Here is a 72,089-nt window from a genome sequence, read left to right as displayed (position 1 = left end):
TCAAGCCTTGAACACGAAAAGTGTAATTCTCGATCTCCTCTATGCGTTGATATAATTCTTTTCTTGATCTAAGGTATATTTACATAAATCCTAATCTTAAAAATATAATTTTTAATAAAGTTTCATAGTTATGTTGTCAATTGCTCAAGTCTATACGCGTACGTGTTAATTGTTATCGTTATTTTGATTGTTTGATGCGCTAGGGTTTAAAAACGAATTTGTTTATGCACGATCAGAAAAATTAAGTTTTTCAAATGTTAATTATTATGTTATATTCAGATTCCTTGCGAAAAACTATTGAGTTTAGGCTTTGGATTCGCTTGATTTCGTTTCCGTATGATTAAGTTATGTCAATTTGAATTATCGTTGTGTTTTTGTTGCTTGATCAGAAATCTGGTATTGATAGACAACGAATTGGAATGTGAAACTTATACCACTGGAAATATAATTTAAAAACACACAATTTAGACTAGGATATCATGTCGGTTGCTTATGTATAACCCGAGATATGCTTGAATTAGTGTAAAAGTAGTTTTATACAGCACTTGCATGAAAATAATCTTGTATGATAAAATGTGATAACTTCTGTGATTAAAGATTTGCATATTTGAAATGTAGTTAAAAGTTAATTCACTTTTCATGTAGATATAATAGGCTAATTGTATCTAGATCTTCGGATAATCGCGTGCGAATGTGACTAACTAAATGGGAATCTAATCTGTAACTTGCGCACTGATTTGTACTCTGTGGATTGTGTTTATTGAGTGAGCATGTATGCTTCTGGAAAATGAAACTTAACATGATATGTGACTTATTGTTAGTTTATGTCAATCTCTGAAACCTTATTCATTGGGCACAATAGAGCCATACTTTATGTAAATTCTGATTTGAGCTGAAAACTGAATATTAAACTTGCATGAATAAACTTTGCAAATTGGCTAAACAAAAGTTGCTAGATTTTTGATATGTGTTACTTTGGCTTGTCCTTGAACTATTTCCACTGGTCTTGTATCAATTTCATGTTCCTAACTCCGGTTATAGCCGAAATGAGATCAGTGCGCGGTCAGAAACTGACTTGGCAAACCCCAAATGTACCCCTTCTGATTCCTGACTTTTAATTATCGTATGAGACCCTGGCCAGACTTTTTGGAATAGATTTTAAGTATATTTATGATCTGGAGCTTTCCATGTTTACTTGAATTTTGTGCTATGAGATATTGTGCTAAGTATGCTACGTGTTCATGAACTTTGTGCACAACGATAAACTGAAATTGTGAAATTGATTATTCATGACCTGAAACGTATTGTTTGACTTAGGTTTGACATGTTGACCAATATTTGACATGAACCTACTGATGTTGACTTTAGTTGACCACATTGACCAAGTTTGACTTTCGGTTTGACTTCGGTTGACTTTGTTTGACTTGCATGATATAGTTGACTTTTACTTGGAAACGCGTCGAGTCGAGCAATAAGACAACGTATACTATGAAACCACACTTATTTAAGATACATATATTGACCAACCTAAATACGTATACTTAGGTTGCCTTACTCAGCTGTAAACCGTACAAGTTTTTGTCTGTCATTCAAGCTTATTCTAAGGTGAGTCTACAGTCCCGCTTTTTATATGTTTTCAGGGATGAGAATGCACGCTGTTATATTTACTTTATCAAATGCTTTTGTATTGGCACGAGTACTATATATGCATATTGAGTTTATTCAAAAATTCTCTAGCTTGAATACTTTTAATACCATCGGTAAGCACAATTTAGATGGACGGATCCGTTAGGTTGACAACCTCACCCGCTATAATAACTGTGGTGCATTTACTTTGAACATTAAATACATTTGAACAAGTGTATAACATTTTAGGAGGTAAAGACGGGTATAGTGGCTTCTATACTCGGGTCATTGCTAGTATTCAGGTGCTCATATACTATGCAAACGTTTTACGACTTTGTGTTGTACTTGTAAAATCTCGTGGTCAAGGGAATTAAACTATTTTTCTGATAACCGTTTTTCAGATACTATGATACGTTACTTGAAACCGTGGTTTACAAAAATTTAAAAACTAGACATGGTAATGTCTACAAGTATATGAAACGAAACTATTTTGGTGTCACACATTTGGAACTTGATATCACTGATTTCGAATAGTTAACATTTGACATTACTGTATGCAAACTTTTGATATAAAACTTTGGTGGTCTTCCACTATTAAACGTTTTCAAAAATATATTATTTCTTAAACATACTGTATTGTTTGACTAAAACCTGTAGATTCACTCAACATTATTGTTGATCCGTTTTGCGTGTTTTATTCTCAGGTATTAATTGCTTCCGCTGTAGAATATTACTTTTACGTAGAAGTCAAGCCAAGCACTGGGACCAGAGTTAACATTCCGTTAAAGGGATTTTGATGGGGTGTTATAGTTGGTATCAGAGCTTTGGCTATAGGGAACTAGGATACATTAGTGTGTCTAACCGTATGATGTATTAGTGAAGTCTAGTCTATAGCCGTGTGTCTTGGACAACTTTTATGCATCATATTTGCACTGTTTGTGACACCATGCTACATATAGGGCTACACATCACATCACAAACATATACACCTTATACCAATTCGATACGGACTTAGACTAAATACTGTATCACGAATCGCCTACGTACACACGACGCGAGAATTAAATGAATTAAGTTGACTACGCTATCTTGCACTTATGGAGTTATGTCGAATGGAAATGTGAGATAGCGTAATGAAATGACCGGGATTACATTACGGTAACTCATATAGAAGTTCTGACATCGTAAGATAAGGAATTGGGGCCGAGTCAAGTAGGTTACTTGGATAAACAACGTTTAGAAAACAAATCGTGTAATCTCAAATGTGAGTAGAAACTTAGACTGTGCAAATTAATTGTGATATAACTTGTAATCATGACACAACTCGCCACTGCTTGACATTGTCCATCACCATCGATCACTACTTGTCACTACAAAGACACTACTTGAACACACTCGTCATCTCATACCACCAATCAGCACTGTTTATCACTGCTAACTACTACCCAACGCCGCCTCCCACTGCTAGTCACGACTAATCACTACTTCTCACTGCTTGACATTACAAAATACTACTTACTGCTACCTCTTGCTACTTACTACTACTCAATATTACTCATTACTACTTACCACCACTAGGTACCACTCGTCACTACTAACACCTCCATGCTTTACTGCTCACTACTGTGCATCACAACTCTTTTCTGATACGTCTTTAGAGGAGGAATTCCTGGTAACAGCCCGCACAATACATAGTAGGTATTGTCTACTCGATTTCCAATTTACCTATCATTCAGCCACCCGCTGTTCATGATTTTATTTCCCAGCACGAACCTACCGACTGATAACCATCATGCCTTATTGATGCATTAGCATACATGGGTATATACTTATGAGGCAAGCATTCTATCTAATAACTTATACGTCACTACTATCATCACCGCCTTATCACAACTCATCGCTACTCACCGCTAACACCACCACTCATTGCTACTAGCAAGTACTACTTGTTACCATATCCCTTCTCATTCTGTTATAACGTGCTTATCTTAAGCAGCAGTCATTTTCCTTATGCCTAAAAACATTATCGACCGGCTTGAACACATCGACGCGAACTACACTTCATCTGTTTTCCGCGAGACACTTACGTTGGGAGGTTTGTACAAACCCCTTTCGATTAAATATCAGATCTTGTTGAGTTGCCATTACACCTTGTTCATTTTTGTTTTCCATGAATATCATCACGAAATTGTTCTCACTCATAAATCATAATGCCTTTATATACCGTCAACACCCATGTCGGACGAAGCTTTGACGCTAGAGAATTTAGTCGCAACGTTTATAACCCTGTACCTTCCTTAGACAATGTGTACTATATAGAACTATTAAACTGAGAAGTTTTAACCTCGTGGTTGAAACAAACTGGTTATCTGACGATACAACCAAGGCAGCTACAACCAGAAGTTTATTCGAATTCCTTCCACCGACGGTAAGGGTGTACGGAGAAGGGATCAGTACACCGTCATGTTACGCTAATTACTCGAAGGTCCAGAAGTACCTGAGGTGAGAATGTCTCGCAATTCTGGCACATGTGAGTAAAGACGAATCGACATTTAAGTGACCCGAATATGTCCCGACTATTGGAGATTGTCCCGGGGTTACACATCCACCCCACCGTGAAGTCAAAATTTTGAATTGATTTAGTGCCAGCAGCTGCACCCGTTACGCGTACAACATACGGATTCGCTGTTGGAAAAAGTATAAATAGTTATCTGATGAGTCAAAAGTATTTTGCAGATCTTAGAGTCTGGAGATTTAGAGTCTGAAGTTACAGACTCTGAAAAATACTGAAGATAACGTTTGAAGATTTCTTGGAGACAAAGCTAAAGATTATCCTGGAGATATGTTTATAAATTAAGAAGATTTGTTTTGAAGATTCAGTTTTATCTCCAGGGTTGACTTTCAGAATTTTTAGCAAATTAGTTTGGTTTGTAAGTTTATCTTTTCCATATTTATAGCTAAGTAGTTTTGGAAACCAAATCTCCAGATTTGGTCTTTATCTGTATAAATAGGGACGTATGATTCAGTTGAAAGATGTACTTTTCACGATCAATTATCAATTGCTTATTCTATTATCGTGTTCTCTCATCTTTTGCATTATTAATTCTTATTTATCTTTGAAAGTGAGAGTCTGGTGTTCATAGTTCAATTATTGTGAACTAATAACTGGTATCAGAGCGGGAAAGGTGTAAATCCTATCTCGGTGATCTTTAAAACGATCCATATTTTTCTTATCAGTACTATTACTACCCCAGTTATGGCTATAATTGAAAAGGTTGGTGGTTCTAGCAAGTTTCAGGAAGATCTGAAAGCTGTTGAGAAGATGGATAAGGACTCTACTTGCAATAAAGCTTCTGCCTATAAGGTACAAAACTTTGTGAACTATCTTGATAATGAAAAAGTGATAATGTTTCAGTACTTGTTGCTTGACTTTAAGTGGTGTTTAGAAGATATTGATAGGTTAAGAACACAAGTTTTTGATCTTAAAAATGTCATCAAAGACAAAGATGCTGAAATTAAAGGCTTAAGAAAATGTGAGGCTGAACTTGACACATATAAAATGGCATACACAGAAGAAACTAAAAGATTAAATATTAAATTAGGAAGATCAATTAAGAGGTCAAAACATTATGAATCAATTTGTAAATCCTGGTGTGTATCTTCTAAAAAGAATTCTGTTGCTATTACCAAACAAATTCCAAATGATATCAAAGCTATACTAGGTGAAGACTACATATTAAATAATAATGTGGAAGTTGATCCAAGTATGTTCAAACCTGACATTTTACCAAATACTTTTGTAAAATTTGATGGTGACAAAAAGATTTTAACCAATGCTTTTGTAAGATCATTAGATCCTGTCGAGCCTCCTGAGACTATAATACTTGAAAGTAAAAATCCATCAGAGTTTGAACTCTTGAAACCTTCAGACTCTAATAGTTCAGACTCTCAAAATAAAAGTGTGTGTTCTGACCTGGAGTCTGACACTCATGAGTCAAGTTACAAAGACAACTCTGAATCATCCTCTGATGCTAGCTTTTGTCCAGATCCAAAAGGGTCAACTAAAAGAAAGTCAAAGTCAAAACAAGCTAAGACTATTCAAAAACTCAAAAAGGAAATTTCAAAACTCAATGAAAAAATCAAGAGTCAAGAAAAACCTTCAGTTAAAAGAACATCTTATTTTCTTAAGAAAATTAAGAAGGTATGGAAACCCAAAGCTTGTGAAAATAAAAGTGTCTTTAAATCTGTCATGTAAAAATTGATCTGGATTGGAAACAAAGCTTTTGTCTGAAGAGTGAAGGGTACTCAATTGAACCCACTGAAAAGTGGGTTCCCCTTAAAAACTAATCATTCTCTTTTGTTTGTATCTTGTGTAGCAGGGTAATATGTGGTATCTGGATAGTGGCTGCTCAAGACACATGACTGGATGCAAAGAGCATCTAGTAGGGTTTGTTGAAGAAAAGGGTCCTACTGTAAGATATGGGGATAATTCTGTTGTAAAGACTATTGGTTATGGTACTGTTAAAGCTGGAAGTGTTACATTTAAGAAAGTTGCTTTAGTTGAAGGGCTGAAGCAAATCTGCTAAGTGTGAGCCAAATTGCTGATGAAGACTATGAAATCAGAATTAGGAAGAAAGCTGGTATTATTTATGATCCTAAAGGAAGACCAACACTTGTGGCATGGAGATTTCAAAATGTGTATATGCTGGATCTAGAATCTGTTGATGCTGGAATTGAGACATGTCTGTACTCTCAGACTGTCCCTGAACTCAATTGGCTTTGGCACAAAAAACTTTCTCATCTTAACTTTAAAAATATTAATGAGCTTTCCAAAAAGAAGCTTGTAAGAGGTCTTCCATAACAACCTTTTAAGAAAGATAAACCTTGTTCTGCTTGTATTATGGGTAAACAGACCAAAGCAAAGTTTCCCTCAAAAACCCTAGCTACTATAAGTGATCCACTTCACATGCTTCACATGGATCTATTTGGTCCAATGAACACTAGTAGTTTGGGTAGGAAAAGATATACTATGGTGATTGTTGATGAGTATTCTAGATTTACATGGGTTATTTTCTTAGCTGCAAAAAGTGATGCTCCCGAAGAAATCATCAATTTGATCAAGAAAGAGCAGGTGCAAAAGGGTGTTCTTGTCAAACAGTTGAGAAGTGATCAAGGTACTGAGTTCAAAAATGTCACATTAATTGATTTTTGTGAAGAGTCTGGAATTGGTCAAAATTTCTCTGCTGTTAGAACTCCACAACAAAATGGAGTTGCTGAAAGAAGAAATAGGACACTTATTGAAGCAGCCAGAACCATGGTATATCAATCAAATGTTGCCCTAAAGTTCTAGGCTGAAGCTGTCAATACAGCATGTTACACTCAAAAATAGATCCTTGATTGTGAAGAAACATGGCAAAACTCCTTATGAGTTATATCATAAAAAGGTGCCTACTATTCATTACTTCCATGTATTTGGGTGTAAGTGCTATATATTAAATCAAAGAGATCAGCTTGATAAGATGAGGCCAAAGTCTGATGAAGGTATTTTTATGAGATATTCTTCTGTATCTAAAGCTTACAGAGCATTTAATCAGAGAAGAATGAAGATTGAAGAATCCATTAATGTTTCCTTTGATGAAAGTTCTTTAGAAATAGATCAGTCAGCCAATACTGAGCTATCTGCACTTGGTGAGTTGTCAAATTTAATTTCAGGAAATAGTGTTCAGACTCAGGATTCAGAGTCTGAGTCAGATGAACCAAACTTGTCTGTATTGAGAAATGAAATTGCAGATAATACTCTCACAGAAGAACCTCCACAGGAAGATGAATCTTTTGTCAATCAAGAAAGTGAACAGTCATCAAATACTATTTTGGATCTCATTGTTCCTACTCGAAAAGAAGAACCTCCATAGGAAGATGAATCTGTTGTCAATCAAGAAAGTGATCAGTCATCAAATACCACTTTAGATTTCACTGTTCCTACTAGGAAATCATCTAGAAATATAGTTCCTCCAAAGCATCTTGAGGACTATATTGTAGATCTTACAGGTTTGCCTAAGCCTAGTTCTTCTTCTCAGACACCTGTGTCTGATTTTGCTATAGTAAATTACTGCTTCTTTTCAAATTTTCTATCACTAATTGAGCCCAAGGAAGTAGATGAAGCATTAGCTGACAATGATTGGGCTGAAGCAATGACTGAAGAATTGACAGAATTTGAAAGGAATGATGTATAGAAATTGGTTCCAAAGCCTGCTGATAAAGTTGCAATTGGCATAAAATGGGTTTACTGAAATAAGGTTGATAAAGATGGTATTGTAATCAGAAATAAAGCAAGGTTGGTTGTTCAAAGGTATAGACAAGAAGAAGGAATAGACTATGATGAGACTTTTTCTCCTGTTGCTAGAATTGAGGCTATTAGATTGTTTCTGGCATATGCTGCACACAAAGATTTCAAGGTGTTTCAAATGGATGTAAAGAGTGCTTTCCTGAATGGTAAATTGCAAGAAGAGGTTTATGTGAAACAACCTCCTGGTTATAAAAGTAAGAAATTTCCTAAGCATGTCTACAAACTGAAGAAAGCATTGTATGGTCTGAAGCAAGCTCCCAGAGCCTGGTATGATACCTTGTCAACATTTCTTCTAGAAAAGAATTTTTCCATATGAGCTATTGACAAGACTTTGTTTATCAAAAAGGACAAAGGTGATGTGCTACTTATTCAAATTTATGTTGATGATATTATTTTTGGGTCTACAAATTCACACTTGAGAAAATGGTTTTCTGACATTATGTCTAAAGAATATAGAATGAGTAATTTATGTACTTTAAACTATTTTCTTGGGTTGTAAATCAAACAAAGTTTTGAGGGCATTTTTATTAACCAAAGTAACTACATTTCTGACATATTAACTAAATATGGTTTTAAAAATTGTTCCTCTTTAAGAACTCCAATGAGTGTTTCTGAAAAACTTGATAAAGATGAGTCTGGAAAACCCACTTGTCAATCAACCTATATAGGTATGATTGGATCTTTGCTATACTTAACTGCAAGTAGACCTGATATAATATTTGCTACATGTCTTTGTGCACGTTACTAGTCTGATCTTAGGGAGTTTCATTATAAAGTTGTGAAAAGAATTTTTAGGTATTTAAAGGTACCCCTAACCTGGGTCTTTGGTACTCTAAAGACTCAGGGTTTGATCTAATTGGTTACACAGATGCAGACTATGCAGGTTGCAAATTAGACAGAAAAAGCACTTCTGGTGGATGTCAATTGCTAGGTGGAAAGTTGGTCAGCTGGTCTAGTAAGAAGCAGAATTCTGTGGCTACTTCTACAGCAGAAGCAGAGTATGTTGCTGCAGGAAGTTGTTGTGCTCAATTACTTTGGACGCAACATCAACTTCTGGATTTTGGGTTAACATTGACCAACACTCCAATCATGTGTGATAATGAGAGTGCAATTGCTATCACTGAGAATTCAGTGTTTCACTCAAGAACCAAGCATATTGAAATCAGACATCACTTTATAACGGATTGTGTTGAAAAGGGCAAAGTCTTCCTACAGCATATTGGTACTAAGGATCAATTGGCAGATATTTTCACTAAGGCACTCACTGAGGAAAGGCACTTCTATCTTCTTGGACAACTTGGAATGTTAAATCCATCTATTGAAATGTTGTCCAGTAATGATATTCCTTGAGTCTGAATTATTTTCTTAGAGTCTGGGTGACATAATATTATTCAGAGTCTGGGAAAGTTTACTCAGGTGTATTTTTGTGTAAAATCGTTTCCTTTTTAGTCAAATAAAGTTTTTTTTTTTAATTTCGTTTTTAGGTTAATTTTTTTTCTTTATTCTATTTCCTAAAATAAAAGGGTCAAATTTGTTATTAATGAAGGGGGTTAATGGTAACTTTTTTTTTTTTGAAATTTTTTGACAGGAGTATTAATTTGATAATGATTGTGTCAATTTTTTGATAACTTTCTGCTATGATGCATTAGGTCAATCTTGGCCGTGCAGACCAACCTGCAGATTCCAAACAATCAGAGTCTGAAGGGGCATCTTCCTCAGATTCTGAGCAACCAGAGTCTGAAGAGGATCACAACAGTTCCTCTGAATCTAAGCAATCAGAGAATGAGGATGGTCAAAATCACTTTGCAGATTCTGAGCAATCAGAGTCAAAGTTGTTACCCCAGAATTGAATTGAATTGAATTGTACAAATTGCCATTCTCGAGTATCTTTTTCGCCCTACACCGACACCGGGTTTAGTTGGCTCGGTAATTTTACTCGACGTGTGGTTGTTTCAAAACAGGGAACAACTTTGAATACACAAGCTTGTAACCCGCGGATGAACCGCACACTAGAGCCTTATTGGGGCTAAAACCAGTAACGAGAGCCTTTTTGGTATCATTGGAATTAACGGTATACTCCACCCCATGATGTTACACATACAGAGCAGGCTGAGGACATGAATGAGGAAATCCCACCTCATTCTAACCCATCTTCACCCACTGTTACTAAGCAAATTTTCCACTCAGCCCACCTTATGAACCCACCAGTTCATACAGAGAATATTACCATATCTGAAACCCTAGATGATACAGCACTTGCGAATTCCCCTCAAAAATTTACTAGGCAAGGTGCTTCTAGTACTGCGTCATCACCTCTGCTAGAGGTTAATGAAGGCAGTGCTTTGACCCAACCTAAACCTGATAGGATAGTGAACTTGGATACCCATATTACAGTCACTGAAGAAACCCACTCAGCTGACTTACATGAAGAAGTTTCAATCCTGAACTCAAGTAACCAAATCTAAAAACCAAATGAAATGACCAAGCCTACTTTTACCCCAGACTTAAGTCTGTCACTACCAACCCAAAATGTTCCATCCTTACACATTCTTGCACAGGCTGTCAATATCACACTCATGTCACAGAGTGAGATACAGGTCTCCAAATCTTCTATGTCTAAAGATCAGCTTTCTTTACAACAGGAAGGCTGTGAGGACATACCAACCCTACCCTCATCCACTGGCACAATTTTTCAGACTGAGGCACCAGTCACCATGGTTGGCCTACATTAGGCTTTGACTAAGTTGACTAAGGAGTTTGATGACAAGCTCACTGTTGTGCAGTCTAAGATTAATAATCTTAACTTTAATAATAATTTTGTTTCTAAAGATGAGTTGCTGGAGGTAAGGAGGTTGGTTGGGGACATGCAGGGGTTGACAGGTACAGGTGGTTCAGGGTCTGTTACAGAAATTAATCACAGGTTGGCTGAGCTAGAAAAAAAAATGGTTGGTGTTGATGAACTGAGACAATGCTTTACTGGGTTTGCTTCTGATATTTGTTCCCTCAAAAATCAACAGACTGAAATTTGGAAGGTCATATCTTCTCTACCTTTAGATGATGTCAAAAAGGGGGAAAAAAGAAAGAGGTAAGATGATGCAGGTATTGCAGATGCAGGTATTGCAAGTGTTGAGGGGGAGCAATCTAAGAGGACTCATATTGAGGGGGAGTAACAAATTGAGGGGAAGAATGTTGTTGATAAGGATACTGGTGACAGTCAGGGTAATTCTAGTGGTGCTGTTACACAAAGAGCTGATGGTGATCTCAGAGCCCAGATGAACAAGAGGTTCAGATTCAGAAGGTATGATGGTGATGTTGTGAAAGTTGAAGTTGAAAATTCTGAGTTTGAAGGTGTGATTTTGCTGTTAACAATGGCACATTTGCCAGACAGAAGGTTAAGAGTAAAAATAAATCAAATTGTTCGTTTAGGTTTTTGTGAATAGAGAGGCATTGCTGTTTGTATCAAGGAGTATGCAGGGGATCAAGTTATTGTGAATGCAGTATTAAAGAGAGTGTGCATGTTGGTTCACTTGGTATTTGAAGAGGGATTCATCAGTGTTAAAGATTATGAAGTGTTTTGTGAAACTTTTAATTTGAAGATGAAAGAAAGAAGAGTTAAGGGACATGTTGAAAGATATGTTGTTCCTGAACATTTGGAGTTTGTTGATAATAAGTATGTTGAATACTTGGATGGCTTGATGTTTAAGACCATAGGAAATCAAAGGATGTTGATTAGGTGTGATCAATTTGAAGGGGCTAGTATTGAAATGTTAATTAATCTTTTATCCATGTGTGAAATAGAGAAAATATTTCCTTTCAGGGTACAATTTTTGAAACACTTGTATAGTAAGCTGACCATGTTGAAGAAAATTCATTTTATGAAGAACAAGTGTAATCTGATTGAAAGGGAGTATGCTAAGTTGGTTAAGTAGGTGTACAGATTGTTTTGACATCATCAGATAGGGGGAGATTGTTGGAAAAAGTATAAATAATAATCTGATGAGTCAAAAGTATTTTGCAGATTTTAGAGTCTGGAGATTTAGAGTCTGAAGTTACAGACTCTGGAAAATACTGAAGATAGCGTTTGAAGATTTCTTGGAGACAAAGCTAAAGATTATTCGGGAGATATGTTTATAAATTAAGAAGATTTGTTTTGAAGATTCAGTTTTATCTCCAGGGTTGACTTTCAGAATTTTTAGCAAATTAGTTTGGTTTTTAAGTTTATCGTTTCCATATTTATAGCTAAGTAGTTTTGGAAACCAAATCTCCAGATTTGGTCTTTATCTGTATAAATAGGGACGTATGGTTCAGTTGAAAGATGTACTTTTCACGATCAATTATCAATTGCTTATTCTATTATCGTGTTCTCTCATCTTTTGCATTATTAATTCTTATTTATCTTTGAAAGTGAGAGTCTGGTGTTCATAGTTCAATTACTGTGAACTAATATTCGCACCTTTAGAACTACAAGAGCTCCCCATGGCGAAGAACTTTAGGGTTGTAATGCCCTAATTTGTGACAGGTACTAGAAGGTAGGTCACATAACCATGAATTTCCGAGTTAGGACTCCGGTCTTGTTTGTTAAGAAGAAGGATGGGTCGATGAGATTGTGTATCGACTACAGAGAACTGAACAAGATGACAATCAATAATCGGTATCCGCTACCGAGGATTGATGATTTATTTGATCAAATGCAGGGATCCAGTTTTTATTCGAAGATTGATTTGAGATCCGGGTATCACCAATTGAGAGTCAAAGAAGCTGATGTCCCGAAGACAGCGTTTAGAACACATTATGGACATTATGAGTTTACGGTGATGTAGTTTGGTTTGACGAACACACCAGCAGTGTTCATGGACCTCATGAACCGTGTGTGTAAGCCATACCTAGATAAATTCATCATTGTGTTTATTGATGATATATTGGTGTACTCCAAGAACAAAGAAGAGCACGAACAGCATTTACGTTCGATCCTGACTAAACTCAGAGATGAGTAGTTGTATGCGAAGTTCTCTAAGTGTGACTTTTGGTTACCAGAAGTACAATTTCTTGGCCATGTTGTAGGGGCCAATGGAATTCAAGTTGATCTGGCAAAGATTGAGTCGGTTAAGAATTGGGAAACTCCGAAGACGCCAACGCAGGTTAGGCAATTTTTGGGTCTAGCTGGTTACTACAGGAGATTCATTGAAGGATTCTCTAAGATCGCCCGACCATTGACCGTGTTGACTCAGAAGGGCAAGAAGTATGAGCGGTTAGAACCGCAAGAGACTGCATTCCAGTTGTTGAAAGAGAAGATAACAACTGCAACAGTATTGTCTCTACCCGAGAGAAGTGAAGAATTTGTTGTTTATTGCGATGCCTCACGTCAAGGAATGGGTTGCGTGCTCATGCAACGAAACAAGGTTATTGCTTATGGATCACGTCAGTTAAAGATTCACAAGCAGAATTACACTACGCACGACCTTGAACTAGGAGCGGTTGTCTTTGCACTGAAAATGTGGAGACACTACTTGCATGGAACCAAGTTTACTATCTTCACTGACCATAAGAGTTTACAGCACATATTCAACCAGAAACAGCTCAACATGAGACAACGACGTTGGATGGAACTACTTAACGATTATAAATCCGGGCAAGGCAAATGTTGTGGCGGATGCCTTAAGAAAAAAAGAGCGGGAGAAACCTCTTAGGGTTAAAGCTCTTAACATAGTTGTCCGTACGAATCTCACATCACAAATCCGCGTAGCACAACAAGAAGCTGTGAAGCAAGAAAATGTCGATGTGGAATTTCTTAGGGGAATGGATAAGAAGTTTGACATCAAGGAGGATGGAACACGGTACTTTGCTAATCGAATCTGGGTTCCAAAGTTTGGTGGATTGAGAGAACTAGTGTTGGAAGAAGCACACAAGTCAAGGTACTCAATTCATTTGGGATCAGATAAAATGTACCAGGATTTGAAGGCGTTTTATTGGTGGCCAAATTTGAAAGCTGACATTGCTACCTATGTCGGGAAGTGCTTGACTTGCGCTAAAGTCAAGGCTGAACATCAGAAATCATCAGGATTATTGACTCAACCAGAGATTCCTCGGTGGAAGTGGGAAGGTATTTCCATGGACTTCATCACGAAACTGCCAAGAATGGCGGGAGGTCACGATACTATTTGGGTTATCGTGGATTGTCTCACTAAGTCTGCACATTTCTTACCGATAAGGGAAACTGATAAAATGGAGAAGTTGGCTCAGATCTACATTAAGGAAGTCGTCTCTAGGCATGGAGTGCCTATATCTACTATATCCGATCGCGACAGCAGATTTACTTCCAGGTTTTGGCAATCATTGCAGAAAGCAATGGGGACTCGTTTAGATATGAGTACAGCATATCACCCCCAAACAGATGGCCAGAGCGAACGAACTATTCAGACTTTTGAGGACATGTTGTGAAAGGACCCGTTCATATACATTATAAACGATTCACAATAGTTGATTACATCGCGAGGTATTTGACCTCTATATGATACATTTTACAAACATTGCATTCATTTTTAAAAGACAAACTTTCTTTACAACGAAAGTTGATGGCATGCACACCATTTCATAATACATCCAACTATAATTGGCTTAATAATAATCTTGATGAACTCAATGACTCGAATGCAACGTCTTTCAAAATATGCCATGAATGACTCCAAGTAATATCCTTAAAATGAGCTAATGCACAGCGGAAGATTTCTTTAATACCTGAGAATAAACATGCTTTAAAGTGTCAACCAAAAGGTTGGTGAGTTCATAGGTTTATCATAACAATCATTTCAATATATTAATAGACCACAAGATTTCCGTTTATAAATATATGTACACTCGCAAGTGTATAAAAGTATTCTATAAGTTGTAGGCACCCGGTAACAAGCCTTAACGTTCATGTTTTACCCTCTGAAGTATACCAGATCAGGTGTGTTTAAAATAACCTCGAAGTACTAAAGCATCCCATAGTCAGGATGGGGTTTGTCAGGCCCAATAGATCTATCTTTAGGATTCGCGCCTACCGTACATAGACAAGTAGTTTAATGTTACCAAGCTAAGGGTATATTTTTGGTTTAAACCCACGTAGAATTAGTTTTAGTACTTGTGCCTATTTCGTAAAACATTTATAAAAACAGCGCATGTATTCTCAGTCCCAAAAATATATATAAAAGGGAGCAAATGAAACTCACAATACTGTATTTCGTAGTAAAAATACATATAACGTCATTTAACAAGTGCAAGGTTGGCCTCGGATTCACGAACGTATCAATATTGAGATTCAATATTGCAGGAAAGTACGTAGACGCAACGGAGAAGATAAACACTAGATTGACCTCACGAGCATACTCATGAACCATACTCATCACCTCCATAGCTATAACCCATAATTTCCTTAGCTTCGACTCATTCAAAAAAACTATTTTGAAATCACTCGGACAGCACTCCGTCGTAATATTTTATGTATACTAATAATATCTTGAAATAATACAGAGCAAATATATATATATATATATATATATATATATATATATATATATATATATATATATATATATATATATATATATATATATATATATATATATATATATATATATATCGATTGAGAGAGTTTAGAGAAATATATTTTCAAGTTTCTATGAAATAATGAAACCTATTAAATTTTATTTATAATAGATTTTTGAATTATTAAAGTGAATTATTAAAGTATGAATTATTAAAGTGAATTATTAAAGTATGAATTATTAAAGTGAATTATTAAAGTATGAATTATTAAAGTGAATTAGTAAAGTATGAATTATTAAAGTGAATTATTAAAGTATGAATTATTAAAGTGAATTATTAAAGTTAAAGTAAAGTAAAAGTAAAGTAAAGGTAAAGTTAAAGTATAGTAAAAGTATAAAAACTATGTATGTATAATACGCGTATAAATATATATAATATTAATTTAAATCGTTATATATATTTAATGAAATAAAATATAAATATCGTTATATTTATTATACTGGTTAAGTAATGAGTTGTCAAAAGTGATTCTAGATATTTATAAAAGTTATATAAAGTTCTTTTTAAACTGAAAACGTCTTTTTACGTTTGAAAATAGATTAATAGAATATTATGTAAACCAATTCTCCACTAACTTTTGTCTAACTTTCGTAAATGACACTTTTTGTTTTTATTTATAAATAGCTTTACAAATTATTCTGAATATCGTTAAGAGGAATAGATTTTCTCAAATCATAGTGGACCTCTCAACAGAGACTTGTAATCATAATTCAATGTTTCTGATAATTCAATCATTTAATATATTTCTTTTTAATTTCGTCGAAAATCATATTGAAACAAATACATTCGTGTAAAGTATTATACGTTTAATACTTTATTAATATTCTCAAGTTATAATATATATATACATATACATATCTATTTATATATAACGGTTCGTGACTCGTCAGAATTTGGTCGAGGTTATAATGAATGTATGAACACAGTTTAAAATTCTTGAGATTTAACTTAACAAACTTTGCTTATCGTGTCGAAATAATATAAAGATTAAAGTTTAAATTTGGTCGGAAATTTCTGGGTCGTCACAGTACCTACCCGTTAAAGAAATTTCGTCCCCGAAATTTGATAGAGGTCGTCATGACTAACAATGAGAATTTTATTATAAGGATTATAGAGTTTTATCATGTTCAAGAAGAATGGTTAAAATAATTCGATTACTCGAAGCGTGTGAGTGAAGTTATCGTAAATAAATGAAATAAGATAATAGTGATTCGTCGTATCTTTTGACGTCATCACGATTGATCTCCGAAAAGAAAATATTTGTAATCTATATTGGATTTGATTATTCGGCAATTAAGGAAATTATGATCCTCTTCGAATTAATGCGATAATCCATTTTGATTTCTCTGTCGGATATTTCACTATAAATCCACCTCATTTGTTTTCTTACAACTCCCACCTTCTCAACTCATATTTTAAAGTATTTGTCAATATGCTTCATCCAGTGCTGATTCTTGATATACTCCTCACTTTCATATCTGTCGCTCTTCTTTTTCATCTGCCTCCAGAAGAATCTATTTACTTCTATTATACTCTTGGTTTTATAGTGTTTTTAGTTCTCCCCTGTCTTTATATTGCTATATGCATTGATATATACGGTTTGTGATTTCTGGGTTGTTGTTGGGTTTTATATCTTCCCTTATATTTCAAAGTTCTTGCTTCTTCTATAATCATTGTCATCCACAGTTAATGCTCTCTTCTATTTGCTATGATTTATACTCCCATTTCTAGTTCAGAGCTTTGTCCTTTCGTTTCTTCTTCTTGCGATTAAGTACCGCTTGTAATGGTCCAGAATTCGCAGATATAAATTTCGGATGAACATTGTTAATGTTCTAGGAAGGAAATTGTAATGGCACGATCTTGACTTGTCAACTTACCAGAATACCTCGGAAAAGGCCGAATCATCAAGAAATATTTTCTTGATATTTAGAGATCAAAGAGAATACAAGAGTCGTGTAACATAGCACATGATGATGTTATGATCTGTGAATCATCATGTTCCATTTAGAAACTCAGCATCAATTACTGTAATATAATCACGTTGATCAAGTGTCATTATATTATACTAACTTATGCTTCAGCTCCCAACACTTCTTCAAGAATATTCCTATTTTAAACTCGAATGTTTCAGAATTTAGAAACTAAAATAGTTTCTTTTATGATATAATACAGATAGCGCGAAGAGGTAAATGATTTCAGATAAGAATAATTATAAAAATATCTTCAGAAGTATGGATGATACTTATAATGAAAGATACGATGATATCTTAGAATGTCTAATATCAGAGGATGATGAAGGATATGGTCAACAGGGGTTTAGAGTCAGGAGCAAGGTATTCGTTAATGACTTCAGTAAGTACTGAATCATTTAGATTCTTTGAAGGCAGGTTCAGCCTTTGTGATTTGTCCACAACCTCCTTCATACTTTGCTCAATCCGTTTTCCAGTTCCAAAGCTTCTCTTTTTCTGAGCTTTGCCAATATACTATCCTTTATCATCCAACTTTTTACTGTTAAGGTCGTTTACAGTTTTTGCTGCTACATCAGCATTTTTCAAAATTTCGAGAACTGGTTCGCAGTTTAGGGTGTTTTTCAGAAATTTCTCATTCAAAGAATGTAAGTCTTGGAGGTAGACGTTGTGTGTATATGTAATTGTTGATGTAGACATGCTGCGAGGTTTCAAAATACTGATTGCTGATTCTCAATAATTGGTATGGCAATTCTTGTTATACGGTACGAATGAGTATATGATAGGGTTTCGATAATTATAATAATTTTTTTTTTTTGAAAGTCAAAGATCAGTGAAGTTGTTGGTAAGTTTATTGCTAATGTGGTGAATATAAATGATTCTCCGGTAACGTTGGCGAAAGGGCAACGTATCTATCGAGGTTATAATAAGACTGTTTTGATTGAGAAGTCGAAGTTGACTTGCTGGAGCTGTGACAAAACTGTCTATTTTGAAACGGAATTGAAAAGTTATTTTAGCTAGTAAATGCCAAAGGGTCTAACACGAATACGTGTTGAACTATGACTTGGGTTTTGAGAGTTTTTCAGGTGTATAACTGTGGGTAACATGTGGTTGGATCATCATCTCGATTGTTCCTTAGTTGAAGTGTCTCCAGGAATTTCGAAGGCTTTGAGCACATATTGTAATCGTTAATACATATGATGTTCTAACACAGTTTTGAAGTCAAAGTATAGCTTTGAAAGATATAAGAATCTAAGAGTGATGATACTGGTTATATTTCGAATTGAATTATGCGAATTCAAAATCAGAATATGTAATTGAATTTGAATGAGTATGATTGTTTTGATTTATATAAAAGAATGGATATTGTTGTGAAAGTAGGGAGTATAGTTGATGATTGCTGAATCAGTTTCGAAAAATGTAATATATTAATTGTGAATTTATATATCTCTCGGGTATTACCTACCCGTTAAGAAAAATTTCACAATTAATATTTTGTACAAAAGAAGTTTATTACAGTCTTTATGAAAATATATGTGTATATTTTCTTTAGATGTAATATAGATTTAATGAGTTAATATTAAATTAAACTCATTTGTTTTATGGTTGGAACTAGAATTGAGTAATCCCTAAAACTTTATAAATTGCATAAGTATTTCTTCAATAATATTGAAATTATGAATCATTACTTTGTTATTTGTTGGTTTTCGTGAAATTCTTGTGAACTTCGCAAGGTACGAATGATGTTATTTGAAAAGTTTCGAGTACATCGATGATGAAAGTGTAAAATCAAACATATATTCGAATAATACACTTGATTTATTATGAATTGGATTTTTATTGAATTGAGACAGAGATTGTAATTAACGATGGTTAAGTTGCGGACGAAGGACGTACATCATTGCATATTTGTAATATGAATTAACTGAGTAGTTAAGATTCACACATAATAGCTTAGTACGGGAAGATTTATTATGGTTTAAAAATTTATACATATAAAATATACATATAAATCTTTCGATTGGAAATGAGTTAATACTTCATAACTCGTTGATACAATATATTTGTTGTTGATTCGTAATGATGTCCACAACGATTCTTGAACTGACAGAGTTTGTGATGTTACAGGTGCTGTTGATTCTGACGATACTGACGGCACTGACTGTGTTGATGATGCTACGGTCCTGTTGATGCTGTTGGTAAAACAATTCTAGCTTGTAAATCGTTCACCATTTTCGATCAAAGTTTCTACTCTACCATCTCCGTTCACTCATCCGATTTACGGTCAGAATTAAATAATCTCTAAGATTTTGGAGATTACATAACTGCCGCAGAGATATCTCTTCAATGAAGTTTATGAATTAATACTTCATCGTTTGTTGTTGTTGATATTCCTGGATATTTACAGGGCGTATGACATTGATGTTTGAGATACAGATTGTGATGTTGCGGTGTGGGATGTGGATGTTGTTGTTGGTGGTGGTGATGGTACTGTTGGTGTTGCTGATGGTGGTACTGTTTATGCTGCTGGTGCTGCTGCTGGTGTTTGTAACCTTTGCACCATATTCTCCAAAGCCACTACCCGAGCGCGAAGCTCGTTGACTTCTTCTATTACACCGGGGTGATTGTCAGTTCGGACGAGTGGATAAATAAAATCTAGAATTTGGTGTAGTATGTAATCGTGACGAGATACTCTAGAAATAAGAGAGAAAATAGTGTTTCGGATAGGTTCGCCGGTAAGTGCTTCAGGTTCTTCGCCAAGAGGGAAATGTGGTGGATGGAAGGGATCACCTTCTTCTTGTCTCCAATGATTAAGGAGGCTACGAACCCATCCCCAATTCATCCAGAATAGATGATGACTAATTGGTTGATCCATTCCGGTCACACTGCTTTCGGAACTTGAGTGGGATTCCATTTCGGAATCCGAGGGACTTGAACTAATGACGAATTCCATTTCGTACGATTAAATAAAGAATTTTTCGATATGAAATGATTTTCCGGCTATCGGGTGGTATTCTAATTATATAGAGCAAAAGGTTTCGTAGATTACGGAGGAATTTACGGAATATGTCAGGCAAAGTTTACAGTAACAGATACGCTAAGATATGAATTAGCAGATACGCTAAGATATGAATTTTGTCTATACACTATTCATGCAATCAATGCAATAAGATGTGTCTAGACTAAGAATGATAAGCAGGTAATTTTCGACAAAAATGATGAGCAAAACTTTTGACATGCAGACACGGTCGAAGTCCAGACTCACTAATGCATCCTAACGACTATCAGTTAGACACACTAATGCAGACCTGGTTCGCTAAGACCACCGCTCTGATACCAACTGAAAGGACCCGTTCATATACATTATAAACGATTCACAATAGTTGATTACATCGCGAGGTATTTGACCTCTATATGATACATTTTACAAACATTGCATTCATTTTTAAAAGACAAACTTTCTTTACAACGAAAGTTGATGGCATGCACACCATTTCATAATACATCCAACTATAATTGGCTTAATAATAATCTTGATGAACTCAATGACTCGAATGCAACGTCTTTCAAAATATGCCATGAATGACTCCAAGTAATATCCTTAAAATGAGCTAATGCACAGCGGAAGATTTCTTTAATACCTGAGAATAAACATGCTTTAAAGTGTCAACCAAAAGGTTGGTGAGTTCATAGGTTTATCATAACAATCATTTCAATATATTAATAGACCACAAGATTTCCGTTTATAAATATATGTACACTCGCAAGTGTATAAAAGTATTCTATAAGTTGTAGGCACCCGGTAACAAGCCTTAACGTTCATGTTTTACCCTCTGAAGTACACCAGATCAGGTGTATTTAAAATAACCTCGAAGTACTAAAGCATCCCATAGTCAGGATGGGGTTTGTCAGGCCCAATAGATCTATCTTTAGGATTCGCGCCTACCGTACATAGACAAGTAGTTTAATGTTACCAAGCTAAGGGTATATTTTTGGTTTAAACCCACGTAGAATTAGTTTTAGTACTTGTGCCTATTTCGTAAAACATTTATAAAAACAGCGCATGTATTCTCAGTCCCAAAAATATATATAAAAGGGAGCAAATGAAACTCACAATACTGTATTTCGTAGTAAAAATACATATAACGTCATTTAACAAGTGCAAGGTTGGCCTCGGATTCACGAACGTACCAATATTGAGATTCAATATTGCAGGAAAGTACGTAGACGCAACGGAGATGATAAACACTAGATTGACCTCACGAGCATACTCATGAACCATACTCATCACCTCCATAGCTATAACCCATAATTTCCTTAGCTTCGACTCATTCAAAAAAACTATTTTGAAATCACTCGGACAGCACTCCGTCGTAATATTTTATGTATACTAATAATATCTTGAAATAATACAGAGCAATATATATATATATATATATATATATATATATATATATATATATATATATATATATATATATATATATATATATATATATCGATTGAGAGAGTTTAGAGAAATATATTTTCAAGTTTCTATGAAATAATGAAACCTATTAAATTCTATTTATAATAGATTTTTGAATTATTAAAGTGAATTATTAAAGTATGAATTATTAAAGTGAATTATTAAAGTATGAATTATTAAAGTGAATTATTAAAGTATGAATTATTAAAGTGAATTATTAAAGTATAAATTATTAAAGTGAATTATTAAAGTTAAAGTAAAGTAAAAGTAAAGTAAAGGTAAAGTTAAAGTATAGTAAAAGTATAAAAACTATGTATGTATAATACGCGTATAAATATATATAATATTAATTTAAATCGTTATATATATTTAATGAAATAAAATATAAATATCGTTATATTTATTATACTGGTTAAGTAATGAGTTGTCAAAAGTGATTCTAGATATTTATAAAAGTTATATAAAGTTCTTTTTAAACTGAAAACGTCTTTGTACGTTTGAAAATAGATTAATAGAATATTATGGAAACCAATTCTCCACTAACTTTTGTCTAACTTTCGTAAATGACACTTTTTATTTTTATTTATAAATAGCTTTACAAATTATTCTGAATATCGTTAAGAGGAATAGATTTTCTCAAATCATAGTGGACCTCTCAACAGAGACTTGTAATCATAATTCAATGTTTCTGATAATTCAATCATTTAATATATTTCTTTTTAATTTCGTCGAAAATCATATTGAAACAAATACATTCGTGTAAAGTATTATACGTTTAATACTTTATTAATATTCTCAAGTTATAATATATATATACATATACATATCTATTTATATATAACGGTTCGTGACTCGTCGGAATTTGGTCGAGGTTATATTGAATGTATGAACACAGTTTAAAATTCTTGAGATTTAACTTAACAAACTTTGCTTATCGTGTCGAAATAATATAAAGATTAAAGTTTAAATTTGGTCGGAAATTTCTGGGTCGTCACATGTTGCGAGAATGTGTCATTGATTTCGGAAACGGATGGGATAAGTACTTACCACTAGCATTAAGGCTGCACCTTTCGAAGCGTTGTACGAAAGGAAGTGTAGGTCTCCCGTTTGTTGGAGCGAGTTGGGGGATAGTCAGTTGACAGGCCCCGAAATAATTCAGGAGACAACTGAGAAAGTTTTACAGATTCAGGAACGATTGAGAATGGCTCGAAGTCGTCAAAAGAGTTACGTCGATGTTAGACGGAAGGATATAGAGTTCCAAGTTGGTGACCGAGTCATGCTCAAGGTATCACGTTGGAAGGGTGTCGTACGATTTGGGAAACGAGGTAAATTGAGTCCTAGATATGTTGGACCGTTAGAGTGAAAGAGTTGGACCGGTAGCTTACAGATTGGAACTGCCACAAGCACTCAGCGGTATTCATGACGTTTTTTATGTGTCCAATCTAAAGAAGTGCTTAGCCGATGATAATTTGATTATTCCTCTAGAGGAGCTACGTATCGATGACAAACTTCATTTCATTGAGGAACCTGTCGAAATCTTGGGCCGTGAGGTCAAACAGTTGAAACAAAGCAGAATTCCTATTGTTAAAGTTCGGTGGAACGCGAGAAGAGAACCAGAGTTCACGTGGGAGCGTGAAGACTAGATGAGGCTGAAGTATCCACAACTGTTTTCCGAGGAAACTACTTCAGCAGACGTTCACTAAAATTTCGGGACGAAATTTTCAATAACAGGTGGGTAATGTAACAACCCTGCTTTTTCCGTTACTTTCGTTAACCTTCCGTTAGTATATTTAACGGCGATTATTTAACTTTTATGTGTTTATGTGTAATAAATGCGTACCTGATCTTTGGAGGGATACAATAATTAATATAGGTTGATATTAATTCAAATAAATATTTCGGATAATGAAATACGATAAAAACGATACGATTTTGATAACTATTTTGTGAGCAACGAAATGCTCAAGTTTATATTAATAATTATTTTATTAATTATTAACTTTTTAAAATATTTAATTTATTGGGTTTTTAATAAATTAAACGATTGGTTGCGTTTAACGATCGGGTTAGCGTTCCGGGCCTTCGGTACGACTAAACGACACTTAAAACGGACCACGATTACACGAAACTGCAAAACACGAGCCCGGGAGTACCCCATGGGCCATATTCGGCCGACCCCCCTCCCCTCTCCCCTTATTTTGTTAATTTTTGGCTTAATGGAGGGACTTAAATGCAATTAGTGGAAATTAACCTAGGTATAAATTAACTAGTAACCTAAAAACACTGTATTATCCCTAATCACAAAAGGGCAGTTGACTTTTGGCTCCCTCCTCCCTCTCCCAGGCCTTCGATCACCATCACCCATACCACCATTAATTTTTCATCTTCTGCTCAAGCCTTGAACACGAAAAGTGTAATTCTCGATCTCCTCTACGCGTTGATATAATTCTTTTCTTGATCTAAGGTATATTTACATAAACCCTAATCTTAAAAATCTGATTTTTAATAAAGTTTCATAGTTATGTTGTCAATTGCTCAAGTCTATACGCGTACGTGTTAATTGTTATCATTATTTTGATTGTTTGATGCGCTAGGGTTTAAAAACGAATTTGTTTATGCACGATCAGAAAAATTAATTTTTTCAAATGTTAATTATTATGTTATATTCAGATTCCTTGCGAAAAACTATTGAGTTTAGGCTTTGGATTCGCTTGATTTCGTTTCCGTATGATTAAGTTATGTCAATTTGAATTATCGTTGTGTTTTTGTTGCTTGATCAGAAATCTGGTATTCATAGACAACGAATTGGAATGTGAAACTTATACCACTGGAAAAATAATTTAAAAACACACAATTTAGACTAGGACATCATGTCGTTTGCTTATGTATAACCCGAGATATGCTTGAATTAGTGTAAAAGTAGTTTTATACAGCACTTGCATGAAAATAACCTTGTATGATAAAATGTGATAACTTCTGTGATTAAAGATTTGCATATTTGAAATGTAGACAAAAAGTATTTCACTTTTCATGTAGATATCATAGGCTAATTGTATCTAGATCTTCGGATAATCGCGTTCGAATGTGACTAACTAAATGGGAATCGAATCTGTAACTTGCTCACTGATTTGTACTCTGTGGATTGTGTTTATTGAGTGAGCATGTATGATTCTGGAAAATGAAACTTAACATGATATGTGACTTATTTTTAGTTTATGTCAATCTCTGAAACCTTATGAATTGGGCACAATAGAGCCATACTTCATGTAAATTCTGATTTGAGCTGAAAACTGAATATTCAAATTGCATGAATAAACTGTACAAATTGGCTAAACAAAAGTTGCTAGATTTTTTATATTTGTTACTTTGGCTTGTCCTTGAACTATGGCCACTGGTCTTGTATCAATTTCATGTTCCTAACTCCGGTTATAGGCGAAATTAGATCAGTGCGTGGTCAGAAACTGACTTGGCAAACCCCAAATGTACCCCTTCTGATTCCTGACTTTTAATTATCGTATGAGACCCTGGCCAGACTTTTTGGAATTGATTTTAAGTATATTTATGATCTGGAGCTTTCCATGTTTACTTGAATTTTGTGCTATGAGATATTGTGCTAACTATGCTACGTGTTCATGAACTTTGTGCACAACGATAAACTGAAATTGTGAAATTGATTATTCATGACCTGAAACGTATTGTTTGACTTAGGTGTGATGACCCGGAAATTTCTGACCAAATTTAAACTTAATCTTTGTATGATTAACATTTTCGACACGATAAGCAAAGTCTGTAAAACTGAATCTCAAAATTTTTGAACTACTTTTATATATTTAAATACCCTTCGGTTGTTTTCGACGATTCGCGAACAATTATATGTAAATAGATACATATATACTATAACTTGAAAAAGTAACAATGTATTAATTGTTTGATATCGTACATTAAACTTATTGGTTTAAATATCTATTTGAATATATATGATAAGTTGAAATATTTATTATTAAAATTAATTATAAATAACTTCCAATGTGTATTTAAAAACTGATTTATGTATAAAGATATATACTTATATATAATTTCAAGTTATTTAGTAAACGATAGTAACATTCGTTTATTGATTCGATTGATATTTAGATAAGTTAACTAAAGCGTTTAAGATGAACCAGTAAAACACTAATTTGCTACAGTATTTTCAAATTGCTACAGTACCCAAAATGCTACAGTATTTTCGAAAATCACTATTTGCTACAGTGAAATTGACTTTGCTACAGTGAATTGCTACAGTAAAAATTGGCGTAACAAAGCAACTTTGCTACAGTAAAACACTATTTCAAAATGAAAATATATATATAAGTAAATGACCAAAACACTCAAATGTATAAGTTATACCTCGAGTGGTATAGTTTATGGATGATTTAAGACTATATTTTGACAAAGGTACGATTCACGAAACGTAAAGTGCTAGTTTTCTAAGTGTACGAAAATGCGTTTGAGAAACCGGAACCGGAACATAAGTCGAGTAATGACGTATGACTTTTTGGGACAAAAATTACAAATCAACTATGCACATGAATTTAATATAATATATAATTAATTATATAAATTATATATATTATATTAATATTTAAATATGTCGACAAGCAAGAAAACAAAAGGATTGTGTGCTGGACAGCCGGCCCATGCGATCGCATGGGATATAGCCTTCCCAGCCATGCGATCGCATGGACACCAGGGACAGGCCACAACTATAAATACCCGATCATTTCTGTTTCTGGTCTCATTTTAATTACTCTGTAGATATTTATTTATTTTATTTAATATTATTATTATTATTATTATTATTATTATTATTATTATTATTATTATTATTATTATTATTATTATTATTATTATTATTATTAAGATTAATATTATTATTAATCTAATTATTATTAGTAATATTATTAGTATTATACATAAAATACTATGACGAGGTTATGAGCGTGTCACTTTTAAAATAAATTTACAAGCAAGCTAGAGCTAAGGAAATTATGGGTTATTGCCAAGAAGGTTATGGGTAATGTTCGGGGGGTATATTTATGAATCAAACCTAGTGTTTATCATCTCCGTTACGTCTACGTACTTTTCTACAATATTGAATCTCAATACTGATACGTTGAGATCTACGGTTATTTGGTAATCCGAGTTTCGATCACATTTTGGTGAACGACTTTATATGCTGCTAAGGTGAGTTTCATAAGATCCCTTTTACTCTCTACATTTTTGGGCTGAGAATACATGCAAATGCTTTGTTAACCGATATACAATATTTATATGCGTGAGTTTCATTTGCTCCCTTTTTAATTGCTTTTGCAATATATATTTTTGGGCTGAGAATACATGCACTTTATTTTAAACGCAATGGATACAAGTAAATACTAAATTCTACACTGAGTTTGAACCGAAAATCCCTTAGCTTTGGTAACTAGTAACTGCCGGTTATAAGAACTGGTGGGCGCGAGTAGTAGTATATGGATCCATAGGGCTTGATATCCCCGTCCGAGCTAGAGCACTAGCCTTTTAACGGACGTATGCTATTTGAGAAGCGTACACGTTGGTTTGCGTGTATTATTAAGATGATTATACAAAGGGTATAAATTATATATACGTTAAGTTTAGTTACCAGGGTGCTCAATCTTGTAGAATATTTTGATAAACGTTTCTGGATGAAACAACTGAAATCTTGTGATCCACCTTTATATACAGATTATACGAAACATTAAAACTATGAACTCACCAACCTTTGTGTTGACACTTGTTAGCATATTTATTCTCAGGTTCCCTAGAAGTCTTCCGCAGTTTGATTATATGTTACACAAGCTATGTGCATGGAGTCTTACATGGCATATTTTTTCAAGGAAACGTTGCATTCACCAAATCATCACCATGTATCTTATTTTGACTGCATTGTCAACGGAAGTACTATTGTAAACTATTATTTATGGTGATTGTCTATATGTAAAAATCATCAGATGTCGAAAACCTTTGATTTAAATATTCATTTATGGTGTGCCTTTTCAAAAGAATGCAATGTTTACAAAACGTATCATATAGAGGTCAAATACCTCGCAATGAAATCAATGAATGACGTGTTCATCCATATGGATTTGGAGTGATCGTCACATTAGGTTTGACATGTTGACCAATATTTGACATGAATCTACTGATGTTGACTTTAGTTGACCACATTGACCAAGTTTGACTTTCGGTTAACTTTGTTTGACTTGCATGATATAGTTGACTTTTACTTGGAAACGCGTCGAGTTGAGCAATAAGACAACGTATACTATGAAACCACACTTATTTAAGATACATATATATATACCAACTTAAATACGTATACTTAGGTTGCCTTACTCGGCTGTAAACCGTACAAGTTTTTGTCTGTCATCCAAGCTTATTTTAAGGTGAGTCTACAGTCCCGCTTTTTACATGTTTTCAGGGATGATAATGCACGCTGTTATATTTACTTTATCAAATGCTTTTGTATTGGCACGAGTACTATATATGCATATTGAGTTTGTTCAAAAATCCTCTAGCTTGAATACTTTTAATACCATCGGTAAGCTCAATTTAGATGGACGGATTCGTTAGGTTGACAACCTCACGCGCTATAATAACTGCGGCGCATTTATTTTGAACATTAAATACATTTGAACAAGTGTATAACATTTTAGGAGGTAAAGGCGGGTATAGTGGCTTCTATACTCGGGTCATTGCTAGTATTCAGGTGCTCATATATTATGCAAACGTTTTACGACTTTGTGTTGTACTTGTAAAATCTCGTGGTCAAGGGAATTAAACTATTTTTCTGATAACCATTTTTCAGATACTATGATACGTTACTTGAATGAAACAACCCAACCCGTACTCCGTACGATAAATTTTTTTTTTTTTTTATAATACACATTTACGCGCCAATTAAATATGTAGACCAAATCACAAGTTCCATTAAACCATACAACCGTTACCAATGTTTACAAAAGGGCACAAAGGCCATTAGTTAAGTAAATATAAGTTTGACCGAATACAATGATAGTTTATAAACCAAACGACCCAACGAGCATGGTTTGGGACTAAACTACCCAAAAGGTGGTCAACTTCCAAAAGCTCCTACAAGCACATCATCAAGGACATCTAGTGTCCGACAATCCCCTTCCCTTTATCCTCGCCTGCAACTAAAAAGATAAACAACGAGAGGGGTAAGCTAACGCCTAGTGAATGCAATAATTATACATGATCATATATAACCTACTTACTTGCATACACTTACACAATACCACATACGCGCTAGCAATTCAACAAACATGCAATCCATCATGCATAAACTACTATCCACGTTCCACATTACGCTAGCAACAATAATAGCATATAGTTCACAATATAATATGCTAAGTACAATTCGCACAACCATGGTTAACCAAGTATACAAGAGAACGGTACATGTAAGTCCGTTGGAGTTCATAACATCCACTAGTGTTACTTATACACCGCGTAATCACTAGTCCCCCGGGTGATGTCTTAAACACCGCGACTAACTCACCCTTACAACAATGTGGCGTCTTAAACACCACGACGAATCCACACTTCATTCAATACAATGAGTGGTGTCTTGAACACTGCGACACTTCCACTCTCATGACATTGTGGTGTCTTAAACACCGCGACAATCCCACAAGTCAATTACACAAGGAGTAGTGTCTTAAGCACCGCGACAATACTACTCGTTACCTAGAATGTGGTGTCTTGAACACCGCGACACTTCCACATTCATACAACACAAATAAATACATTATATACGTTCACGCATAATTATTCCACTCACCTTGACACAAGGATGATGAATATTCGCTTCCAAACTCAAAGCCAAGTACCTAATACATTAAGTACCAATTCAATACATAAACTAGTGGAATTAACCACATTACAATTACTTGGGCATTTAATGACTCAATTCGCATTAAATGTCCCAACTACATCACAACCGCCCTCTTAATGGCCAAGACTCGACTTTAGTTACCAACATTAGTGCATTAAAGTCTACTAGCCTCAATTGACATCCACCTAGGGTAATTTACACCCATTTTACCCAAACTAGGTCAACTAGTACACTCTTGACCCATTTTGACACTTTCACATCCAAACTAGTCAAACATAACCCAAATGACATCTCTTTTAATTTTAACAAATGTTTAATGCTTTTAATATCATTAACACTTTCAACTCACAATTACAAGGCCAAAACCCTAGATTATGGCCATTAGGGTTTCATTACAACAACCTAACCCAAATTCACACATTTTACTCCCAAATGGGTCATACAAGCTTCTATTAACCAAAACCCTAGCCATAATCAATTAAAACTCGAAACTTAGAGTTAGAACTTACCGAGACTATCACCACATAGCTAGAGTCACAAGGAACAACTTTAATACTTGCTCCAAAGATCAACCCTAAATCCTTCCTCTCTCAATCTCACTTTGAATCCAAATGGGTGTTAGAGTTTTGGGAGAGAAATTGAAAGAAAATGAAAAAGGAAAATGAAATAAATGAACTAGTGGACCAGATTTAATGCACCCATCTGATCTATACATCCATTTACCATTTTGCCCCTCAAAATCTCTTAATTTAACCTAAAACCGGGACCTGGCCAGCAGGCCTGCCGCGGCGCGGCACTAAACGTCGCGGCGCGACGAATCAAAGTACAATTCACCATGCTTAAGTCCTGTTCTGATCTGGAAACGCTTGATGGGTCACGGCGCGGACCCGTTTGTCGCGGCGCGACATACGCCTGGGTCTGGCCACTTCGACTAGTTAGTCAAATTTCCAAGGTTTCCACAACTAATTCCTTCATTCTCGTTCCCAATACACGTCTAAGCCTCACATCTAAGTCTCACGAGACCTAACACTACACAAGCTCATTTGTACACTTACATACGCACATGTTAACTAGCACACAATAAATTATATATACGTTTATCTATACAATTACGCATAAGCTTCCGAATCATAACGTACAAATGGTTAAATATGTACCTTTAGTCACGTACGGGAAAAAACGGGATGTTACAACTCTCCCCCACTTAGATCGGAGCGCGTCCTCGCGATCCAAGCCGCATGACAAGCCGGAAGATAAACCAAAGCAAACTCTTCGGATTCCCATGTAAACTCGGAACCCTTTCGATGTCGCCATTGCACTTTGAAGGTTCTAACTTCCTTGTTCCGCAACATCTTAACCTTTTCATCAAGGATTGCAACCGGTTCTTCCGCATACTCTAACTTGTTATTCAAAGTAATCTCATCCAATGGCACCCAAGTCGAGTCATCCACAAGACACTTGCGAAGATGGGAAACATGGAACGTATTATGAATTCCCGCAAGTTCTTCGGGTAACTCTAATCGATAAGCAACCTCACCAACACGTGCCAATACCTTGAAAGGACCAATAAACCGAGGAGCTAACTTTCCTCGCTTTCTAAACCGAATCACACCCTTCCATGGAGAAACCTTAAGCATCACCATATCACCTTCTTGAAACTCAATCGTTCTTCTACCTTTATCGGCATAAGACTTTTGTCTATCTTGCGTCGCTTTAAGTCGAGCCCGAATCATTTCAATTTTACTATTCGTCTCCAAAACCAAATTGGAACTTCCGATTTCTCGTTGACCCACTTCTCCCCAACAAATGGGAGTTCGACATCTACGCCCATAGAGCATCTCGTATGGTGGCATCCCAATACTAGCGTGGTAACTATTATTGTATGAGAATTCCACCAAGGGTAAGTGCTCGTCCCAACTTCCACCAAAATCAATAATACACGCCCTCAACATATCCTCTAGCGTTTGGTTAGTACGCTCGGTTTGACCGTCCGTTTGAGGATGATACGCCGTGCTCATTTTTAATTGAGTACCCATATCTTCATGAAACTTGTTCCAAAACCGAGATGTAAAGCGAGTATCTCGATTCGAAACAATAGATACCGGAACCCCATGTCTTGATATCACCTCCTTTATAAACAACTTAGCTAAAGTCTCCGATGATATCGTTTCCCGAATGGGAAGAAACAAGGCACTCTTCGTCAATCTATCAACAATCACCCAAATCGTATCGTATTGGGTTCGCGCCGTCTTCGGTAACTTGGTAATAAAGTCCATGGTAATGTGCTCCCATTTCCATTTCGGGACTTCCAATGGTTGTAAATTACCGTAAGGCTTTTGGTGTTCGGCTTTGACTTGCAAGCACGTGACGCATTGTTCAACATACTTAACCACATCACGTTTCATGCCGGGCCACCAATAATCTTTCTTCAAATCATAGTACATTTTCGTTGCACCCGGATGAATGGAATACTTGGACTTATGTGCTTCATCAAGTAGCATTCGCTGGTAATCCCCCATCTTGGGTACCCACACCCTTCCTTGAAAGGACAACAAGCCACGCGAGCCCATTGTAATGAACTCCGATTGGCCAACGATTCGTTCCGTGTGCTTATTGTGAACATAAGCCTCTATTTGATCTTCACCCATCTTTTCAAGAAAGTCATTAGTGATAATCAAACGTAACGATCCCACCTTTATCGCCGGATGTGTACTCTTTCGACTCAAGGCGTTCGCAACAACGTTCGCCTTACCCGGATGATAAAGTATCACGCAATCATAATCTTTCACTACATCCATCCACCTACGTTGACGATAATTCAAATCTCGTTGAGTAAAGAGATGTTTCAAATTCTTGTGATCCGAATATATCGTACACTTGACACCATACAAGTAATGGCGCCAAATTTTCAACGCATGCACAACCGCCGCCATCTCTAAATCATGAGTCGGGTACCTCGTCTCGTGTTCTTTTAATTGTCGAGAGGCATAAGCGATGACTTTACCTCTTTGCATCAGAACACACCCGAGTCCATTCAACGAAGCATCACAATAAACCACCATGTCTTCAATCCCTTCCGGTAACACCAACACCGGAGCTTGACATAACTTCTCTTTCAACAATTGAAAGGCGACTTCTTGTTCATTTTCCCAATTAAATTTAACATTCTTCCTCGTCAACTTCGTCAAAGGAGAAGCAATCTTAGAAAAGTCTTGAATAAACCGACGATAATAACCGGCCAATCCGAGAAAACTTCGGATTTCCGTAGGCGTAGTCGGTCGACTCCAACTTTTCACCGTTTCGATCTTCCCCGGGTCTACCATAATACCTTCTTGATTCACAATATGACCAAGGAATTGAACTTCCCTTAGCCAAAATTCACATTTGGAGAACTTAGCATACAATTTCTCCCTTCGCAACGTCTTCAACACTTCACGTAGATGGTGTTCATGTTCCTTCATACTCTTGGAATAAACGAGTATGTCGTCAATGAACACGATTACCGACTTGTCCAACATAGGTTGGCACACTCGGTTCATTAGATCCATGAATGCCGCCGGTGCATTCGTGAGACCAAAAGGCATAACCACAAACTCATAATGCCCGTAACGCGTCCGAAAGGCCGTTTTCTCGATGTCTTCCTCACGGACCCGCACTTGATGATAGCCGGACCGTAAATCGATCTTAGAAAAATACGTGGCACCTTGGAGTTGATCAAATAAATCGTCGATCCGAGGTAATGGATAACGATTCTTGATCGTCACTTTATTCAACTCCCTATAGTCGATGCACATTCGCATGCTTCCATCTTTCTTTTTCACAAACAAAACCGGAGCACCCCACGGCGAGGAGCTTGGTCGAATGAAACCCTTCTCAAGCAACTCTTGGGTTTGATTAAGCAATTCTTGCATCTCCGTCGGCACTAAACGATAAGGGGTTTTAGCAATGGGAGTAGCTCCCGGAACCAACTCGATGCGAAATTCGACTTGTCTTTCCTCCGGAACACCCGGTAATTCATCCGGAAAGACATCTTCAAATTCGTTAACCACCGGAATCTTACGAATAGGTGGTGGCTCATCACGAGTATCAACTACGTGAGCAAGATAAAACAAGGCACCGCTCTTGTGAAAACGTCGTGCCCTTGCATACGTGCACAATGGTACGAGTCTCCTCCGTCTATCACCATGAATAATAAACTCTCCCCCACTTGGGGTCCTAACACGAATGAACTTATCATGGCATGCAATATCGGCTCTATAACGATCGAGCCAATCCATACCAACAACAATATCGAACTCACCCAAGGTCATCGGAATGAGGTCAATTTTAAAGATTTCGGTACCAAACACAACATCACAATTCTTACAAGCATCAACCACTAGCGCCGTCTTGCCATCCGCTATTTCGACTTCAACCGGACGACTCAACTTAACTAGCAGTTTATTTAACTTAGATACAAATCGAGGCGACACAAAAGACAAATTAGCACCGCTATCAAATAATATCTTGGCCGGTTTAGAGTTAACCAAGAAAGTACCTGAGACAACTTCGTTCGATTGTTTAGCTTCATCATTAGTCATCAAATAATTTCGACCCCGACCCGTACCCGCCGCCTTCTCTAACCGCTTGACATGATCATTAACCAACTCGGGACACTCGGTCTTCTTGTGTCCTTCCTTCCCACAATTGTAACAAGTGAATTTTGTAGTAGAAGATGGTTTGGTGCAATCACGGGCCATATGTCCCCTTCGCCCACAATTATGACAAGAATAGGGGAAATCCCCCGAAGCACCTTTCTTCACACTCCCCACACTCTCGGAGCCTTTCTTAAACTTCTTGCTAGAAAAATTAGATTGACTAGTAGCTTCAAATTTTTTCTTGCCCAAGGTAAGGCTATTCTTCCTCATCACAAGCGCCTCGAAACCCTTGGCCATGTTAAACAATTCGTCAAAGCTTTTCACCACATTCACACTTATCTTCTCTTGATAACTATCATTCAAGATCCGATAAAAATCTTCCTTTAACATCTTGTCGTTCCCGACATACTCCGGGCAAAATTGAGTTTTAGACAAAAACACGGATTTGAGAGTGTTCAAGTCCATCGACCCTTGCCTCAAGGAACGTAACTCGTCCTTTATCCTAGTGAGATCAGCCGAAGTTCGGTATTCTTCGAAAAATTCCACCTTAAACTCATCCCAAGAAAAGTCCATGCATTATTCTTCGCCATAGACTTGAATCTTTGCATCCCACCATAGCTTGGCATCACCTCTTAGCATGCTACAACCATACCTTGTCTTTTTATCGTTAGGGCACTCACATGTACGAAAAGCCCCCTCCATATCGGAGATAAACCGGGCACTCTTAAGTGGGTCCCGTTCACCATCAAAGGTAGGAGGTTGAGCATCCTTGAAGTTCTTAAAGAAAAAGTCTCGCCTCCCCACATTCTCTTCTTGAAGAACAATTTTAATTTGTTCCTTAACCATATCGACGACTTGTTCTTCAATAGTGTCTAGAAACATCTTCTTAATATCAACAAGAAAATCCGCCCTTTGGCGTTGAAAGATGGCCTCAACCTTGGCCGTGAACTCGGGGTCCTCGCTCGTGCCCCCATTATCGGTGTCGTGTCCGTTTCTCATCTTCATTCTATAAAACGGAAAAGATTAAACGACGAACCCAGAGACATGACACATATATACCATACCACCCCATCTCGCTCAACAATCGTCATACATCGCTCGTTTGACACGATTTGCACCCGTAGCAAGGGTAGCTAGTCATTGCTACACGAGCACGTCGCATTAACTTGCTAGTACAACGTCTGTCTCGCTCGATGATTCCATCTACAACACAAATCAATTAGTGCATGGTTAGTTCATATAAACCTACGCACTACAATTCCCGATTTGACCCGAAGTCGTACAAGTCTCGCCTAAAAGCGCATACACATAAAAGTCTAAGTCTAGACACCTATCTCAAGTCGCCTAAATCCCTTAGACCATGCTCTGATACCACTTGAAACAACCCAACCCGTACTCCTTACGATAAATTTTTTTTTTTTTATAATACACATTTACGCGCCAATTAAATATGTAGACCAAATCACAAGTTCCATTAAACCATACAACCGTTACCAATGTTTACAAAAGGGCACAAAGGCCATTAGTTAAGTAAATATAAGTTTGACCGAATACAATGATAGTTTATAAACCAAACGACCCAACGAGCATGGTTTGGGACTAAACTACCCAAAAGGTGGTCAACTTCCAAAAGCTCCTACAAGCACATCATCAAGGACATCTAGTGTCCGACAATCCCCTTCCCTTTATCCTCGCCTGCAACTAAAAAGATAAACAACGAGAGGGGTAAGCTAACGCTTAGTGAATGCAATAATTATACATGATCATATATAACCTACTTACTTGCATACACTTACACAATACCACATACGCGCTAGCAATTCAACAAACATGCAATCCATCATGCATAAACTACTATCCACGTTCCACATTACGCTAGCAACAATAATAGCATATAGTTCACAATATAATATGCTAAGTACAATTCGCACAACCATGGTTAACCAAGTATACAAGAGAACGGTACATGTAAGTCCGTTGGAGTTCATAACATCCACTAGTGTTACTTATACACCGCGTAATCACTAGTCCCCCGGGTGATGTCTTAAACACCGCGACTAACTCACCCTTACAACAATGTGGCGTCTTAAACACCGCGACGAATCCACACTTCATTCAATACAATGAGTGGTGTCTTGAACACCGCGACACTTCCACTCTCACGACATTGTGGTGTCTTAAACACCGCGACAATCCCACAAGTCAATTACACAAGGAGTAGTGTCTTAAGCACCGCGACAATACTACTCGTTACCTAGAATGTGGTGTCTTGAACACCGCGACACTTCCACATTCATACAACACAAATAAATACATTATATACGTTCACGCATAATTATTCCACTCACCTTGACACAAGGATGATGAATATTCGCTTCCAAACTCAAAGCCAAGTACCTAATACATTAAGTACCAATTCAATACATAAACTAGTGGAATTAACCACATTACAATTACTTGGGCATTTAATGACTCAATTCGCATTAAATGACCCAACTACATCACAACCGCCCTCTTAATGGCCAAGACTTGACTTTAGTTACCAACATTAGTGCATTAAAGTCTACTAGCCTCAATTGACATCCACCTAGGGTAATTTACACCCATTTTACCCAAACTAGGTCAACTAGTACACTCTTGACCCATTTTGACACTTTCACATCCAAACTAGTCAAACATAACCCAAATGACATCTCTTTTAATTTTAACAAATGTTTAATGCTTTTAATATCATTAACACTTTCAACTCACAATTACAAGGCCAAAACCCTAGATTATGGCCATTAGGGTTTCATTACAACAACCTAACCCAAATTCACCCATTTTACTCCCAAATGGGTCATACAAGCTTCTATTAACCAAAACCCTAGCCATAATCAATTAAAACTCGAAACTTAGAGTTAGAACTTACCGAGACTATCACCACGTAGCTAGAGTCATAAGGAACAACTTTAATACTTGCTCCAAAGATCAACCCTAAATCCTTCCTCTCTCAATCTCACTTTGAATCCAAATGGGTGTTAGAGTTTTGGGAGAGAAATTGAAAGAAAATGAAAAAGGAAAATGAAATAAATGAACTAGTGGACCAGATTTAATGCACCCATCTGATCTATACGTCCATTTACCATTTTTCCCCTCAAAATCTCTTAATTTAACCTAAAACCGGGACCTGGCCAGCAGGCCTGCCGCGGCGCGGCACTAAACGTCGCGGCGCGACGAATCAAAGTACAATTCACCATGCTTAAGTCCTGTTCTGATCTGGAAACGCTTGATGGGTCGCGGCGCGGACCCGTTTGTCGCGGCGCGACATACGCCTGGGTCTGGCCACTTCGACTAGTTAGTCAAATTTCCAAGGTTTCCACAACTAATTCCTTCATTCTCGTTCCCAATACACGTCTAAGCCTCACATCTAAGTCTCACGAGACCTAACACTACACAAGCTCATTTGTACACTTACATACGCACATGTTAACTAGCATACAATAAATTATATATACGTTTATCTATACAATTACGCATAAGCTTCCGAATCATAACGTACAAATGGTTAAATATGTACCTTTAGTCACGTACGGGAAAAAACGGGATGTTACATTGAAACTGTGGTTTACAAATATTTAAAAACTAGACATGGTAATGTCTACAAGTATATGAAACGAAACTATTTTGGTGTCACACATTTGGAACTTGATATCACTGATTTCGAACAGTTAACATTTGACATTGCTGTATGCAAACTTTTGATATAAAACTTTGGTGGTCTTCCACTATTAAACGTTTTCGGAAATATATTATTTCTTAAACATACTGTATTGTTTGACTAAAACCTGTAGATTCACTCAACATTATTGTTGATCCGTTTTGCGTGTTTTATTCTCAGGTATTAATTGCTTCCGCTGTAGAATATTGCTGTTACATAGAAGTCAAGCCAAACACTGGGACCAGAGTTAACATTCCGTTAAAGGGATTTTGACGGGGTGTTATAACGCACCTGCTACTACCCGAACCCTTCATAATCGTCTTGTTCCTTTAAAGGTCGAGCTATTTGTATGCCGTGCAAGACACCTACGGCTTCCTACGAGGATTGAATTGGACAAAAGGGGGCTCGACTTGGGGACGGTGCGTTGCCGCGTTTGTGATAATGTCCTTGAAACAGTTGTGCATTCTATCATTGAATGTAGCGTTGCCGTTGATATTTGGTCTCGGGTCCATAATTGGTGGAATATCACCCTTCCCCCGAACCGTCACATTGATGATTGTTTCATTGGTAATGGGCACTCGTTTTCTTCCATCGTGGGAAAACAACTTTGGCAAGCTACCGAATGGGTAACGGGATATTTGATATGGAAGAATAGGAATGCTGCCACGTTCACCAAATCCAAATTATCCAATGCCATGTTGTTTAGAGAAATTCAACTAAGATGCTTCAAATGGATAACAAACCATGGACTTAATGTTAACATTGATTGGGATTTGTGGATCGCTAACCCAAGAAAGTATGATCTTATCGCTTTTCAAAGATCCAGAATCGGCTAAGAAGACTATTCGGACCAATTTTAATTATGTTTCCTCTCATCACGATATGCCAAGCATGGGGTGAAATGAGCTTAGGTCGAGACACTTTGTCGCTGAATTGCCAGCACTGTCCCTCGGCTTTGGCTCTGCTTGATTGCCAAGTATGCTCCTCGCTTTTACTATTGTGTTGACGGTTGCAATATTGCCTCTCGCACACTCTCGGTTTTATTTTTCTAGTCGATTTCTTTCATTTGATGTATTAATCGTTTATGTATCATTTTCTGGGAGCTTAGCTCTGTTACTTGTAAATACTTCATACATCAATACAACAATAAAATCTTCCTGCTTTTTAAAAAAGAAAAAACCTTAAGTTGAACTATTTAAAGATAGCTTATAATATACTCCATTTGTCCCATAATTATTTTTAGACAGAGTCACATACGATAGAATGGGGATCGGCTAATATAGCTACCTCGCCAGGTGACTGTGCACTTTTAGTGAAGTTTTGAATCTCCTTCGTTTTTCATGATACTTCGTTTTCGGCCATCATGATACGTCTAGGATCTCTAAATGGGGGAGGTGGTGGTTTTCTTTGTCGCTAGAAGTATTCCGGTACTGAAATCCCCTCTTCTCCCGGCTCGGTTTTACCCAAGTACGGGCTCCTTCTCGTTATTATGTTGGTCCGTAGCGAAGCGTTTTAGCATCTGATCTCGTTTCATGATGTCTCTATTTTTGTATAGCTTATTTGAGTTTTAGTTTAGATTATTCTGAGTTTTTGGTGTGTATAATGGTAGGAGATTCACACATTGTATATTACTTCTTATATTAATAAAAAAGATTATTGCCTTTAAAAAAAAAAAAAAAAAAAAAAAAAAAAGAGGCAATACCTTACAATATCTTACAAAAATGTAATAATCATTTTTCTTTAAATTTAATAGAGAGAATAATAGGAATAATTTTTTAGATAATAAGCGTTACAACTCTAAACATTTTCTTAACTCATGTATGGACTAAAAATTTTCTTTGTAGGCACTCCTCCGTATTAGTGTAGTTTATTACGTAGTAATACAGTACAAAATATTAAGAGTTAAAACAAAAAATAGGAATAGAATAAGAATAGGTGTCAAATCATTATTTGGAAAATAGGATGGGAAAGTGTAGGGGTAGGGGTGGGCGTAAAGTAGAAGATACATGGGGTATATGACTTTTTTATTCGCCCGAAGCAACACCGATTGCATTTCCCAATATGATATTAGCGTCAGCTCATTTTCCCATATTTCGCTTCCAATTTCAAGCATATGTAATAATGTAATAATAAAAAGTACTCCGTAATATTATTATTTTTTTTTCAAGCATATGTAGTAAATAATTTTTTTTAAAGTTATTATAGCATAGTCAAGTAAAAACTTCTTATTTGTTATAATTCAGTAGGCTTATAACTACTTTTAGTGGCCTAGTTCTTGACTGTAGACTACTAATAAGTATATAGAGAGAATATGAGAGAATATATTTAGTGTGTGTTTTATAAACTCATAACACACATATTTATACTCAAAAAATCTACTATACAATATCTATAATAATAATAAAATTAACATCCAATTTAACTTTTATAACACTCCCCCTTGGATGACAATTTTATTAGAGAATAACTAGTACTGCCTCGTTAAAAACCTTGCTAAAGAAAACTCATTGGGATAAAACTTTAGCTAAGGGAAAAAGAGTGCAGCATAGAGTTGACTCCCCCTCAAGTAGGCAACGCCTGAATTGTTACATCTTCTGAACATGCCTCATGCCAATATTATGAATGTGTGTTCTGAAAATAGCAGTTGGAAGTGCTTTGGTGAAAAGGTCAGCAGAGTTTTTACTTGACTGAACATATCTCATTTCAATCTGGTTGTCCTTAATGAGATTTTGAGTGTATGAGAAGAATCTAGGAGGTATGTGTTTTGTTCGGTCACTTTTGATATACCCTTCTTTCATCTGTGTTATGCAAGCTACATTATCTTCATAGATAGTTGTTGGACTTTTATCGCGTTCTAGTCCACAAGAATCAGTAATGAGTTGTGTCATTGATCTCAACCAAAAACATTCCCGAGTAGCTTCATGTAATGCAATCACTTCGACATGATTTGATGATGTTGCAACAAGTGTTTATTTTTGAGAACGCCATGATATTGCGGTACCTCCATTTAGGAATACATATCCATTTTGAGATTTAGCTTTATGTGGATCAGATAAATAACCTGCATCTGTATAACCAACCAAATCTTGTTTCGATTCGTTAGAATAAAATAATCCTAAATCAGTAGTTCCTCGAAGGTATCGAAATATGTGTTTGATCCCATTCCAGTGTCTTTTGGTAGGAGCTGAGCTGAACCTTGCCAACAAATTAACTGCAAAAGAAATGTCAGATCTTGTACAATTTGTAAGATACATAAGAGCTCCAATTGCACTAAGATATGGTACTTCTGGTCCTAGGATATCTTCATGATCTTCACAGGGAAGAAATGGACCAGTGTCAACATTAAGTGATCTAACAACCATAGGAGTACTTAATGGTTTTGCCTTGTCCATATTAAAATGTTTTAAAATCTTTTCAGTATATGTTGTTTGATGTACAAGTAAACCATTAGGCATATGTTCAATTTGTAAACCAAGGAAATACTTGGTTTTTCCGAGATCTTTCATTTCAAATTCTTTCTTTAGAAGTTGAATGGCTTCATGGATCTCTTTTTTTTTGTACCTATGATATTAAAACCATTGACATAAATAACTACGATATATATCTGGTCATTGTTTTCATAATTAAAACACATGTGCAAATAAGTTTATATGTATACACTTTTCTTATCAAGTAATCACTTAATCCGTTATACTATTGTATCAACCCATATAAAAATCTTTGTGATTCAATGGAATACATTTCTTTAGGTTTTGCGTTAGATGTTTCTGATACCTTAAACCCTTCAGGTATATTCATATATATCACTATCAAGTGATCCATATAGATAAGTAGTAACAACATCCATGAGATGCATTTAAGTAACTACCAGGTTGATTAAGTATCTAATAAGTAATTGTATCCATTACATAAGGATAAGTTTTCCTCATAATTCATTTCTGGTCTTTGTGGGAAACCTTGAGTTACAAGTCTAGTTTTGCCTTGTATCTTCATTTGCACATTTCTTTTTCGGATAAAAATTCATTTATATCCCATACGTTTCACATCTTTAAAAGTGATAACGATTGATCCGAAAACTTTTCTTTTATTGAGTGATTCTAATTCAGCTCGTATTGCTCCTTTCTGTTGAGCTCAATCATGTCTATTTTGATATTCAATGACAGATTTTGGTTCCAGATCATCATCTTTATTCATGATGTCATTGTAACATTATATGAAAATATCTCATCAAGATTTTTCATTTCATTTCAGTTTCATAATATTGCATAATTTATTGCAATTTATGTATTTACATTTATCAATATCCTCTGCAGAAGGAGTATTGATTTGTGGTTCTTGTTGAACACTTTCTTTTACCTCATTATCAGCTGATTTTCTTTTTCGAGGATTTTTATCTTTGGAACCAATTGGTCTCCCACGTTTCTGTCGTAGCAAAGACTCATGAGTGACATTATTGCCAGCTTTTGTAATTTCAATTCTAGCTGAAGCATTTACTGCTGGTATATATGATTTAGTCACTTATTTTTTGTATCTTTAAATGCATAAAGTAATTAATTTGCAAGTTCTTGCATATGCATTATATTTGAACTTTCTTTTCGCATTCTTTTGTGCGATGATCAATATTCCTTAATTGATGTTCACACCATGAAACATCATTTTATTTATATTTCATTTCTCCCCCTAATATAGGGAACAATGTTTCATTAAAGTGACAATCGACAAAACTTGCTGTAAAAACATCACCCGTCATGGGTTCAATATATCTTATGATTGAAGATGTTTCATATCTAACATATATTTCAATCCTTCTTTGAGGAACCATTTGTTGTGGTTGTTCAATTAAAAATACACTGCACAACCAAATGTTCTAAGATGGAAAATATTTGGTCTCCACTAAAATTAAGTTGGTAATGGAGAATATTTATAACTTGCACTTGATTTAATGCGAATTAATGTCATATCATGTAAATTTACATGTCCCCATATAAATATTGAGAGTTTTGTACTCATTTCTAATTGTCTAGTTATTAGCTGTAAGCGTTTATCTATTGATTCAGCTAAACCAATTTTGTGTATGCACATGAGCAACTGGATGTTCAACAACAATCCTTGTAGACATATAATAATCATTAAAAGCTTGAGATGTTAACTCACCAGCATTATCAAGTCTCATCCTTTTAATGGTGTAATCAGAATAATGTGTTCTTAATTTAATAATTTGTGCAAGAAACTTTGCAAATGCCATATTATGGCTTGATAACACACAAACATGAGACCATGCGTTAGATGCGTCTATTAGAAAAATGGTCCACATGATGGATGAATTGGTCCATATATATACCCTTGAATTCTTTCAAGAAACATTGGTGATTATTTCTCAATGTGCTTTTCATTAATCGCCATATGTGATTTTCATTAATCACCATATGTGTTTTTCGTTAATCACTATATGTGCTTTTCATTAATCACTATATGTGCTTTTCATTAATCACCAAATGTGATTTTCATTAATCACCATATGTGCTTTTCATCATATATCATTTTCACCATATGCGCTTTTAATCATATGTGCTGCGCTTTTCGTCATATGCGCTTTTTATCATATGCGCTTTTAATTATATGCGCTGCGCTTTTCATCATATGCGCTTTTTATCATATGCGCTTTTAATCATATGCGCTGCGCTTTTCATCATATGCGCTTTTTATCATATGCGCTTTTAATCCTATGCGCTTTTCGGTGCTACATAGATATTTCTCATTTTCGATTATCATTGACTGATAATCATATCCATTATGATATATATCAGAGAAACTTAACAAATTTCTCTTTGATTTGGGAGAAAACAAGACATTGTTTACCAAAAAATTCGTACCATTTGGTAATATGAAATTTTGCCTTTTTCGTTTCTTATATCAAGTTTGCAAGAGCTGATATAGTATTTATAATTCCTTCATTTGATTTAAATCAATGAAATATTTCTTAGATTTGATCATAGTGTGTATGTTACTACTATCTGCAATACATAGGTCTTTACCATTTAATTGATGTTGTATTTCTGCAGGATTCATACTAAAACTTCAAATAAGATATGCAAATAATGAGTTATATTTCAGCAAGATAATCAAATTATATTACCTGCAAACAAGTTATAATCTGAAGTACATAAAAGATAACACTTAATAAAACATATGCGTTATGGTCTAAAACCATTTATTTATGAGTGATACATAAAAAAACTAGGCATCTTAGAAAATTCAAACCATTCAAGTCTCAAGGTAGCTCAGGGTTAATTTAATCAAGATTTGTCAAAAGATTCACTCTCGTTTTCTTTTCTTTTGGGACTTATTTGTAGAGCTAAACAAGATGTTCATGTATTCAAGAAATACTAGACTGATGATCCACGTTACCAGATCATTAATAAGAATCTCCGGAATTCTTATAAGAGCGTCTACTAATATCTTTAATTTTATTCTTTCATGGATCACTGTTATTATTTTTTATTTTATTTTTATTTTATTTTTATTTTTTATTTTTTGATAATTAATATCGTATCTATCTTTGAGTATTTTCCATAATACACTTGGATTTTCGATCATATAATATGTAGATTCTAAGGACTCGTCAATATGTTTGCTAAGAAAAATACTTACTATTGCTTTCTCTTGTTCGGAATAATTGTTATTTTCATTCAGGGTTTCTAAAATACAGTTTGATTCGAGATGTTTTTCTACATTCATAACCCATGTTAAGTAGTTGTTCCCACTTGTTCTAAATGAGCAAATTTAAGCCTTTTCAAATTCGACATTTTCTATTATCATAAAGATGAATAACATAAATCATAATCATAATCAACTTCTATTCATAGAAAAATAATAAAATGAAATTAGAATCATTTTAAATTCATAAGCAGCAAACAACAGAATAATGGTATGATTACAAATAATAAAACCACAAGGGCATGATAGAATATAGGTTCACCCGGTGGTATATTAGCAACAATGATGATAGTTAATATGACCAATACAATAGGAAAAATCATCCTTGTGTGAATCATTTTTACAAAAACTTTTTGAGAGTAGTAATCTGAAAAATGAAGATTGATTTGTGAAAATGTGAAAACGGAGATGTTTATTTTATATTTGAAAAATATAGTTGTTGTAACGTCGTCAGTTGACGTTAACAACCGTTATGTATATATGACCGTTGTAACGTCGTTAGTTGACGTTAACGAATAAAGTCACTATATCAAAACGCGTATGAGTAATATAAAGGACAAGATTTTTTTTTATTTTAACTTTTAAGATTTACTTTTAATAAAAATACAAACTATTTTTTCTTATTTTAACTTTTAAGATTTACTTTTAATAAAAATACAAACTACTTTTTCTTATTTTAACTTTTAAGATTTACTTTTAATAAAAATACAAACTACTTTTCTTATTTTAACTTTTAAGATTTACTTTTAATAAAAATACAAACTACTTTTCTTATTTTAACTTTTAAGATTTACTTTTAATAAAAATACAAACTACTTTTTTTTATTTTAACTTTTAAGATTTACTTTTAATAAAAATACAAACTACTTTTTCTTATTTTAACTTTTAAGATTTACTTTTAATAAAAATACAAACTATTTTTTCTTATTTTAACTTTTAAGATTTACTTTTAATAAAAATACAAACTATTTTTTCTTATTTTAACTTTTAAGATTTACTTTTAAGAATAAACATTAGTATGCATGAAATAAATAATGATTAATTGCATAAGTAATCATAAATGTTAGATAACATATAAAGACCCCATCGTATTCGTATTGATCGGAATTAATCTCGACCCATGGTACCGTGTTGTCAAATGACGTGTTGCGTACATAAAGTACCGTGTTGTCAAATGACGTGTTGCGTACAATCATGAGGTCTTATTAACATAAATATAAATGTTAGTGAAGTTAATAAGAGTCAGATTACAGAAAATATAATTCAGGCGGTATAACCGACCATATATAACTTAAATAACATAAATATAAATGTTAGTAAAGTTAATGAAAGTTAGATTACAGAAATATAATTCAGGCGGTATAACCGACCATATATAACTTAAATAACATAAATATAAATGTTAGTGAAGTTAATAAAAGTTAGATTACAGAAATATAATTCAGGCGGTATAACCGACCATATATAACTTAAATAACATAAATATAAATGTTAGTGAAGTTAATAAAAGTTAGATTACAGAAATATAATTCAGGCGGTATAACCGACCATATATAACTTTAATAACATAAATATAAATGTTAGTGAAGTTAATAAAAGTTAGATAATTTCTTACCTTGATTAGTGACGTGTGGTTGCTTAGATAAACCTTGATTATACGGAGTACTTCGTGCTGATAACGTGTTATAATTCAGTAGGCTTATAACTACCTTTAGTGGCCTAGTTCTTGACTGTAGACTACTAATAAGTATATAGAGAGAATATGAGAGAATATGAGAGAATATATTTAGTGTGTGTTTTATAAACTCATAACACACATATTTATACTCAAAAAATCTACTATACAATATCTATAATAATAATAAAATTAACATCCAATTTAACTTTTATAACATTATTATCATTATTTTACATATTATTTGTTATCTTTTACTCATTCACTACTATTTATTACTTCTTCCGTCCAATTTTATTTTTTTCCATATTATTATTTATATATGCTTTTAAATAAAGTCGCTTATTCAAAATAATAATAAAAGGCAACTGAAGTTTTTTTTAAGTTGTTCTAGCGTAGTCACGTAGAAACTTCTTTTAACTTTATTGTCATTATCCTACATATCATTTGTTATCTTTTATTCATTAACTAGTATTTACTACTCCCTACGTCCCAAAAAAAAATTCGATATTACCATTTATATATGTCCCTAAATAGATGTCACTTACTCAAAATTATAATAAAAAGTAACTGAAGTTCCAATTCCACAATTTTCATATATGCAATTCAGTAAAACTATTAATACTTATTTCATCTAATTTTACTTTATTTTGGAAGTTAATTAATTAGACTGACTTATTAAATAAAATTAAAATGGACATTTCACAAAACTATCATAAATTAAAAAGTATTTGTTGAAGAGCATTTAATTCGGAACAAAAAGTATTTTTTTATATAATTTGTTCAGCCCAACTAAGTGGGCAAACGGTTCCCCAACTAAAGAATTTTCTCTTCAGAAAGGCGTGAGGCAAGGGGATCCCCTCTCCCCTTATCTTTTTATCATGGTAGCCGAAGGTTTGAACCATCTAATTAAATCTGCTGCACTTCATAGCCGCTTTTCTGGGATCCCAATTGGGCGGGGGGATTTACGGGTCACGCATTTGCAATACGCGGACGACACTATATTTTATGGTGAATGGGATAGGCGTAATGTGCAAAATCTTACTAAAATTCTTAAGTGCTTTGAATTGACATCGAGACTAAAAATCAATTTTCATAAGAGCTGTGTTTATGGACTCGGGGTCTCAAAAGTAGAAACGGAAAATATGGCGGCCTGACTTGGGTGCGCAGCAGGTACACTCCCTATTACCTACCTTGGGCTTCCACTTGGATCGTCGATGAAACTCTCGAAGTCATGGGATCCGGTATTTGACAAGTTTGGTAAGAGGCTGGCGGATTGGAAAGCTAGATCCCTCTCGTATGGCGGTAGACTTACATTAATTAAATCGGTATTATCTAGTCTACCTCTTTATTTCTTTTCGCTTTACATATCCCCGTCTTGTGTTATTGATAAACTTGAGGGTTTGAGACGTCGGTTTTTTTGGGGCGGATCTTCCGAGGTCTCAAAAATAGCATGGGTTAAATGGGATACTTGTCTTAAGCCTCGTGAATTTGGTGGGTTAGATATTGCCCCTCTTGTGTTTAAAAATCGTGCCTTACTTGCAAAATAGTGGTGGCGGTTTAAACATGAGAATGACTCACTTTGGGTGTCTATTATTAAAAATATTTACGGTGAGGACGGGGGCCTTAGCACTTCTTTTTCTCCCCCTTCCTCACGAGCTTCCTCCACTTGGGCGGGTATCCTTAAGGTGGGTAAACATATCTTTAATGCAAACTCCGCTTTCGCTAATTCTTTCAAAAAAAGAGTCGTAGATGGGTCTAGTACACGTTTTTGGGATGAATTATGGCTTGGGAAAATGGTTCTTAAAGACAAATTTAATAGGCTTTATAGACTTGACACAAATAAATTTGCCACAATTTTTGACCGGGCGAGATGGGAGGGTGGGAACTTTCATGCGACGTGGTGTTGGTCCCGCGATATCTCGGGGAGATTGGCCGGGGACCTCACCACTCTTACTAATCTTTTATCTAGCTTTGTCCTGTGCAGCTCAGGTAGAGAAGAATGGTCATGGTCTTGGAGTAAGCATGGCTCATTTTCAGTTCACAAGCTTACGGATATTCTGGTCCGGAGCAACCCTGACATCACACCCGTGAGCATAAAGTCGCTCCGCAACAAATTGGTCCCCCTCAAAGTTGAGTTGTTTATTTGGCGTACTCGACACAAAAGGTTACCTACAAGAGTTGAACTTGACAAGAGAGGTATGGACTTGGGTACGGTTCGTTGTCTGGTTTGTGACAATGGTTTGGAATCAGTAGAGCACTCCATCATCTTATGCACGTTCGCTTCTGACATTTGGAATCGAGTCTACGATTGGTGGAAGCTCGACCCTTTTACAAACTTGGGTATAAATGAATCTTTTCTTGGAAATGGATATAACTTCACCTCCGACTTGGGAAAACAGTTGTGGCAAGCTACGGAATGGGTTACGGGATACATGATTTGGAAAAGTAGGAACGCTTTCACTTTCACTAAGATAAAACCGACATGCGCAATGGTCTTCAAAGACATCCAACTTAAATGCTTCGAATGGTTCTCTAATAGGATCAAATGTACCAATATTGAATGGGATGTCTGGTTGGCAAATCCACGAGCTTATGATTCGCTAGCTTTATCGTCTAGGAGATCCGGGATAGGTTAATTAATTGTTCCCCACGCAGGTTTTTTGCCCCACTCCTGGAGTAGTCGTTTTGGTCGAGAGAATTTGGGGTGAATCAAGGTGCTTTGTCGTTGAATTGCCAACATTGTGCTCTGTCCCCACTCCAGCTTGTTTAGTTAATTCTTCTCAAGTCCAATCTCGACCTTAATGATAATGAACGGACTACGGCGTTTTCCTGCACACTTGTGGAGTCTTACTATCTCGGTTATATATTTGTCGTTTTGTTTTCCTAGATGTAGTTCCATTTTTGTAAGTGTGACACTATTGTAATTTTCGTGTTGATATATATAATACATACTCTCTTTGCCGTTAAAAAAAAGTATTTGTTGAAGAGCATTTAATCCGGAACAAAAAGTATTTTTTTATATATAATTTGTTCAGCCCAACTAAGTGGTCAAACCCATCTTTCTTGTTTTATTCAAGTGCTCAAGCTCTCCATCACAAATATTTCAAGCTTCTTTTTAATTTAAACTAGTACAATGACCCGTAAATTTACGGGTTTGATGAAGAAATTTACATTATAATATTAATATCATTGACCAGTTGATTAAGTGTTTATTATAAAGACGATCAACATAAATATTGAATCATAAACCTTAAGTTGAACTATTTTTAAGATAGCTTATGATATACTCGTTATGTCCCATATTATTGTCCCACTTTGACTTTTTAGGTCTTTTTTGTTTAATTTTAACCTTAAATATTTTTATTTATGTTAGATAATGTTTGATAAAAGTTATACCAATGAAATCACATTTTAAAACCGAATTTATTCATATAATTTTTATTAAATTTTATATAATCAAAATTTAAAAGCAGAGACTTTGAAAAGTCAAATTAGACAGTTATTATGAGACAGGGGGAGTATTAGATATCTTACACCAATGAGAACTATAAAACATAATAGAAAAATATATATAAAAAAATATATAAGAAGAAACGTTACTAATATAGAAGTTTACAACAATTATGTGGCAAACGAATCCCCTACAACAATTATGTCAATACATGAGAGTATGCTCTTTTTAATATATTGAAATCAACATAAATGAAGATGTAAGCATCTATTATAATCAGATTAGAGCATACATATTCAAGCATAGTTGACTAAAGAAGGACCAAATAGTTATTTTTTTTTAAAAAAATGCTCTCCGTACAACATGAGCGTTTCATCTCCTTCCACCGATAACGTTCATTTTACTTTCCAGCCACCCCCTTTTTCTACCCTATTCCGCCTATACACACCCTTCACCACCACTAACCACCAACCACCAACGCCCTTCACCTTGCATCCTTGCGTCCTCGGGAAGCAAAGTCGCAAGAGGAACTTTGCGTCCTTGCATCCACCGGGAAGCAAGGTCGCAAACAGGTATCTTGCGCTCATGCGCGGGCGAATTGTCAACTTTTTTTTTTTATATGTTATGAGTCAAAAAAGAGAAAAAAAAAATGGGCATTTCAGTGATAATTCTTTGTCTAAAGTCTAAACATCAATGTTCCAGCCCACCGAACGTAACCCATACTACATTATATCCGTGTTAACTGGGTTAGGCCCATTGCAACCCACTAAACAACGGACCTAATTTTCCACTACCCACTCACTTCTTACGAAAGATAGTTAATACTGACTCTTGTTACTTAGTATACGGGAAATGATTGATCCTCCTATCATTTCTTCCTAAATCACAATACCTGAAAAGTATTTAGATTACATCTAACCCCAAGAGGTTGGCTTGGTGGTAGGATGCTTAAAAAGTTTCAAAGGGACCCAGGTTCAATCCTCACTTGTTACACTTTGAGAGGTTTTGCCTTTCAGTTTAAAAAATATATATATATATATATATTTTAGATTACTTATGAATTGAGTAGTCAAAACTTGAGGATGTGTATCCAATAATCATCTACCTTGGGTAAAAACACTAACCAAATATTCAGGGCCGGTCCCGAGAATTTGAGTGCTCTGGACGAAACGAAAAAAATGGCCCTTAGACCCTAATGAATAATATAAGCTAATTAAAAAAACGACAAATATATCAATCGTTAAAGATATTTTAAAGATTATTAATGTTACTTTATTCAATAAATGAAACACAACAACTGTACAGATACAACATAATTTAAACTCCTTGATATTGATCTTCAATGCTCTGCCTCTCTTTATCTGTTGTCCACTTAATAAGTGATAAGTTAATGTGTTTTATCCCACATTGGTGAGGAATCAAACAAGAATACACTATACATTAATAACTTGGGCCATGATAAATAAAGAACAAAAACTAAATTTATTCATTTGGGCTTAATTTATCTACACTTTTAAAAGTATTGGGCAGTTGACCTTGGTAATTTTTGTGACCAATAAATAATATTGGGCCCCTAAAATTATTGGGCCCGGGGCGAATGTACACCTTGTACGGCCTCCGGCCCGGCCCTGCAAATATTAATTAATTCTAACACATACCACATCATTACAATGCTCAAAAAACATCCCAATAGTGAACACAAAATTGTTGATTTGTTTCTACCTTTTCCTTTTCTTTCCTTTACCAAGTTGACCAGATTTAAACGCGTGTTCTTGTTCTTGAAGAAAAGCTTTAGTTCTCCCATACTCTTCAGCCTTTTCTGCATCTAAACGGGCCTTATCTTTAGCCTTTGCTTCGGCCAAGAAATAATTATCTTTTCGCAGTTCACAAGCCGCCCCTTTCGCTTCGCGTTTTACAAGTTTCTTTAACTTTCTATCCTCGGCTCGTTGTCGATCTGGGTCATAATCTCTATTGCTCACAAAGCTGCCAAACATAAACCAAACAACCACTTTCAGTTTGCTAAAAGTTTAGAGGAAGGTGACAATTTTGACCCATTTAATTGAGACAGTAGAAATTATAATAGCACAAAGGACATGTACAGTTGTGCTTTAGTGCATAAAACCTCCTAAATCATTTACTACCAAGTTTAAATCTTTAATCTATCTAATCTAATATTGGAATAAAAGTCATATTTCACAAATAAATCCAAGAAAAGTGGAAAAAATGCTTTGTCGCCCATTTTGCCAGCTTAATAAAAACAGAACAGCGAGTAAGATATGTTACTACATATATAATTAGGTGAAAGTAGTTACAGTTTGCAAAAACTTAAAGGTGGCAATTTCGACCCATTTAATTGGAACAGTAAAAATTAAAATAGCAGTAAAAATTAAAATAGCACAAAGAACATGTCCAGTTATGTTTTAGTGCGCATAAAACCTCCTACATTTACTACCAAGTTTTAATTTTTAATCTAATCTAATGTATTGTAACAAAAGTCATATTTCACAAATAAATCCAAGAAAAGTGGAAAAACTGCTTTGGCATATTACCCAACCTACACGACTCGCCCATTTTGCAACATTAACTAAAGACACAACAGCGAGTAGGATATTTTACTACGTATATATTTGGGTGAAAATAGTTTCAGTTAGCTAAAAGTTAGAGGTGGCAATTTAATAAACCCAATTTATTACAGACAGTAAAAACTAAAAATAGCACAAAAAACATGTCCAGTTGTGTTTTAGTGGGTAAAAAACGTCCTAAATATTTGACTACCAACATTTAATTTTGATCTAATAACTAAAACCTAATATTAAAATTAGAGTCCTAATTCACAAATAAATGCAAGGAAGGTTGAAAAACCGCTTTGGCATACTACCCGACCTACACAACCCGCCCATTTTGCCACCTCAACTATTAAAAACAGAACAGGGAATGTTATTGGAAGAGTAAATAACACAAAAAAAAAGACGTACTTTTCTTCAAACTTTGGATTAAGAAGCTTAATTGGAACTGGTTTTAACTTCCTCATTTGCAAAGGTTGACGTAACATGTAATGTTCATCAACTTTCTTCTCGATCAATTCAACAGCCGCTTTCATCTTGTCTTTTAAAGAAACCGGAACGTGATTTTGTTTACTTAATTCATTTAGTAATTTTGAAAAAGGTAAAAATATTTCGGGAAATGATTTAAAATCTTCATAAATGTTTGCATATCCTTGTAGTGTATCAACTACTGCTGCAAGCATACTCGCCCTACATTAAACCACATTTTCATTATAAATGGATATACAAGATTATAACAACATTCACATATGTCAAACTTGGTCAAAATCGGTCAAAGTCAAACTTGGTCAACATCCACGAAACGTAATTTAAAGCCTTACAAACAGCTACTAACCTGAATTTATCCGAGGTAAAATAAAGGGAATCGTCTGATGAATCCATTAACATAAGAAAATCGAGAGGCTTTATATCATCATCTATGGTCCCACGTATACATAAAAGAGGCTTTTGGGATTTTAACTCCATTAAATGTTAAATGATATAACTGAAACAAAATTAAAATGTTAGTGTTCAATAACACACAAGTATTTTAATCTTAATTTTAATAACCAATATCATCGGTTATTTATTTTGATTCTTCTAAAAAAAAAGAAAAAAGAAAAAATGAAGAATCAAACCTCGGGTTCTTGAGATGGTTGGTGTTTTTTTATCTGAAGCGGACATTAACGACGTGTGAAGAAATACTATTGCTTCTGGGCAGAACTTTTTTAACTGTTTGCAGACCTATATAATAATACAAAAATCAGCTTTTGAATCAAAGGTACATTTTATTTGATACATTATCTTATCATTATGAATCTTTCAGTTGAACTATTTGACAATAGATATATATTTTCTTATATCTTTATCGATTATGATATTAATTTTCCAAGTTCATAACACGTTTCTTGATCTTGAAGAGTCGAATACTCTTCTTCCATACATGAGTGATGCAATAACTGGTATATCTAAAGCTTGTGAAGCTTTTGAATTAAAAGAATCGGCACCTTCAGTTGCAGGTGTCTTGATTTTGAGTGCAAATTTCAAACCAGAACAAGATCTGTTTTTGGATTTCTTTTTTCTTTAACTCGGTTGCAGTTTTATCTAGATGAGGACTCTGATAAATTTAACTTTGCTCTCCTATCTTATTGTGTTTCTTATAGCTTCTTTGACTATTTTTTTTTACTTAGTATACTGATATTTTTTTTATTATGTTTTATTATAGGTGTACTAAATTTTATCGGGATTTAGGAGATTGTAATGGTGTTTGCAAGCACCGTTCAGCAACATGTCGGTTTGATGAGTGGTTTAAAACGTATTCTTCTGATAACCACACTCATTACCACAAATGTTGTGATTATCAAAAGCAAACATTGTTACAATAAAATGATTTACGAGCTCGAAGTTTACTATAGACGACGTTCAGTATGATCTTTCATTACCTGATTATTTAAGTGTTTTAATTACATCTATTTGACCCGGTTATAGAAAAAAAACTAATTGGGTCAAAGTGCCACCCCATCATATGTCATCACTTATGGGCTGTGCAGTGGGAATATTGTAATAAAACTTAAAAATAAGGTAAGCTGGTCATATTTTTTTCCATTCCAAAATTTATTATTTATTGTTGGCACATAATCATATTGCAAACAAGTGATGAAATCATTGCCATGTTCTTGATTGTATTAATCATGAAACATTTTGTAGAATTTTGTAAACATATAAGGTCTTTCAATTGAATTGTAAAATATGGAAACAATATTTTTTTTCTGTAGTTTGACTTTTCATGGTCAAGCTTTGACCTTTTGTTTTTTGGTGATTTGCTGGGTATAAATTGTCTAAGGTGAATTGGTGTATGGTGAAATATCCATTTGACATCACCTATAGTGAAATTAATAAATCACTTTACCAAATATAAGACTTTAAGTAAGTCAACTGAACTTTTTTGACTTTTACTTGGGCTTTTTAGAGGGAGAAAGTGAAGTGTTGGAAAATTATTGTTCCCCTGAAATAGTCGAGCGGTGTAAATCCGAGCACAGGGTTTGTGAGATGCAAGGCATGTTTATGATACCAAGGTTAGATGACTAATTTAACTAATTTGGATAGTACTCGAATTCTTTAATAGCTTTAAATGAAAATACTATTTAAAAACCAAACTAATAGCGTCTTACTAATTGTTGTGCTTGATGCTCATAAATTACACATATCGGAAGTCAATGTAAGAGAGACCAAAATGATGGGTGACAGTCCTTTAAATATCGTTGGGGTATACGCTTTTTTCAATTTAAATCTTAACCACCCCTTTAAGCCAATAAAAGGTGTACTAACTCTGGTTAATATTCATGGTACAGTTTCAAACACAACGTGTGTATTGCATACGAGATAGACTTGGTGAAATAACAAAAGGTAGCAAGGTAATATGCTTCAAATTGCTCTTTTTGAACTTTTTTATGTATGGTTAGTGCATGGAACTTTATTACCAAGAAGTATTATATTAGTGACAGTCTAATTGAAACGGGTCGAAAGTTGTCATGACATGAATACAGTGAGTAGTGATAACCCAATTGTTTTTAGCTTATTTGCCCTAAACGATCGATAAGCATCTTCATAAATGCCAATCAAAAACCCTTTAGAGAAGCTTGAGCACTAAATCATCCTTAAAAACGCTAACCAAAACACTCATTCCATAACCATCAAGTTCGTAAACAAAAAGTAAACTAATTTCCTTATTCTCATGGATAAAATACGAAGTATATAAACAATTCAGGACATTTACCCGCATTTCGAAGAATGCCCTTATCGAACTCACCAAGATCATCATTTCCCTCTCCAATTCTCTTGTCAACAAACACAGATGACTTACAACTTCTCTCACAATCTTTCAGTAACGTTTTCTTCCTCTGCAAGTTTTTACCACAAACAATTAGATACTATTAACAATTCCTAAACATATACGTACAAAACTTATATCGATATCTATCTATACATATAAAAATAATGAAATTAATAACCTTTTCGATAGCGAGAGAGCGAGCGAGACCAATACGACGTTCTTCTCCTTTTCGTTTTTTACCGAGGATATCAAACTTACGACGCGACCAAATGGTTTCAAAAGGATTAGGTTTTGTGACTGGAGCTTTCACGTATTGAGTTTGGATTGATCTTCTTTTTGTTCTTCTTTTTATCGGTAGTTTCATTGTTACTATTGGTAGGTCTTAAACTTTCACCATTGTTGCAGCTCCAATTTGAGATTTCTTTAGGTAGAAAAGAAGAACGCGACCAAGAAGAGAGGGTTTTAGATGTTGGAAATTGGTAAAAACTACTTCAGGTACGGCCCGCGCGATGCGGCGGGGCTTTTGGTCCGGTTCAAACGTAGTTAGTTTCGTTTTGTTGCTAAAAGTATTTCGAGTCTAACGGCATTGGTGAAAAAATTTAACTCAGGGCGAGCAGGAAGATATGGGATGTCGTTGTGTTTAACGTTTTTTAAAAAGTGTCCGTATCAAACGCACTTTTTTCGTTTTGTTCATAAAATTATTTTGAGTATAACGCTGCTGGTGGAAAAATTTAACTCGAGGCGAGCGAGAATATACGAGTTGTCGTTGTGTTTAGCGTTTTTTAAAAAGTGTCTTGTCACGACCGGGAAAATTTCGACTAATTTTAAACCAAACTCTCGATACGATATTGTATTTTCAACACGAAAAGCAAAGTCTGATAGGTTGAGTCTCGAAAATTTTTGAAACTGTTTCATAAATTAATTTGACATGTGACTGTTCCCGACGACTCACGATATGACTGCTTGTAAATAGACATGCATCTATATATATAAATGTATATAATAATATGAAATATTATATACTGTAATTGTTAGAATTAATTATTTTAAAATAATAATAATATATAATAATTACTATTTAAGAAGTATTTACATGATTAAATAAAGTATATAAAATATATATTTTGTGGTTTCGAATTTATTTAGGAAACGATAGTAACACCCAGTTATCATTCGAATGACATTACACGAGTTAAAAATGAACTGTATAAATTTTAGTTTTTACTTAAAAAGATATCTAGAAGCTATTCAATTAATTTTAAAAATATTTAATTTTTAGTTGGGACGAAGCTCGAATGACAGATCAAAATCTACGATTGATATTAAGCAAGTTAAATCCGAACTTATATGATCCTAAAATAAATGGTTAGCCAAAAATGAGATTTACAAATTATAAGCTTATTAAAAATATGTTTAGAAACTATATGTTAAATTTTAATTTTTTTTTTTTATATTTTACTTAGCGGTTGGTAGTGACTAATTAATGTCATTTTTATTTAACAGTTAATACTCGAATTTATACCATAATGACTAAAATAAATAAAGATATTTACTGTAAAAATTTGGGATTTTTCTGAGAACTTTTATCCGCCACTGTTTAATAACGGAAGACGAAACCCAGTCCGTGTAAATGTGTCGGTAGAACACTCCAAATAAAGGAGGTTGCTTCATCATTGGATTCTGTTTCCAATTTTTCTTCATGCACGATCTTTTCACAATCTTTAAAGTAATACTATATTATTATATTATTATTATTATTATTATTATTATTATTATTATTATTAATTATTATTATTTATATCATAATTTCTATATATCTATGTGTATATATATATTTATATACAAGAATGCAGAAAAGATATATGAGATACACTCATCACCTCCCTCACTTCACCTTCTCCCTCACAACCACAGCCGCCCCGCCACTTTCCACCACTATTACCAAACCGCCACCACCACCCTTCATCTCCACCATCACCGAGGAGAACCACAACCTTTAATCACCATGAAACCGCCAACTTTCACTCTTTCTCACTCCCTCCCTTCAATCCATTACAACCGACACCCTAGTCTCACCTCCAACGACTTTCAACCCCACCACCTACAACCGCCTCCGTCAGCTATTTTTTTCTGATTCAGGCCGTCGAGAACCACCAAAGAACGTTACTGTGTTGCTGCTATTTCTTGTTCTTATTTACGGAAACAACTATCTTTCTATTTCTGTTTTCACAATTAACCACAACCAACATAATCCATCGAACACCACCTTCTTAATTGTTGATTTCCCCGCTGCAACAATTTGAATTAAACCTTGCTCGCTACATAACCTCCTATTTCTGTTATAAACCATTTATAACGATGATGAGTTATATTTTTTTTGGATTCTATTTTTTTTCTAAACAACGATGATAGGATTGGTGATGATGATTTACGGTTATGGTTAAGATTATCATGATGATGACGATATTATATGATGATGATGATATGAATTAGTTGATGAATGATACATAATATGATAAGTATTACGATAGTAATAATAAATCGATGATGATGCTAATGAATATAGATGAAGATGTTGGAAAGTAATCAAATGGGTTTTGAAGAAGATGAATAAGAAATATTTGTTTAAGTAATTAGGAATTCAGTTTATTCCAGAAAAGCACAAATGGAGGAACGGTTATGAGGGTGTTTGGTTAACGAGTGGTGTTGAGTTCGAATCTTGGCTACAATGATTTATTTTTCTTTTTCAACTAATACTTACACCAGTGGGCTAAGAGTTGGGCCGTGTATATGTTATTGGGCCGTAAAATATGTTCTAGTAACGGGCCGAGACATAGCTGAGACCCAGGTACATTTGCTGTTGAAAATAAATTAATGATGCTGAAGGAGAAACAGAAATATAGTGTATAGACATTAAAGTGGTGATATTTAATAGAAAGCAGAATTGGGTGAATTGGTTTGAGTGTCGTTTGTGTTTACGAGTGGTCATGAGTTCAAACCTTGTCTGCGGCATATCGTTTTTGAAAAAGCTTTTAAGGTAGTATCTATATTATTATTATTATCTTTAATATTAGTATTTTATCATTTTTATTACTAATATTATTATTTTTACTATTATTATTATTATCATTAAGATTATTATTACTATTATCATTATTATCATTACTTTCATATTAACAATATTATTATTACAAATAAATATTTATATATAAGAGTATATGTATACTATTACAAATGATTATATATTATACAAAACAAAATATTGATTTTTACTATAATATTAATCATACATATATATAAAACTATATAAATATTAAAAATTTTATATATATATATACATATATATATATATATATATATACAAATTAAATACATAAGATATATAATTTAAAATATAATATATAAATTGTCTGATTACGATTATATGTATTAATATATATACCTAATATAGGTTCGTGAATCCGAGGCCAACCTTATACGTGTTCAATGGTGTTATATGTATTTTTACTACAAAATACATTAGGTGAGTATATAGTCCCACTTTTAAACTCTAAGTATTTTGGGATGAGAATACATGTATTTTATGTTTTACGTTATGGACACAAGTAACTGAAAAATATATTCTACGTTGAGTTGTACCACTGGCATACTTTCCTGTAGCTTGGTAACTATTATTTACAGCGGTATTGTAAACGCGAATCCTGTTGATAGATCTATCGGGCCTGACAACCCCAACCGGACTGGACGACCAGTATTCAACGGTTGCACAGTACTTCATTTCGTGACTACACTTGGTACGGTGTAGTAAGATTTCATAATAAAGGGAATATGCGACGTGATTAAATGTTAAGTATGGTTACCAAGTGCTCAACCACTTAGAATATTTTTATTAAAATGTTTAAACATGAAATCTTGTGGTCCATTGTTATAACGCTGCTAGCATCAAACCTATATATCTCACCAACTTTATGTTGACCTTTTAAAGCATGTTTATTATCAGGTACGAATTAAGTCTTCCGCTGTGCATTAGCTCATACTAAAGACATTACTTGGAGTCGATCATCGCAATGGAACCAAATGTTGAAGACCTTGTCCAGGTGGATAAGGACGGGTCTTTACAGGTGGTATCAGAGCGGTGGTCTTAGTGAACCAGGCCTTGCATTAGTGTGTCTGACTAGTAGTTGTTAGGATACATTAGTGAGTCTGGACTTCGACCGTGTCTGCCTGTCAAAAAGTTTTGCTTATCAATTCTAGTCGGAAATCATCTGCTTATACTCCTTAGGAAATTGCCTGCTTATCATTCATAAGTCTAGACACGTCTTACTGCATTTAGTGCATCGATAGTGTATAGACAAAATTCATATCTTGGCGCATCTGTAGACTTGCCTGACATATGCCGTAGGTTCCTCTGTAGTTTATGAAATCTTTAGTATTATATATATAGATATTCTATGAAGTTAGAATATCATCCTATAATCGAAAATCATTTCACATCGAAGATCCCTTCCATCCACCAAATTGTCCTCTTGGCGATGAACCTGAATTACTTATCAGCGAACATGTTCGAGAAACCATTTTCTCTCTTATTTCTCGAGTATCTCGTCACGATTATATACTATCCTTCATTTTGGATCTTGTTCATTCGCTTACTCCAACTGTCAATCATCCCGATGTACTAGCAGAAATTAACGAACTTCGCGCTCGTGTGACTACTTTAGAGAACCTGGTGCGAAGGTTACGAACACCAGCAGCAGCACCAGCAACATAATCAGTACCACCATCATCGACGTCGACAGTACCCTTATCATCCCTAAACCATAACCGCGCCGTAACTCTCAACATCACAATCTGTACCTCGAATATCAACATCACACGCCTCAATATTACCATCTGTATTTAGAGTATGATCTTCGTTCTACATATCGTTCTACATCGATTAATCTCGTTCTACGTATTGTTCTACCTCATTTACCTTCGTTCGACATGGTGATTATGAAATCTCTAATGTTTTAGAGATCATGTAATCCAGTATTAACAATAAATCAGATGAGTTTAATATCTTATTGACTCATTAAATCCATGATTACATCCGATGAAAATATATATACAAGTATATTTTCATAAATATTGTAATTAAAAATTCTTTTGTACAAACTGTTAATGATGAAAATATTTTAACGGGTGGGTAGTACCCGAGAAATATTTAGAATTCACATTAATGAGTTACACTGTACATTCTTCGAATCTGATTCAACGATCATTTACTATCCTACTTACAATCACCGATAAAGGTATCCGTTAACCTCAGATTAACCATTTTCATTTAAATTTCATATTTGGAATTTTTACTTATCCGAATCCAACAAGTGGCATAACGAAGAAAACATTGGACAAAATAAAATTTGTTAGAAACAAACGGATTAACTAATTGAAATTTGGTTAGGATTCCACGCTAACTGTTCCGGCTAACTGTTCCCAGCTAACTGATTAACATTTAATTTATCGCAATTTAAATTATCGTCATTTAATTTCTGTTATTTACTTTTACGCACTATAAATAACGGGACACGTATGCAAGGTTTCGACTTATCATATTGACCCATCTATATATATATATATATTTTGGAACAACCGTAGACACTCTATATGTGAAGGTGGGAGTTGGCTATACAGGGTCGGAGTTGATTCTAAAATATATATATACTTTGAGTTGTGATCGACACCGAGACCGGTACACGGGTCACGATACGTATTATTTAATTCGAATATTATATATTAAATTATATATGAATCATTGAACCATCGGACTATTGAACTGCTAACTTTGGACAATTAAAATGAATTAAATTAAAATATTGATTATAACTTATGAAACTAAATAATTCTTCAAGCTTGCCACTTGATTTCATCTTAAACCTCATTTGTATCTCGACAATTACAATGCGTGTTCAAATCTTTCATGATTCTTGAAAACCCCTCAATCGAGAGGATGAACCAACCGCGTTTCATCTACGGAAGAAAAGACTTATGCTCCTGTAAGACTCTCGGAGACTGAGTCAACATTTAACACGCAGCAGTGTTAATTTCTTTAGTGTTATTATTACCCAAAATAACTTTGCAATCCCTTTTCAAATTAGCCAATTTTGTCACAGCTCCAGCAAGTTAACCTCGATTTCTCAGAAAGGTTAGTTTCGATATATATACACGTTATTCTTTCGCTGTCGTTACCGGAGAATCTTTTATATTCCATCATCAGCGTTTAACCATCTAAAAACACAATTCTCCTGAAACCACCTCAGTTTGATAACCGATGACCCAGATCCGTTAACTTTGAGAATGCTTACGAAGTAGCATGTTGTAGATGGTCTTAATAGCCAAAAGTTGATGATAAAGAACGGAGTATTGGAAACACTCAATAGAAAATTTAGTACCAAAAAGCGGATTATGCGAAACTATGAAGTAAGTCGTGGACAAATCACAAAGAATAAGTTTGACTTCAAAGAATTTAAAAGATTCAGTGCCTGCTGAAATCCTTAGTACATACCCTACTCCTTACTTTAAAACCTTTGCTGACACTATTCATCATCATCATCCTTCGGCATTAGAAGTTCCAAGATATTATCATATCTTTCATTATAAATATCCTCAATGTTTCCGAAGATATTTTTATAACTATTCTTATCGGAAATCATCTATCTTCTCGTGCTATCTGTATCACATCATAAAAGAAACTGTGTTAGTTTCTAAAATCTGAAACCTCCGAATTTAAAATATGAATGTTTTGAAGTAGTGTTAGGAACTGATGCATGAATTAGTATAATATAATGAAACTTGATCAACTTCATTATATTACAGTAAGTCATGTTAAGTTTCTAATGGAATATGATGATTCACAGTACCATCATCATGTGCCATGTTACACGACTTTTTCATTCTACTTAATTTCTAAGCATATCACGGAAATATTTCCTTGATAATTCTGTTCTTCCGTAACTCCGATAATCTGCTAATAAATCGTGAGATTACATTTTCCTTCTGATTAGAAGATTTTTTTTAAATTCCTTGAATTCCGAAAAAAAAAAAATCCACCATGACTGCATTAAAAGTTAAGACGAAACTTTTCACTCTTTTATAATAGCTTCACTCGTACGCTTGGTATGATCGAATTGTTTTATCTATATTACTCAATGATGATAAAACTCTATTTATCAATTATGGATATACTTTTATTGTTAGTCATGACCACCTCCATCAAATTTCGGGGACGAAATTTATTTAACGGGTAGGTACTGTCACGACCGGGAAAATTTCGACTAATTTTAAACCAAACTCTCGATACGATATTGTATTTTCAACACGAAAAGCAAAGTCTGATAGGTTGAGTCTCGAAAATTTTTGAAACTGTTTCATAAATTAATTTGACCTGTGACTGTTCCCGACGACTCACGATATGACTGCTTGTAAAGAGACATGCATCTATATATATAAATGTATATAATAATATGAAATATTATATACTGTAATTGTTAGAATTAATTATTTTAAAATAATAATAATATATAATAATTACTATTTAAGAAGTATTTACATGATTAAATAAAGTATATAAAATATATATTTTGTGGTTTCGAATTTATTTAGGAAACGATAGTAACACCCAGTTATCATTCGAATGACATTACACGAGTTAAAAATGAACTGTATAAATTTTAGTTTTTACTTAAAAAGATATCTAGAAGCTATTCAATTAATTTTAAAAATATTTAATTTTTAGTTGGGACGAAGCTCGAATGACAGATCAAAATCTACGATTGATATTAAGCAAGTTAAATCCGAACTTATATGATCCTAAAATAAATGGTTAGCCAAAAATGAGATTTACAAATTATAAGCTTATTAAAAATATGTTTAGAAACTATATGTTAAATTTTAATTTTTTTTTTTTATATTTTACTTAGCGGTTGGTAGTGACTAATTAATGTCATTTTTATTTAACAGTTAATACTCGAATTTATACCATAATGACTAAAATAAATAAAGATATTTACTGTAAAAATTTGGGATTTTTCTGAGAACTTTTATCCGCCACTGTTTAATAACGGAAGACGAAACCCAGTCCGTGTAAATGTGTCGGTAGAACACTCCAAATAAAGGAGGTTGCTTCATCATTGGATTCTGTTTCCAATTTTTCTTCATGCACGATCTTTTCACAATCTTTAAAGTAATACTATATTATTATATTATTATTATTATTATTATTATTATTATTATTATTATTATTATTATTAATTATTATTATTTATATCATAATTTCTATATATCTATGTGTATATATATATTTATATACAAGAATGCAGAAAAGATATATGAGATACACTCATCACCTCCCTCACTTCACCTTCTCCCTCACAACCACAGCCGCCCCGCCACTTTCCACCACTATTACCAAACCGCCACCACCACCCTTCATCTCCACCATCACCGAGGAGAACCACAACCTTTAATCACCATGAAACCGCCAACTTTCACTCTTTCTCACTCCCTCCCTTCAATCCATTACAACCGACACCCTAGTCTCACCTCCAACGACTTTCAACCCCACCACCTACAACCGCCTCCGTCAGCTATTTTTTTTTCTGATTCAGGCCGTCGAGAACCACCAAAGAACGTTACTGTGTTGCTGCTATTTCTTGTTCTTATTTACGGAAACAACTATCTTTCTATTTCTGTTTTCACAATTAACCACAACCAACATAATCCATCGAACACCACCTTCTTAATTGTTGATTTCCCCGCTGCTACAATTTGAATTAAACCTTGCTCGCTACATAACCTCCTATTTCTGTTATAAACCATTTATAACGATGATGAGTTATATTTTTTTTGGATTCTATTTTTTTTCTAAACAACGATGATAGGATTGGTGATGATGATTTACGGTTATGGTTAAGATTATCATGATGATGACGATATTATATGATGATGATGATATGAATTAGTTGATGAATGATACATAATATGATAAGTATTACGATAGTAATAATAAATCGATGATGATGCTAATGAATATAGATGAAGATGTTGAAAAGTAATCAAATGGGTTTTGAAGAAGATGAATAAGAAATATTTGTTTAAGTAATTAGGAATTCAGTTTATTCCAGAAAAGCACAAATGGAGGAACGGTTATGAGGGTGTTTGGTTAACGAGTGGTGTTGAGTTCGAATCTTGGCTACAATGATTTATTTTTCTTTTTCAACTAATACTTACACCAGTGGGCTAAGAGTTGGGCCGTGTATATGTTATTGGGCCGTAAAATATGTTCTAGTAACGGGCCGAGACATAGCTGAGACCCAGGTACATTTGCTGTTGAAAATAAATTAATGATGCTGAAGGAGAAACAGAAATATAGTGTATAGACATTAAAGTGGTGATATTTAATAGAAAGCAGAATTGGGTGAATTGGTTTGAGTGTCGTTTGTGTTTACGAGTGGTCATGAATTCAAACCTTGTCTGCGGCATATCGTTTTTGAAAAAGCTTTTAAGGTAGTATCTATATTATTATTATTATCTTTAATATTAGTATTTTATCATTTTTATTACTAATATTATTATTTTTACTATTATTATTATTATCATTAAGATTATTATTACTATTATCATTATTATCATTACTTTCATATTAACAATATTATTATTACAAATAAATATTTATATATAAGAGTATATGTATACTATTACAAATGATTATATATTATACAAAACAAAATATTGATTTTTACTATAATATTAATCATACATATATATAAAACTATATAAATATTAAAATTTATATATATATATATATATATATATATATATATATATAAATTAAATACATAAGATATATAATTTAAAATATAATATATAAATTGTCTGATTACGATTATATGTATTAATATATATACCTAATATAGGTTCGTGAATCCGAGGCCAACCTTATACGTGTTCAATGGTGTTATATGTATTTTTACTACAAAATACATTAGGTGAGTATATAGTCCCACTTTTAAACTCTAAGTATTTTGGGATGAGAATACATGTATTTTATGTTTTACGTTATGGACACAAGTAACTGAAAAATATATTCTACATTGAGTTGTACCACTGGCATACTTCCCTGTAGCTTGGTAACTATTATTTACAGCGGTATTGTAAACGCGAATCCTGTTGATAGATCTATCGGGCCTGACAACCCCAACCGGACTGGACGACCAGTATTCAACGGTTGCACAGTACTTCGTTTCGTGACTACACTTGGTACGGTGTAGTAAGATTTCATAATAAAGGGAATATGCGACGTGATTAAATGTTAAGTATGGTTACCAAGTGCTCAACCACTTAGAATATTTTTATTAAAATGTTTAAACATGAAATCTTGTGGTCCATTGTTATAACGCTGCTAGCATCAAACCTATATATCTCACCAACTTTATGTTGACCTTTTAAAGCATGTTTATTCTCAGGTACGAATTAAGTCTTCCGCTGTGCATTAGCTCATACTAAAGACATTACTTGGAGTCGATCATCGCAATGGAACCAAATGTTGAAGACCTTGTCCAGGTGGATAAGGACGGGTCTTTACATGTCTGTTTCGAACGTACCTAGTTTCTTTTGTTTATAAAATTATTTCGAGTTTAACGGTATGGTCGGTGAAATTTAACTCGAGTCGAGGAGAAAGATACGGGTTGTCGAAGTGGTTGGGTGGAGTTTGTATTTACGACACATATTGTCACGAGATTTAGGATATAAAGGAGTAACAACCCTAAAAACTAAAACTAAATTGTTTAAAAATATGTCATCAGAAAAATGTATATTGCAGCATATGCCTTCTATCCACGCATTTCACACTATGCATCATGCGTAGATCATGGAGCATGATTCGCGGATACAAGCACTTAGACAAACAAGGACGATGATAATATCTACGCACTAAGTTGACCGCAACACGCACGATGCATGTTTAAGGTTACATATAGGCACTCATTTTCATTTTAAACTTCACACACACAAAATTTCTCAGAATACGCACCAAACGGCGATTATTCAGTAGTCGTTCGGTTTATATATATTTTTTTGCTTGTTAATCAGTCGAGTCGTTATTAAATCCCTTTACTCCGTATTAGACGCACTCACGCTTCTAAAAACACATATTTACTTGTAATTACGACATTTGAGCGATAATTTGTGAAGTATATTGGTATTGAAGTTCTTCTTTATGCGAGTGGAGTTTGAAAAATATTCCAACATGTCTAAAAAACAAGTAACTACATTTTTGCTTTCCTATGATTCGTTATTTGTTGCAGACATATCGTCGAACAGTTGGTGTGCGTTTCTGAGTTTTCAAATTATTTTCAGATTAATGTTATGTTGTGCAGTATATACGTATATATGTGTTGTTGTTGTTTTGTTATGGTTCATTGTGAAATTTAATTAAGAAACATGCATGGTGGGTGTTGGTTTTGTTGTTTGGTATACCTAATTCGGGTAATTTTTCCAGGTAAAAAAGTATGTCAATGCTGAATTAATAAAATAAAGGAAACACTAACCCCGGCACAACGAAATATTTTTGATGATACTGTATTCTGTCATTGGTTAATGTACGTTGTCCACATAACGAGCCTGGCTTGGTGCACGTAGTGCTTCAGAAGAAGAAGCGTAGAAGATCGTCGAAGATCACCATCCCAGCTAAACGGGATGATATATGGTTTGAGTTGTCTCGAAAGCATTCTGTGCGGTTCGAGAGTCGAGAATTTTGTTTGATAACGGGTTTTAGATTCGGTCCCGATGCCGACATTGAAAGTCACGTTAGCGCGTCGGTTAGGAAAAAGTACATGGTGTTATAAGCAGGTGTTTTGGAAAAGAATAAAAAAATTTGTAAATACGGGATATCTTACAGCGATTTTTGGATATGGACATGGAAACCAGTGATAAGGATCGTGTAAGGCTCGCTATTGTGGTCCTTGTAGAGAATGCGTTAATGGGTAAGCAGGAACATTACCGGGTTGATGACACTATACACTATTTAGTTGAGGATTTAAATATATTGAACCGTTATCCTTGTGGATCTCGTATATGGGATTTTACCTTTAAAGAGATAAATGACCCTTTTAAGCGCAACGAGGGTGACAAATGGAGTAAACGTACATAGGTGTATGCCAAGGGGATGAAATAATGGGCGTTCAATGTATATCTTATTGTAAACTGTTTTTATTTATCTATTTCCATTTTATGTCACAAAGTTAAGACAAATTATAATGAATAAGTAATAAAAATCAACACAAAGCAGAAAAGCAAACAAACACAAAATACTAGATAACACAAAAGTTAAGAGAAATTACAACGAATCAACACAAAGAAGCAGCACAAAGCAAACACGAAAAAAACAATGAAAGAAGACATGAATGTTTTTAAGGGACAAGTCTATCCCCCAGGAGATATGGATTTTGCGGTATCCACGCAGCGACCATGGATCCTCATATGTATGAACAGATGTGATAGTTGAAAGCTATATGGGATAGGTTTGTTGTCATCACGAGCTTCATTAATGCGCTTAGCCATGATAAATGCTATGTTGATGTGCTTGTGCTCAAGTAAGGACCACAACACAAAGATTTCAGTGGCAGTCATGTCGCCATCCCCAAGCGAGCGATCGAGTATGTTGCTTCGAATTACAGAATTGATAGGCCATAGATTTGGATCTATCATTTGGTCACAAAGAGTGGTTTGACGAAGAGAGACAAATGTGTGTTGAGGATCAAAGATCTTGGTTATCATTTCTTGACTGCGATACTCATCAGAAAATGCGTCGATTACTCGTTCTTTAGTGAAAAAACTGGAACCCGGAGATGGAACACTAAGGGTTGTGCCAAATGTCTCTAGTGTCCAAATGTAAGTGTTTTCGAATAATTTAAAAGTTACAGTGTTGTCATCATTGAACTTAAAAATGGCATAAGTAGAATTTGTTGTTAAATGCTTTATAATGTTTTTGTAACTATAATTTATAATCTATTTTTAAATACATATAAGAACATTTGTGAATTACACGCAGCCAGTAATCATTGTTGATGGTGCTCATTTGAAAGGATTTTACTTGGGAACTAATCTGCTTGCAGTTGCAATGGATGGTAATAAAGGCATTCTACCTCTTGCGTGCGCAATAGGAGGTGGTGAGAACTGTTAGAGGGTTAGTATTGGCCCAGCTCGATTGCATCGTGGCCCGATTGCTCTGATACCAAGTTGAATGATGAACCCGTCAATATTATTGATTATAGTAATCACTATTTATAGAGTACAAGAAACCCTAAACATCTAAACCCTAACAGACCGGGCCACGATGCAATCGGGCTGGGCCAATACTAACCCTCTAACAAGAATAATAACCATTGGGCGTGGTTCTTCGGTCACTTACGATATACTCTGGAACTCGCGGGGGGAATGGATTTTGAGAAGATTGTTTTTATTTCCGATCAAGTAGCTTCAATAGCATATGGCATTGAAATTGTTTTCCCATACGCCACACACACATTTTGCTGCTGGCACTTGTATGTGAATCTGGCGAAGAAGGATAAAGGTCAAATAAAGTATTTCAAATATCATTATTGGGTGTTGTGCAAAGCGTACCGCAAAGCTGATTTTATTAAACATTTTGATGTATTCACTCGTTATCTATCGGACTGTGCCGCTCATTCGAAAGACATTGGTTTTGAAAGATGGTCAAGGCTTTTTTCCGAACGATCAAGATACTCTTATATGACTAGTAACGATGCAGAGTCCATGAACGTCTTGACGGTACATGCACGCAAGTTACCAATAACAATGTTACTAGACTACTTTCAGGTTTATGTTCAGCAATGGTATTTCAACAACCACAACATAGCAGCTGCATTAACAACACCTGTCACACCTCATGCTGATGTAAAATCAAAGAAAATGATGGAAAAATCTCATGGTTGGATAGTACGCCCATCTACAAACCATTTAATTGAGGTAATCGACGGTAGGTATAATGGAAATGTGAACCTGGATGATAAAACATGCTCGTGTGGTCAGTGGCAGAAGTCGGGGATATCTTGCGGGCACGTTTTAGCAATGACACGTCATTTCAACCAAACCGACGTCAATAACTATGTTGAAAGCTACTTTTCAACCGAATGGTATAGGTTATCGTACGCTGAACACATCAAACCTTTGCCATCGCCTGCTGAATGGATTGATCCGGGCAATCTTTAAGTTGTATTACCTCTAAATGCTCCACCACGACAACCTGGATGACCAAACGAACATAAACGTATACTTTCTTAAGAACATATCAAAATAGACCTTCAAGTTCTGCCTCTAACTATACCAATAACTAAAACTTAAGAGACAATTATACAACAATATATGTGAGTATAAAAGAGTCGAGATTCACAAAAATCATTCTCTTCTAACCCTATAGTAAGAGACAATGAGATTTTTTTTAAAAAAAGCAAGCTTGAATTAGTGTATCATTTATTTCAACCACAATCATCATTTGCACACACACACGTGTTTGGAAGGAAACCCGAATCGCATTACAGAAACCCGGTCCTTTAACCATGTCGAGGGGCAGACGGACCGGATTTGAATCTTGAATGGATTTGGGAGAAAACCCTCCCGTGGTCAATCTAGATATCCATATTTCAGGTAGATTAATTAATAGGATAGGCGGGGCGAGACTCGAACCCATGACCCAACCCCAACCCCAACATACAAGGTGAAATGGATGTCGTTGAAGCAATGTTTCGTTGACAAGACAATGAGAAATTTACAAATTTCTTTTGTGGCTCGTCACTTTTAGTAGGCCCAATTCATATATCGGAAGAACAAATGATTGAGTATTGAGTAACATAAACATGTAGTGTTGGAAAGTGGAAGTCAGACTTCAATTCCTTAAACTTTTCATATGTTTAAACTAGAAAAAAAAATATAGAGAGATATTGTTTGTTAGTAAAGGTATGTACTTGGTTTTTTCTTTATACAGGTTTACACAATATGTTCTTTATACCTCCATTTCTTTACGTTGAAGATTTATACAATGAAAGAAGTGACATGCTAAAACTAACTAAAAGGAAGATGACCAATTTAATAATGTAATCTATGCGTTCCACATTTTTTTATACTTTTAAGAATAGATTTTTCATCAAATAAAGAGTACATTTAAAACTCAATTTACTTATATAATTTTTATCAAATATTATAATATGACACAAACAAATATATTTATAGTCAAAATTAAGAAATAAAGACTTTAAAAAGTCATCAAATATTATAATATGACACAAACAAATATATTTATAGTCAAAATTAAGAAATAAAGACTTTAAAAAGTCAATTATTATGGGACAAAGGGAATAGTATATACGCAGGATAACTGAAAAGCTTTTGGCCTCGTGAATATATGAGGAACTCCTCTAACATTATGATTATAGCTTCAAACCTCAAAGTAAGCAATATAGTATGTATATGTGTTGTTGGAAATATATTGTGGGATGTAGTTGTAGGTTTGTCTTTCTAAAGATATATATTAAAAATGTGACAAAACATCAGTAAGATGACTTATAAGTGGTAAAACATCCTAATATTCTCTAGAGAGATTTCAGTTTCGAACTTCATAAAGGTATATTTTGAGGCGACCATAAACTTGGCGGAAACGGTTCAGAAATATCTTTTCACGTACATGTGAATTTACAAAAATTCGTTCTTCAGAAGTAACTTAGACTTAGACTGGTAGCAGCCATGGCCGTCTTCTAGCGCCGAAGCAACGACGTTGTTGCTAGTAGGTGTGGTGCCGGCCGCCGTTGAAGGGTCGTGATGCTATATGATATACATTGACGTGTTGCACGACGGGAATTTGGCCAATTTCGTAAAAAAAAAATTATAAAAATAAAAAAACGTACCGTCGCCCCCTTCAACGGCTATTTTGTTTTTGTTTTTGTTTTTGTTTTTTTTATTTATGCTCTTTGACTTCTATATATACACTACTCATTTACACTTCAAAACCATTTTCATTTTACATTTTATCTCAAACACTTCAAACACCATTCTCATTCTCATTTCCTAT

General features: G+C 34.6%; 3 protein-coding genes across 4 annotated transcripts; 2 read left to right on the top strand and 1 right to left on the bottom strand.

The window, feature by feature from the left end:
- The first annotated feature begins 48,434 nt into the window (after positions 1–48,434).
- LOC139902600 (uncharacterized) lies at positions 48,435–49,277 on the top strand. The gene has a single exon (XM_071885207.1). The coding sequence runs from the start codon at positions 48,435–48,437 to the stop codon at positions 49,275–49,277; it is 843 nt and encodes a 280-aa protein (XP_071741308.1).
- Positions 49,278–51,682: 2,405 nt separating this feature from the next.
- Positions 51,683–56,371, bottom strand: LOC139899299 (probable nucleolar complex protein 14). Of its 2 annotated transcripts, none has more exons than XM_071882125.1 (6): positions 56,148–56,371; positions 55,913–56,036; positions 53,775–53,880; positions 53,492–53,641; positions 53,068–53,346; positions 51,683–52,075 (listed from the first exon to the last, which is right to left on the bottom strand). In XM_071882125.1, exons 4-6 carry the CDS (start codon positions 53,620–53,622, stop codon positions 51,811–51,813), a joined length of 675 nt encoding a protein of 224 aa, XP_071738226.1. In that variant the 5' UTR covers positions 53,623–53,641; positions 53,775–53,880; positions 55,913–56,036; positions 56,148–56,371; the 3' UTR covers positions 51,683–51,810. Both variants share the same exon structure in this region; 1 of them encodes a protein (XP_071738226.1).
- Positions 56,372–69,442: 13,071 nt separating this feature from the next.
- LOC139902599 (uncharacterized) lies at positions 69,443–70,237 on the top strand. The gene has a single exon (XM_071885206.1). It carries the CDS (start codon positions 69,443–69,445, stop codon positions 70,235–70,237), a length of 795 nt encoding a protein of 264 aa, XP_071741307.1.
- Positions 70,238–72,089: the final 1,852 nt, after the last annotated feature.

The sequence above is a fragment of the Rutidosis leptorrhynchoides genome, chromosome 3, assembly GCF_046630445.1.
Source record: "Rutidosis leptorrhynchoides isolate AG116_Rl617_1_P2 chromosome 3, CSIRO_AGI_Rlap_v1, whole genome shotgun sequence".
In the NCBI taxonomy this organism is placed as follows: Eukaryota; Viridiplantae; Streptophyta; class Magnoliopsida; order Asterales; family Asteraceae; genus Rutidosis; species Rutidosis leptorrhynchoides.
The sequence above is the reverse complement of the archived record's forward strand: the minus strand, read 5'-3'. Positions and strand labels throughout refer to the sequence as shown.

Excerpts from the sequence above, each read along its gene's own strand:
- LOC139902599 (XM_071885206.1), top strand. The coding sequence starts at position 69,443 with ATGGATTTTGAGAAGATTGTTTTTATTTCCGATCAAGTAGCTTCAATA.
- LOC139899299 (XM_071882125.1), bottom strand. The coding sequence starts at position 53,622 with ATGGAGTTAAAATCCCAAAAGCCTCTTTTATGTATACGTGGGACCATA. Across the intron at positions 53,347-53,491 it reads TTTACCTCGGATAAATTCAG|GGCGAGTATGCTTGCAGCAG; the intron begins GTTAGTAGCTGT and ends GGTTTAATGTAG. Across the intron at positions 52,076-53,067 it reads AATCCAAAGTTTGAAGAAAA|CTTTGTGAGCAATAGAGATT; the intron begins GTACGTCTTTTT and ends TATGTTTGGCAG.
- LOC139902600 (XM_071885207.1), top strand. The coding sequence starts at position 48,435 with ATGGTTCTTAAAGACAAATTTAATAGGCTTTATAGACTTGACACAAAT.